Genomic DNA, 72,089 nt, shown 5'->3' on the forward strand with positions numbered 1-72,089 from the left:
TATTGAATACTTATTATGGCTGGAACAATGAAAAGCCGTTTTCGCTGGGGTTTCAGCTTTTATGAAAGGTTTATAAGATTTTCGAACGATGTCGTCTTTTAGGCTGGCCGCTTTTGAAGCCGCGCAGTAGGGGAGTGCTTACTGCCGTACTTTCTCAAATTGACCTGCTGTGACTCGTTAAGTTTCGTCATTCTTTGATTATCTCTACATATAATGTGCATCGGAAGAATAAATCATTACCAAAAAGAATTTGAACATACACTGAAGGCATCGCCGACCAAATAGGTCCCATTCTTGGCTAGATTCATGACCATTCCCACTGTGTGGTAAGATTCCAGTTGGTTTACCGTCACGGTCATCATCAGCAGCAGCATACTAATCATCGTCATGATCATCATCATTATCATTAGCGTTCTCTACGACGAAGTGCGTGTGTACCACGCATCTGTTCTTAAAAGCTTTCAAAAATGTTTCTATACTGCTTCGACAATCTAGACGATTCTTTAAAAGAATCTTAAAAGATTCGTCTAAACTTTTTCTTAAGTCACCTGTTTCATGACCAATTTCCCACAGTGGGCATGAGCCACACTTAGAGGCAAACAAACAAACTCATCCGAGTCTTGGTCATTCCCCTATAGTGGGCATGAACCACACTTGCAGGCAAAGCAACCAGCCAGCAAACTGCTCCTGAGGCTGCTTTTTCGTCTGGTATTCTTCTACGGTAAGTTTTAGCTAAATATTCATGAAGTGTATGCTTTTCATTTGTAGTTTTGTTTCAGCGCTTCTTTCAGTCTGCACTTCTCATAAAATCACGGTGCATTTTTTGAGCAAGGTAGGCGAGCATGAGGCCGCATTTTTCATCCACAAATGAAGGCTTTTCCATAGGTGTCTCGCGATGCCATTCCTTAGTGACCTTTGGTGAATGCTTTTAGTACATTGGCACCAAGCGCATTTTTGTCCCTCTGACACCGCATAACGCAATTATTGCGGGAATGAAAGCCACGAAGGTGTTAGAGGCGGAGCCCTTGTATGGCACCGGCCTACCCTTCCCCAAGATCACTGAGGGACGTCATTTAAGCCTGAATGACTTTTCCGCCTGGTGCAAAGGCTCACGCCTGTTCTCAGCGCATTCACGAGTGCTCTGGTTTTGATGCCATTGTGGATAGACGCTTATTTCCCTAATACTTTGCGCGAAAGACCTAGTTCCTAGGGTTCACACAAGCCTGAGTCCTGGAGGTATAAGATGTACGTCTTCACCTCCAGACCCATTTTTGACGTGTATGCCAACATTTATGGCGCTTTCTCACCACATTGAACAATGTTGTGAGCTGCCTTGCGCAAGATTATAGATGTTTTCTCTAAAACAATATGCGCTCGAACAGCGGTTTTTATTAAGGCGAAAGCTTCAGAAGGCTCATGTGTCGCATAGTCTGTTGGCCTGCGTTTTGGCACCAAAATTCAAGCCAACCAACTTGGAGACATGGGTGAACAGGCCATATCTCAGTTGGATTCCATTTGATATCGTGAAGGTCAGTAATCCAACCCGGGACCCTTGGTGTTAATTAAGGCGAAGTTATTAAGATAAGCACCTGTAATTAAGATAAAGCCAGTTAAGGGACTCGAACCAACGACCTGTGGGGTTAATTAGAGTGAAGTTAATTACCACACAGTTAATTATGGTACAGTTAAGGCATTTGAACCCATGACTTTGGGTGGGAGAGAACAAGGAATAGGAAATAACGCATTCGAATGAAAATGTCAAGCAATTTATTGAATGTCTCCTGAGCGTAGGCTTTCTCCTTGAGACTCTTTAGCGTATGCTAAGGTGACGGTCGACCTTTTTACTTTGCTTCTCCTACTGTACTTATTTTTTTAGATGGGGCGTCTTCCTCTCTCGATGAAATATCGACCACTGCCAGCTTTCGCGCATTTGATACATATCCGATAAACAATAGCCATCAGCATTCAAGACGTCTATGAATCAGGATGCCTCTTAACGATTAACAAGGCTTTCAAGAAATTCACACGAGGTAGAGGGCTCCTTTCGAAATATTAAGTTGCCTTCTAAGGAAGCGAACTCTTAAACGTTCGTCAATGGCTCTCTAAAACAGACTATCTGAAAAAAAAAAAAAAACTTGGGAGAGGTTTTGTTTTAGCATCCCACGTACAGGCAGTCACAGAAGTTCTTGAAATTCCTTTTTCCTTTCCCTACCGATCAGGGTGTCATACACATGAGCATTGAACAGTTGCGTTCCGACGGAGAGAGAAAATGCCTGCACATACATGGAGGGGTACGGGCGTAAAAACAAAAAGGGCCAAGGAGGGAAAACATTGACATTGACACATCGGGTGTCTATAGGTCACGAGTCTGGGATGTACACATCGTTTCTGTGCCTTTCAACCCGCTAACAGGGAGTGCTGATGCCAATAAACCGGATATAATCTTCACAAAGATAACTTAACGCATCTTAAAAGGGGACAGCAAATCAGCTCAGAAGGAGCGGCACCCATGTCATTTTGATACAAACTGAGTCTGTTTGTGTGATTACGTGAGTGTTCGCAATTTGTTGTGTTAGATTTAGTGAACCAGTGGTTCCGCGAATCTGAGGGAGCACCCAAATATGCATGAGCTTGCTTGGCTCTGATCCTAGCAGGTTGGCTAAGTATGTATGTATTCATGTGAGGCCGAAGCTCAGCTGAGCTGAGCCAGGCCTTGAGTGCGAATTCGCATGAAACCGGCCGGGTGATAACTGATTAGTCACGAGGTTGAGTGAGCTCGTCTGAGGATGGTTTCAGTGAGTGAGCCTTAGTGAGCCTTCGGGTACGAGTATAGCCTGTGTGCACATCTGGATGAGTTCCGCTTATTCTTCTCGCCTATGTCTTTCGTACGCACAGTTTCGCTTACTTACACTCTCTGGTCCTCACTCTCAGTATTCCCGCTTTCGTTCGCTTTTACAAGCGCGACGGTTTCCTCACCTCAAAATGCACTCATCAACTATTCATGCTTACAAGCATTCAAGGGGAGCACTCAGGTCCCCCCCTTCACGTTTCCACTGATTTCCAGATATTCACTGTCAAACATTCATCTGCGATTATGTAGACATTTCCTATCTTCGAAACTTACTTTTCACAGTTTGTTACATAACTTAGCCGCTCGCAGCTTCGGGCATTATTTAGCCATGTAATGTCCAGAGAGACTTCCACGTCAAAGAAAATCGGAACTTGCTCATTTTTATTTCTTGCCACGAAGAGTAAGTTCCTACAAAAAAAAAAAAGGTATGTGAGCAAAATAAATTAGTATAGAAATTATTTCATTTGTTGTATAATCGAGACCACAAAACTCGCTGCAGCATATCTAAAACATTATAATATATGTAATGCGCTCATTTCATTCTGGCTCAACCAAATTTTTTTTTTATAAAACTCCGCATTGCAGAAGTAATGCGTGAGGTATTGCGGGGTCAATTGTCGTAACCAATTCAATCAGAAGTGTTCATACAGGATTTTGGGGCCAGAGAGCGTAAATGGAATAATTCAAAATTACGAGTACACTTTCATCTGAATAATATAGTGGCCGAGGTAAATCCCTAGCACGACGTGAAACGAGAGCGTTCATTAATCTTTCGTGGCGGCACAGATGTAAAGAGACCCTTGCTATAGACCCTTGCTAGAAGTCAGATGTAACCACGAGAACGACTGTTCACACTGGCTTTCAAGACACAGATTCAACTATCATGGCGGAGCCATCCTCTATTTCCCTGTCCATCCTGGCATGGAGAACATGAAATCCTATCTGATACATTTTATGAACTCACATATGGCCACAAACTTGGGTTTAATTTGACTCGTATCACTCGTGTCCAGGCGCTGAACTCGTTGAGGGTCACTGAATAGAGGATTGAGGGTCACGCACCCCCGATGGCGATAATATTATTGGGAAAAAGACAGCAGACCTCGGCCACATTGCAAGATGACACGACCGTTTCCCGCGTCGTTCCGAGCAGTTGTACAAAGAACAAGATTCCTGTAAGGGAACCACAAGCTTTAGCAGGCTGTCTGCGTCAGACTCACCCGCCTTCGCACTTGCTCGAATCTAACACCGTCGACGCTTAATATTTGTTAAAGGAATGTTTTTTACAAAAGCCGTAATTAAACGACAGTAATTAATCGTTCAGTAATCATCTACGAAGCTCCGAATGAAGGCAAGAATGTTAAACTTTTCCGCACATTACGCTTGACATGTCTCTCGTCTTCGTCAATAGTGAACTCGGTGTCATATACAGTCGAATTCGTCATCGATGAAATGAACTGTGTAATGAATTAGGAATCCTGTGAGGGTTCTATTGCGAGTGGTGCAGTGCGCAACGTTTAGAACAAAGTGACCCGATTAACGAATGATTTCGGAGTCCCTGAACACTTTCTTAAATTTCTTACCGAACTCCGGAATAAACGGCAGCTTGCGCCGTTGCGATACTGTGTAAATCGGGGATTTTATAGAACTACCGTATTTACGTCAGCCAAATTTAACGATTACCGTACGACACCCATAATATGCTTCCAAGTTTGACGAACTTTGGGAACGTGATCATTTCTGTTCAATAAAGTTAATGAGATCTGGAGTTTCAGCTCGCTAATGAATAACTTGAGCATGAGGCACGTTGAAGTAAGGACTACGGATTAATTTTTACCTCCTGGATGTCGTTGACGTCTCAACAATTTGAAGTACACCAGCGCGTTTGCACTTCGCCCTAATCGAAAAGCCGCCACCAAGTTTGGGGTCGAACCCACGATGGCAGACTTTTCGCTGTGCTAGCTCACTATGCGGCTCAACTAAAGTCTCCACTCATGTGGCTTGTAGAAAAAGGGATGGGGTTAAAATCTTCATTAGGGAGCAATGATATAAGTCACGTCACAGAAGGAAACTACCCCACTCAAAGTCAGTGTAAACGCACCAGCATTTTCGGTGTAAGAGCGCGTACAGCCAGTACCATTTGTTTGCCACCCACGTGGCTGGGCACACGGTTTCTATTCCTGGCATAGGAGGTCGCTACGAATTGCGCAAACCAACTCATTTTAATAATACACTACATGGCTTTTTGTAGGCATGACATGTAAGATTTACTGCTTCTCATCATTTGCATTACAGAGAAGTCATGGCCGTGTCCAAGGGTGCACCCGCAGCAATGTTGTTATTCTACTTCGTGACTGTCGTCTCTGGAACCATAGACAAAAGTGACGGCGGTTACACTGACACCTTGGTATCCATCCACCCGGATGTCACACCCAACGAAGACATCGTCCGCAACCTGAAAGTATGTGCGACAAGTGGCGCTTTCTTCAAAAGGTATTCAATAAGCGAACACGAATATACCAAGGTGGCCATAAAATTTGGCAACAGGGGAGACGAGACTGCGACCAAAGTGCGCATTGATTGTGAAAATGGCGAATACCCGAAGGAAGCGTCAAAAGCAAGGACACCTTCGTGACTCTGCAAAAGGCGCGTTACAGAACGCAAGCATTCGACGAATCATAAACTAAAAGCGGTACAACGACGCTTGGCGGAACTATGCAATGAGGAGTGCGACGAGCAACCCGGCACGGAAACGGGTGGCGAAGGGTAAACGGGCGTAAACGTTTCGTTTGCAGGTGCGAATGAGGATTTCGGCAAGTGCAGTTTGCGAGACGAGGTTGGGGCGATATGATAGACTGTAGACATTTCACTTGATTGTTTTCCTTCATGAGCAGCTCAGGCGTTACAGAACATGGTGGATGATAACAAGAAAAAAGAAACATACAGCAAGAACAATAACACTCATTAGTTTAGTACAGCATATCATACTGACCGCAAATAAAGTTGGGCACAGCGAGAGAGAACCCAAAAACAACACGTACCGCCCGTGTTGTTTTTGTGTGCTCTCTCGCTGTGCCCGTCTCTATTTGCGGTCAGTATGATATGCAGTAAACACCAACTAGGCTAAACTGAATTTCTTCTGTTCAGTACAGGCTATGACAAAGTGCGCTCATGAACATTGTTGAATGTTGTATACAGAAGACGCAGGCGGGAAAGGGACTTCAATCCCTGTTTAGTACTGGGGACAAACTATTCAGAATACAGGATAGTTCCTGATACTGGAACACCAGCTTTGTGTCTTCCGTCAATGCGCGGTGACAGGCTGTTAAGAGTTATTTGGAATGATTGTTTCAGATTCTTCATTAGTGTAGTATATGATGTCAAGTGCACGTGGGCGAGAAATTCGACGACGCACAGACAACTCAAAAAAGTTGCACGATTTTTTTATTCATTTGTGAAAAATTTGCAGTGTGATAGTGAATCTGGTTTTGGACGCAAGGTAGTTAGTGTGTGGGTTGCACACACTTGACGCGTACCCGCTAGGGCACATCAAAACCTCGTAAAGTAGCAGTTTTTGTGACAAAGCAGCCAGATAAAACTTACGACGAAGAAATATGCACGTGTTCTTTCAGAATAATTTGTGACGCGAAAAATATACGTTTGCCAGGAGAGTGTATCGGTAATATGCACACCGAGATGGTTGTACGTGCTAACAAGGTCCAAAAGGCTGCCGTCAAGAGAACAGATACACGGTTCAGGTGGTTTAGTCATGCGAGTAAATCGAATGGCTTTGTTAACGTTTTGTTTCAAGAATCAAGTATTGCACGGGCTGGAAAGTTGGCAATCTCAGACTTAATGGTCTGAGATGGTTCAGAAACCAGCGAAACTGTGATTAACAAAACGAGCGTTTTATTGGGCAAACATGTGCGCTTAAAAACAGGCTACACTCATAGAACAACGGTAGCGGCGAAAACAGTCGGCGATCGTCGAAAATCTGAACAGTGGGTCAAGCGCGTCGGCTTTTATAGAACAGTCGTCGATTGTTCTAGAGTAATCGCTGGGACCCGCATGCCTTCCACAAAGTTCTACGCCATTCTCGTCGTGCATACATGCGATCAGATTACATAAGGTTCGGCGACAACAGGCAGCTGATGGAACCATCGATAACATTCCAGAAACTTCCGACACATGCAAGCGCGTCCTGCGCTGTGCGATAACATTTGTTAGGCGGTGAAACGTGTCGCCCGATCAAGACAAGTACACGTGTCAATATAACGCAGTCGCCCGCAAAAGAACCTCATACAAGAATTAACTGAGTGTGTAAAGTCGTTAACAGATAAGGAACGTCTATGACCAATACTAATAATTTCTTACCGAACTAAAGTAGACTGTACTGTTCCAAGCTTCTATGTAGTTCGGAACGTTTAACTGTCTTTCAGATCTTGTGGGTACTTACTGCTACCTCTCAACGTGCAGGTCGTGTTTAAGTCAGCTTCACGGTTCTTACACACCGCGACAAGTGGAAGAGTATACTTCAAGAAGTTTATCATTGTATTCCCGAAGTCTTGGCCAAAAAGGAAAGATGCACTTATCCTTGGGACATCATACTACCGAAAAAGCGATGTGAGAATCAGGAATTCCTTGCTTTGCGGAGACGATGGACCTTACACGGTGACATCAAGGGGCTGTGGGGAAAAAGGAGATTTCATTCATGTTCCAGCTGAGTACCTTTTGAACTTGAGTCCTCCGACAATGGCAAAGAAGGAAAGCTCTGGTAAGCAATTTTTCTGTTGCGGTTACATGGACTTTATGCGAAAAACTTGGGGCAGATTTGATCTCGTGAGGAGTGCGATTGGCATTGAAGCCATGTTGTGATGGACCGTATCGCTTTGCCGAAACTAGTCTAAATAAGCTGTGCATGGAGACAGGTTCCCCTCACCAGCTACCCCTGTACTCGCTTCTCCGTCTAGCAGTGTCGCCTTCAAGTTCATGCATGACGCGCGCCTGGGTATAATAGTCAAACAAGATTGTCTGTACATATATAACGCGGGTTCCATTTTGCCCAGCAGCGTAGAATTTTACATAGAATGGTTTGTTAATGTTATTCAAGAGAGGCACGTACCCAACATACCCACTGTCACATAATCGGTTACACGACCTAGTCCAAGGGTTGATTTTCAAATGGCCCCCTCAGCAGAGCAGCTTGATGCTCGACCCTTTTAACCGAGAACTATCTGTTGAAGCGAAGTTGGCGTAAAATAGGTGCGGATGGACAGACAGACGCAAATTGTGTAGGGTTGCTAAAGAATGGTACTAGTTTTTACAGCAAATATAAAAGAAATGATGTCCTTCCACCCTTTATTTTATCGTCTTTATTTTGCCTCATTCTTACCACAGTCACCATAGCTTTGTAGTCACTGTGATACTCCGCGATCGGTCGTACTGCGATGCTAAGCACGTTCTTGCCAAGGTTAAATCTATGCACGACCGGTGACGCGTGGTCGGCACATTGACGTCCGTGCAGCTCTCGATTCGAAACCGTTCCAAGAGGAAGGATACAAATCACTCGCTATCGTCGCAGGTACGGCTCGAGAGGGCTCTTGCCCAAGTGCAAGGACCCCTTCCCAGCCCTTCCGCGAGGAAAAAGCGAGCGAGATAACAAGTCGCAGTTTCTCCCCTTCCCCTCCTCTATGTCCGTCCCTTTCTACTGTTATATCTGAAGAAAGAATACATTCAGAGCGATCGCCGCGACTGATGACATCACGCGGAATCAGTTGGACTGATCGCTCTGGCGCATTTTGGTGAACATCTCGGGACAAATTTTTTTTCAAATCCTAGCCATAGACAGTTTCGCGGCAAAGGTGAATAATCTTCATTTTGCTGACGGTAAAACGATACTAGTGAACAGATTTGCAAGAGCAAGAATTTTGCACAGGATGATACAAAGTGCACAACTGTGAACTATACTATTAGTGATTATATTCTCAAAACGTACAGCTCACCTGCCGGATTTACCCTTAATACTACACAGCGTTCCGAACAGACCGGTTTGTGCACGCCAGTACGGGAACGTTGCTCGTCAGCTGCCCCTGACCGCAAGTCATATGGAAAGGGGCTAGGATTGAGTAAACGCGCTTGTGCAGTCGAAGCTTACAGAAGAGTGTCGAGGTGGGTGATCAGTGGGCAAGTTAAGCTCCAATGTAAAGGGACGACTCGTTAAGAATAAGCAAAAGGGAGCGCGTCAATGTAAGGGGATAGGTGGGTGCGTCGCTTTTAAAAGCAGAGTCAATCGCACTGGAATATTCCCGGCCACCAGCTACAGCTAACCGCATATCTTCAACAGGAATTAGAGAAAGCAAATACTGCAGAGTGTCTTAAGTTTTGCTTGCTTTTCTTATAATCGGTTCTTTGTGCTAAAAAAAAAAAAAAGGTGTGCGTTACTGCTTGTGTTGATTGCATTACTTTATCTTCTATTGCAGCCTACACTTTTGTGCATGAATGGGCTCACCTGCGTTATGGCGTGTTTGACGAGTACGGCACACGTGGAGACAACGAATTTCCGGAAACGTACTGCGTGGGTGATAAGGTGAATAGCAGGCGTTCAACTTTTTGCGGAGTGCGCTAGGCGTTTTCCTCGCGCAACTCAGTCACCAAAATCGTTAATAGTGACACTGAAGTGATTCACTCTACTGCGTGCTGGCTGGCTTTAATTTGGAATTTTAAAAACATTCGCACTGGAACTTCGTGTGCCCGCAGTGCAAGCATTCCGATTACCCTTCTGGCACGAAGGTAATAGTAGAACAAGGTTCCAGGTTGTCGTTACCTTCGCGCGCGTGCAGCGCAAGATTATAGTCGCTTATCTAGGCATTCAATCTTTCCTTTTATTTACCTATGCATAATTTTGATGAAGAGTATATGAAGGACAAGAAAAGTGGAAAGGAAACACGTTGTTTTGAAAAATTTGTCACGGCTGTTAACGTAATCTGTTTCCCATGGCCGTCCGAACAGTTGAATCCTCGACGCCGATGACAACATAATTAGGGCAGTTGAATAAGGCATGATTTGATCACCTTTCTGCCTCAATTACATAGTTATTTTAATTTTTTTAGTTACTACGCAAGGTATCCTTTACGTATGCAAGTGACTGAAGTTAGTTACAGTTACAGAGAAAAAAAAATGTATCGCCATAATAGATTCGTTTCAGAATTAAGGTAAGCGCATCCGTGAGCTTAAATAGCACAAATAGCGAAAGGCGCAGATGATGAAACGTAGGCCTCTCGAACTGCAGTCTGAAATTACACGAAATCTGACGACGTCGTGCAGCAGGACATAAGACAAGCATGGCTAAAACATCGTTGGTGTGGAAAGAGAAACAGTCATTAAAAAGGAAAGCGATAGCAATAGACACGGTGAATTAGATGCACTGGATGGAAACAAAAAAGATCATGAAAATTTGCAGAAACGGCAAGAAGGAAATCAGACGGGAGAACTATGAAAAGGCAAAGGGGAGTGCCTTGCTACTTGAGGCTCTATAGCTTGCTGCCTGCGGACAAAAAGATACAGTAGCAAATATGCACCCCCGAATGAGGGATGTGTGTGCTGCAAAAAAAAAAAAAAAAAAAAGAAGCCCGGAAACGGCTTTGCACATCGTAAAGGAATGCCAAAATAATATGACCCGGCGATATCCGCAAGGAGTGTCTAGCTTCCAGAAACGTTGCGACTCGATGAAGACTAAAGGATTAACTCGTCAGCATTCCAGATAACTAATAGAAGACTAGTGTATTAGTGGAGGAAAAGCAGGAAAGATTTTGATAAAATCCGAGTCATTGCAAGTGCAGGTAATGGTTCTGTATAGTGACAGACGGTTCAAATACGATAGTAAAGATCCAGATCAGATCGGCAAAAGGCTAAACAACGATAGTAGTAATATAGCGTGTTTAGGTCAAGAAGGCTAGAGGATTATTCGTCTCTACTCGGATTCAAGATGAATGGAAAATAGAACTTTACGATTACATATCATGTTTACGTCTGCACTTACGCCAGCCGTCTGTCCTGTCGGCGAGGTATACCGGAATACCGGGCAAGCGAAAACTCTTTCATCGGTGCGCTGCATCTCGGCACGCGTCCTAGGTCTGCTATATGGACAGCGAGTCCATTAGAAACGATGACGAAGGTGCGAAACTGAGGAACGATTCAACAGAAGTGAGCGCTTTAAAACGCTGTAACAAAAGCAGAACCAGCTCATGTCTCAACACAGCCTCTAGCGCACGAATCAGCAGGCGAAATCCTCGGCAGCATTCTAAATTGCCTCAATCGGCGTGCAGCCGAATATTAATAATTATTTATTGGAGCACGTCCCGCAAACGCACTGGCCGAATTTAAATTCTATCAATCCCAAGCCATTTTGTTTTTCGCTCTCGGGAACCGTTCAGTGCCCGTGTTTCTTTGCCGCGCCTCACGTCAGAAGCAGCGTAACCATCAAAAACTCAATGTTTGTGGTGAAAAAGTTGTATGGAGTGACATTCTCCCACCTTCTTCTGGCGCCACCTACCGACTGTTGTGTACCAGCGAACCGAAGCTCGCGCCTCTTTATTCATCAGGAAGTGAAGGTCCGCTATTTGCTTGACAAACTAGTTTTGTAAGCCTTTTTGACGTAATCTGCTGGTGTTCTGGCTGTCTGTTCGCTTTTTTACAGGTGAAGCTGAATGCTTGTTTAGAAAACATATCTTTCGCGGCTCAACTAAGTGATGGTTCGGAATGTAGTATCGATGACGAGTGTCACTTTGAGGAAAATTGCATCGTCTCGTCTTTTATTGACTCCGAAAGCCCAGCAGAAAGCTCAATCATGTTCATGCCCTACGTGCAAAACGTAAGATTTCCTTCTTTAAATATTATTTGTATGTAAAACATGAATTGTGGAAAGCAGAGCATCTTGCGCAATGTTTACATTTCAGAAGCCCCGAGCGATCCTTTATTTTTAGTGAAAGAATATCAGTTTTATATTGTGAGGCGGTCGAGTGTGACTGGAATTGGTAGTGATGCACTCCAAAACATTGCTCAGCAAGAAAAATCACAAACTTAGCGTAAACTTCCCTCCAAGACTTTGCGATCAGGTCGGAGGCTCCTAGTCTTTTCTGCAGATGCCGGTCGAGACCACGTGACGGCAGCCAACCAATCGGCGATTGGTTTGGCGCACATGCTCGCTCTTGCAGTTATGCCATATCATCGTTCTTCTCTGCTCTGGATTCTTAGAAAACACGGCAGCGTGTCTACGAAAACAAAGAATATGACGTGAGCGCTGTGCTGTCACTCTCGGGGAGCTTTGATAGAGCTGCAGCCAACTTGAAAGGCATTCGCTGACTTTGAGCAAGAACTTCTAAGCTTGAACTCCAACCTTGGGTGCTTACAGCCACGCCACATGAACTTCATAAACCTCATAACTACACTGCCACCTCAATACCACAGACATGGCGCTCTTTGGCCATACCTGGCCCTTGAGCTAATGAACATCACACATTCCATTCATGCATTCAAGCCTTGGTGCCATTGACGATGGTTGATTTGCGGGAATGTTTCGTAGGCAACATTTTATGTTAGAAGCACACAATAAACACGACAAAACGCCGGAGATGTTGCCCGTAAAGGTGAAATTTAGTATAGAACTTCAAAGTATGTATTGAAAAAACAAAAAACAAAGGCACGGCAAGGTGAAGACGTGCCCTACACGGTGTTTCGTGCTTTTCTGGCAATTGGGAACACCCCACGCTGAAAACATTGAATGCCATGCGGTGCCAACGAAAGCGCGATCCTCATTCTCAACGTCGCATCTAGTTGCCTGAAAAAAAAAAAAAAAAAAAAACGCCGTGTAGCAAGCTGACGAAGTCATAATAGGCGTCGCTCACTGACTGGGAAGGGGTGGTCGTGAGTAATGTCGAATGCATTAGGTCCCCCTGGGAAATTCATTCGCTCATGTAAAACGTACCGATTTCCCTGTCTTAAGTTTTAAAAAAAATGTGCAAGAAACGTATTTTCGTTATACGCATTTTGATTAATATACCATGATTTACTACAAATATCTGAAAAAATAAACAAGAATAAGTAAACGTTTTCTCTCACTACAGTGGCACTTATATGGTCGACCCAATCGTGATATAGCGTACATGCTAGTGCGGAGGCCGCAGATTTTTCCAGAATTTTAACTGGGTGCGGCCTTTACGCGAATCATGTCGATGAAGCCCAGCTAAAGGTTCGTACTGTCTACACAACTGTAGCAGAGTGTAAGAGAAGCGCAAATGACATGACGCTGCAGTAAACGACCTTAGATGCCTGCCCATCGTGCCTGACACAGCGCTGACCTAACACGGGCTCACTTCTCTGGTGGCGAAATGCCACCAATGAGACTGGAAACATGGCCAACACAGCCGAGACGACGCGCCACACAAAGAAATACTGGCGCGGTGGCGCGGGCATGAGCGATGTCAGCGGAAAGCAGCCAACGTCATTTAGCGGCAACGCAATTAACTTCGCCTTCCGGTGGGACATTTTGAATTTCTTACAAAAGTTTGCCCTCCGAAGCGGGGGTGCGGCCCTAACACAAGTACATACCTATAGCACGCCTTGGATGCCCCAATCACAAAAATAACTCGTAATTTAGCGATGCTTCAAATCCTGCATAATGGTAATATTGAATTGGGAGCAGGACGCCAGATGCGAGAGCCACATAGTTTTCCACTTGGCAGAATAGGGATTTCTGCAGCTACATTTACTGTGAGCACTGCGCCACAATCATGGTGCTATACACAGTGTGTTAGTAACTCAAAGGTCAACAATGAGCAAGATTGTTGAACGTCTTTTCTAGCCGTTCTGCTGCAAGCTGATTTACGTTACCGGTCACTAACCGGAGCTTCTTCCGGCGGAAACTGTTCAGCACTATGCTGAGCGCGCTTTCTGTAAAGATTATAGGAAAAACGTCCTTGCTTTTCATGAGTACTGAAATAATCGGCTGTATGCAGTTAATTAAGCAAAAACGGGATCTGGACTCGGATCCAGGGAAGCGTTAGTGAGTGTACAATAGTCACTGATCCTGTTTTCCCACTGACAATTTCTTTTTTCACCTTACAGGTTTCCCATTTTTGCGAATCAAATCAAAGTCTACGCAGGCACAACAGTGCTGCTCCGACAAAGCACAACAAGATGTGTAACGGTCCTGCTGTCCTTGATGTCATCCACTGGAGCGACGACTTCAAAGAGTGCGTGCCTTTTGGTCATTTTTGACAGACTCTGCGCTCGGTATTACTAGACTTGTTTCACCATCGCGCAAATACGATATGTTTCGTGAAATATGTGGGTAATGATGGGAACAACGCTGCTAAAATTTAACGAATATTGATCTAGTTCGTATTCACTTACGTTAAAAATAAAGCACTGGCTGACAGAGCAAGATGTAAAGGAATGGTACCTGCAGAATCTGAACACCATGACTCCAACTGCAAGTCTAGCGGGCTTGCTTGGTAGCTTTGTGGTGCATTTCGAACGCTACGCAAACAGCAAGGCGCGATCACATGGAAGTCTTCCACCTGGCGTCACTCATGCCAGGCCTATAACGGGCACACAACGCATGCGTACATGACACAAAGACTAATTTATGACCGCCTCAGTCACCCAAAGCGACGCGCCGAAATAGAAGTCTGGCATGTCTCGATCACGGCAAACACAAATCATGCATCATGCCAAACGACAACACAAGCGCAACAGCTTAAAGCATCAATGCTTCAAACATGCAAAGCAGCGCGCTTTCATTGAAGTACTTACGATCAAACTTGCGGCATGAATTGGACTGTTGTCAAAGCCACCAGATATATCTAGGTAGACCTTCGAAGAAGCTTAAAAGCGAAAAGCCGAACGGGAATGTCAGCGTTGTGCCGAAAACAACGTCAGGCATCAGCGACGGGCGACAATGTCCCCGCAAACGCACCGAAAGTTTGACGCTCTCACGGTTCTTACACAAACATGTGTCCAACATGCACAGTACTAAAGCATTACTTTCTTGGTCTCTTCCTACCGCTTCGGTTCCCGTGTCTAACCGTTATCGCCTTTCTGCGAGGGCATCGTGGACCACACATGCAGCACCTTTTCCGCACTCTTTAACTCTCACGAATATCTAATCGGCCCCGGTTGACCCTAGCGTGTGGAATTACACCTGCTCTTAGATCACTCACGTGATTTAGGGCGCAATCGCATTGTTGCAGCTGATTTATACGCGTGCATGCTATCAGCATAGAGTTCGATGGCTGTAGTAAGAAATGTTGAGTTTACAACATAACTAGAATATTGTATTGTTAACTGCTATCTTATCACACAGGACCAATTAAACTCACGTCAATTTTTTGTCACTGCCGAGGCCTGCACATGTTACGTACCATGCGCATGTGCGTCAAAGTACTGTTCTCGAACAGTTCACTTAATTTGACCGACATCAGAGATGTGTTCTGCCTAAGTTTCTCGGTCTCTGTTTATTCTTTTTTTGGGGGGAACTACGACATGTCATCGGTGGCACGAAGCTCCGATGGAAGAGGCGAAGAAAGCTTTATTATTGGCGCATGTCCGATGCCTGTGCCGTAAGCTTGAAACTGTTAATCCCCTGAAACGTATGCCTACTCCCAATTTGTCTCAAAGTTGTCGAGTGTGGGTGCTGCGCAAGGTTGGTCTAAACCAGGATTCTTTCTAAACACGGAGATCACCCAGCACAGGAAATTGTCGAGCCATGTTGCACAAAACACAACAAGAACACGTCTGCTTCTGTGACATTTCGCCATTCTGAAGCATATTTCTTGAAGCCTAAACATTTGTGCACGCAATCGAAAAGGTTACGCTCAGCAGTTCTCCAACTCGCTATAGTTTCTCTAGCATTTTTTGTGTGTTTTGTCGTTTTAAAGCTCGGAGGTGAATCGCGTTTCGCGCACGTGACTGGAGCGCTTTCTAAAAAGAATTTCTAAGAGTCAACATTACTCTGTGGCTGACTTGGTTCTGCAGCACAACTTTGAATGGCGCAGTAAAATAAGTGGGATGAACGTACCGAACTTCAAATATAAAAAATTAACATTACCGCCTTGTGCAAGTATACACTAAAATAACAATCATTTCAGACTAATTAGCTAATTGATAACAGGAAAGCTCACCAGTGTGCACGAGGTCAGAGCTAACAAAACAATCGTTGATCTATCGTCCTATCTCATAACACCCTCACTCCCCTTCTTAAGGTAGCTTGGCCCGCGTCAGCATGGGACACGTGGTTTAAGTTCGTTCTTATATATACACAAATACAGAAGCGCTGCACCATGCTTGATGCTTGATGGCAGAATCTGCACGTAAGCGTCGGTAAATGTAAGCACTATCTCTCCAGACCAATGCATACGCTACTATTTCGACCGTGCTACCAATATATAAATTCCAACGCCAGCACAACGAAGGCCCCTACAGTGAAATTACGTATCAGAAGCATTGATGATGTCCCGGGTGAATCGCTATCCTTTGTTTGAATTGAGAACGCTTATACAATTAAGACCACTACAACAAATTCGCCTGTGCAACGAAGGAGTTTAGGTCTCTCCGACGACTGTTTTGTTGCTTCACAACGAATGGCCACTTAGCGGTGCTGCCAGTACCTTCCGAAGATGTCCCTATGGTGTGGCCTGCGTTAGCACTCATTGCGGCGCACTTGAGGTGCGATGCACAATCGGAAGTATTCGTGCTGCACTGCCCCAGAAATCGCTAAACTCGTACGCTGCTCGTTGTAATGCGTCAATCGGTGCGACGGCTGACGAATCCGTCGCAGTAGAGGATGTCGGTATGTAAGCGTAAGTGACGGCCGATGACGTGTTGAAAACCATCTAAGAGGACAAAAATGTCACCGGAGGCCACAGGGATTACTTTGCTGCATGTGAACCAAGAATTTTGACTACAAGGGAGGCGATAGCGGCAATCTACGATCTGCAGTTTTACTTTGCCTGGCTCCTGCATCTCGCCTACGAATATGCCGCGAACCTGGATCCAATAAACTCTGTCAGACAAAGCAGGCACAGAAAATTTAGAGACCCATTTCACTTAGTCTCTTGAATGGATATTAAATAAAAATGTTCTTTCTTGAACTTGCTTATCCTGTCCTACTGCGAGCGGCACGATACGCGACTTTTACAACGAAATGACCTGCATAACGATGTATTTTAAAGGTCCCGAGCACTGAGTTATAAGGTGTTTGACTGTAATTTATAACCTAACGCTTCGACGCTGCTGTGTTGTCTCGTGCTTCGCGTTCTGACTGACAGAAGCTGATACTTGCTCTTCCAAACCTTGATTTCAGGTTAGCGGAGCCGAACCCCTTCAAGCATATTGACGTCACCTTCGAAGAATGGCAAGAAAGGGCAGACGAACCTCAAAAAATTGTTCTGGTTTTGGATGTGTCGGGTAGTATGTCGGTAAGAAAATAATTTTGATGTACAGTGTTGCGCCGTTTGCTTGCTCTTAGCAAAGAGTAGCAGTGAAACGACAATGGCCGATGTACGATGCCCGCACCACTGAACGCATACTGCGCACACCGACAGCGCCTATCACGTTGAGGAATGTGTTCGGCGCTGAGAGACTCGACGTCTTGCGCTTCCTAGAAAGGCTGTGAGCATTGCCGTTGTATACGCAGCATATCCTGCATTTCCTGTACGCCCCTCCACGACGTCAGCGACGGGTGTGCGAAGGAGCCACGCGGACGCTCTCGTTCGTGCAAGACGTGTATGAAATGCTAAAATAGGAGTGGAAGCATGAAAGCAGACGCGTGTAAGTTACTGAATAATGTAGTTAGGTTACCTTACTGCATAACCAGTGAAGAAGTAGCCGTGAAAAGTGTCGGTTACCGGATAGACTAGTAAGAAAAATAATTTATTCTGTATTAGTAAAAAACTTTTTTTTACAATGTCGAATACACCACTTTTGCCATTATAAGACGCTTAGTGAACCAGAAAAAGCGAATTGACGAGAGACGGTTGGCGACGCCGCCTTAAATTTGCCGCACCTGTGACGTCATGCATTTTCACAGCGTCACTGAGGGCCTAGGTAATTCGTTAGCGATATATAAAGAGCAACTACATTGTGTTCTTAGGGCGCCATGGATCCCACATGTCGACTTTCGGGAACGTTTGCTGAGCCAACACGGCGTAAGCACGAAAGTGTGCTTTGAAATTCGTGACGTCACAATGGCGTCCCGGCGTTGGGGAGTGAGTCACTGTGAAATTCGAAACTCAAACTTTGACCTTCGCTTTCCAATCTAAACGACCTTTTATAGCGAAATAAATGACAACCGTTTTCAGACAACCTTTTTTCCGTTTAAACTGTTTTTCCTTCAGTGTTACTTTAAGGTCTATGTTTTAGAAAGTATTTGAGCTGAAACTCACTAGCAAAAGAGAGCCAATATATATTTCCGAATAGAGCAGTGAGTGGGCTCGGGGCTACCCGATAGCCCAGGCCCGACCAGGTCCGTTTGCAAGGGCCTCGTTGGGTGAGCATGATTTGACCAGGTCAGCGCTCTGGCCGAGGAGCTTCAGTCTCGGCACGAGCCAGTATGGTTCTCCGGTATATGCTCCACCACACACGCCATGCAATCAGCGGCTAGAAATTACCGCTTCCCTATCACGCGTTGGGGGCCGATTTCCCCATGAGCCTTCCGTTTATATTTTTTATGAGTGGACTTCAATATTGTTACGTAGGGAGACGCATACGAAAAGCTATATACATGTATATTTACAAGGCAATACGCCGCACTTGGCCAAGAGGGAAAAGCCCGCGCTAGCCTCCAATCGTCGTCTTCACACTGCTCGCCTCTTCGTTATCGCAAATACGGTTCCGTAGCAATATTGTCATGTGAGTAGAATACTTGAATTGTAGGGTTTTACGTGCCAGTGCCATGACCTCATTATGAGGCACGCAGTAGTGGGAGATTCCGAAATAATTTGGACCACCCAGGGTTCCTTAAGGTATACCTAAACCTAAGCACACGGGTTTGCCGGGCGCGCCCAACCCACCCCTCTTGCCGGTCTTTTCCAGCTCGAATCTGGCAAGCGGCGGACACGAGCTCGGAAGTGGATGGATTCCAGTGCTAGCTCAAAAGTTTTTGCGGCAAAAAATATAGCCCGTTACCACCAAACTGGAAATTGCATTATGTTGCATGGTTTCTTGAGTGCCAAGAGTTGGCCGAGACTCAAAAAGTGTAGTAAAGCATGGTTTCTACAGAGAGAGTAAAATGGAGATAGTTGGGAGGGGCCTTAGCGCTGTAGTATACATAAAATTAGCCAGATTCTGCTACTGGTGATGATGATGGTGATTATGATGATGTTTTTGGTATGCAGGGTCTGGATCGCATGGCTGTATTGAAAGAAGCTGCCAAACACTACATACAAGCTATACCTGACGGTTTGCGGAGACTGGCTATCGTATCATTCTCCACAAATGCCACAGTGACCCACAATATGCTAATCGTCAATTCGACCACTCGGCAAGGGTTTATTGACGAAGTGAATGCTCTCGAACCTGCGGGCCAGACATGCATTGGCTGCGGACTTGAGCTGGCACGGAAGGTACGCCTTTTCGTGCTCATCTGCCTGGTAAAGCGTTTTGAGCTTGAGGGGTCAGTGTTTATCTGCGCTCATTTCAGTCTGTCGGGCCAACATCGCGATACGTACGGCACGTTGCGATACGAACGATAGCCGAGTTGGTCGCCCATACGTGGCGTCCGTCGTGCGTACCTGCAAAGTTAAAATAGAGGAGCCGGCTGACTGACTATGCCTGGTCAATATTTCGTGGTGTTTATTTCGTGTTTATAACGAACGCCGCGAGAGAGCTGCAGCTGGAGGCCTATATGTAAGGTGTAAAACGACGAGCCAATATTTTACATTTGCAGCACTTAAGCAGCTTATACAGGTCGGCTTTGTTGAAGTCAACGTAAATAATGTTTCCCGAGAGTGGCGTTAGTGTTGCGTTACTGGAGTACTTGTATAGACTATCGGGCATTGCAAGGGGAAAAAATAGCTATGAGCATTGCTCATTGGCACGAAAATTATTAGCTTGCATCAATAAGCGGAAATAATTGATACGGCGGCGTACATGGGATGAACAGTCAACAGACGAAGTGTCTAGGTATAAATTGACAAGTGTATGGGAGCAAGACGTCAAAACCAGAGCCGGCGTAGGGGAAAAATCTTCTGTTTGATTGAAGTCTATAAGTCGTCAGGTAAGCTTAGGTGAAAGTTGACGCTAGCTTAACCGGCCTCAGGTGGGAGCTGAACGCGCATGCTCCCTTTTACGCAAATGGTGCTTTACCAATTGGGCTAAAGTGTACGTGTTCAAGGTTAAGGTTATGTACTGGTAATCTAGCCAGCACCTCCTACCGCCAAGTTGGTGCATGGGAAACGCACTTTGTCTCCTGGTGTCAATAAATACGCGAGTAGAGAAACAGGCAAATTGCCAAAGAGCACTCGTAGTTTGTCTTACAGTACCAGTATTGTCACGTACAAGACCCTCGCTATGAAATGATTTCTGGGGCTCGAAATGTGTTCTACATCCCCTGCTTTGGCTTTGAGCGGCGCTAATTTATACCACCAAGTCTCACCCATACGTGTACCTAAATACACAAAAAAGTCATGCGGGTGGATGACGCCATGCGCTACAGCCAGTTTTAGCATGTTTTCATCCTTTTATCCACTTTCATTTTGCGTTTCCTCATTATATTTACGTTTCAATCAAATACATGTACAAGTATTGTGATAGCAATTATATGACATTCCTAGCGAAGTGTTGCCGTAGGCCCAAGGTTCCGTATATCTTCAGGCGTACGTATCCTATTTGCCACGCGATGATATAGGCGGGTTATTTTGCACCACCATTATATCACTAAAAGTTGCTCATGGTAGGTTTTACGTTCGTGACAAAATTATTCCTTAAATTTTAAAGAATAGGCGCCGACAAGCAAATGTCATCACGCAAAACACCGACAGCGCGTGCCTTCTATCACAAATTTCCCAAGCTTTAAATATTAGAAGTGCGAAACAATGACAGAGTAAGAATGTGAAAGTGGTGTCATTTTATTGGCGCGACCACCGTCCCGTCGAATTTCGTGACGGTGTGCAACGGGGCGTTTAAAAATGACGATAAAAGGGATCTTCACTGAAGAAAAGTAGGCAGAATGTTGTGCATATGCCGAAAGGTCCCAACAAGGTTATACTGTCACCCAATCTGTTTATTAGACGCGATGTTAAAAAAAATTAAAAAATAAAATTTTAGGGTTTTACGTGCCAAAACCACTTTCTGATTATGAGGCACGCCGTCGTGGAGCACTCCGGAAATTTCGACCACCTGGGGTTCTTTAACGTGCACCTAAATTAAACACACGGGTGTTTTCGCATTTCGTCCCCATCGAAATGCGGCCGCCGTGGCCGGGATTCGATCCCGCGACCTCGTGCTCAGCAGCATAACACCATAGTCACTGAGTAACCACGGCGGGTAACGCCAAGGCCACTGAGTAACCACGCCGGGTATTAGACGCAATGTGGTCCAATCTCGCCGGCAGCTCCGAGGTGCCAGTGCCCTATATATCCGCGGCCAACCGTGTTCTTCTCCCTTTGGAACGTGAATTTCAATTTTGTTAGGCGTTATAATGGATCTTTCGCACTAACACGTCACAATAACGTCGGGAGGTCTCGCGCTTTTGTTATTTCGCGTGATAGAAAGGTGAAGTGGGGGCCGCTTGAAACAGTTGGTTCAATAGCGGGAGGCTCAAAGCGGCCAAGGCGCGGATACAAAAAGAAACGCTTTTGTTTTGTTCACTCTACTCATGCATAATAGCTGTGTGCACGTCCCCTTGAGAGTTGGATTTCTCGCGTAGTTTGAATGAATGAATGAATTCCGGGGTTTTATGTGCCAAAACCACGACTTGATTATGAGGCACGCGGTAATGGGGTGCTCCAGATTAGTTTAGACCACCAGGGGATATTTAACGTGCCTTGAATGTACAGGGCACGGGCGTTCTTCTTTCTGCCCCCATCGAGATGCGGACGCCGTGGCGAGAATTTGATACCGCGACCTCGTGCTTAGCAGCGCATCACCGTAGCCGCTAAGGCACGGCGGCGGTTGATCCGCTAAGTTTGAACTATCTCGTGAAAGACAGGCAACGATAACTTAACGAAACAATTATATGAAAAGTCCTGGCGCATTTGTGCCGACGCCGTCGCCGTGAGGTTCCGTATAAAATCCAAGGGGCGATCATCGCCGCGCCCCATATACTGTATGTGCGAGTAAAAGCGTGCGAATGTTAACTGGCCATCGCGGCTGAATTATGCGCACGCAAGGAAGGAAAGCGGGGACGAAACACGCTCTATGCCGCCCTGCGCACGCTCTGGAGGGAGGGTGGGGAGGGGGGTACGTTCTACTTCGGACGGCCGGGGCCGCTGCATCTTGCAAGCCATCTCGGGCGAGGACAGAAGCCGGCGCGCACTGTGTTTTCTCGGCTTAGTTGGCGTTGATGAGAGAGGCACCACGGAGGTCAATTCGCTGGCAGCTGCTACCGCGCTTTCACACTTCAGAGTTTTGATAGCGATTTTCTGCGCTCGTCCAGTGAGATGTGTTCACGTTTGGTAGTGCGCGAGTGACACCATGCTCGTTAATTTAATTAGTATGCCTATATTTAGAAGTTTATATCGCCGATGAAGCTACTTTCCTTACTTCCACTAATTTGCTATCGCTGTCGATGGTTTGCCTTTCGGGCGAGACTGCGATATTTTTAAATATATATATTTATTTTGCTGCGTTGAGCGCTAACGACGAAAAATGCAATCAGATCGGAACAGTTTCAATTTATAGCAATCCATATGCATGAATGAGAAGGTCGAGCGCCGTAGTTTACGTTTTTGTAAGGAGTACAGCGAATAGATTGTGAGGCTTCATTTGAACCAATAATACCTCTTTGTAGCACTGGTTTCCTGGTAAGACGCAGTGTTTTCTTCCTTAAACGGTATGAAAGTTCTCTGTAGAACAAAATGTTTCAAAACGTAGCTACCGCTACACACAAGACTATTTCTTAAACATTGGTTGCTACTGAAAATCCCATTGTTTATCTGTAAAGTTGAGGATTTGTTTGGACGTATGTCTAGGCTGTTTTACGAGAGTTCGCTTTTGCGTTATTTGAATACCGTCGCACTTCTGCACAGAGCACCCGACGCTGTCGTTACTGTTCCTTCTCATTATGTGTTAGCTAAGTTGTATCTACCACACGCAATTACTCATTACACCGAATGGTATCCTTCCCGTGCAGGTTCTGACTTCACCGCATGATCCTCCACATGGCTCCATCATTCTACTGGTAACCGACGGCGAGGAGAACCGGACGCCTTATGTGGCGAGCGTCATGCAAAACCTCGTGAAGTCCCTCGTCGAAGTAAGCTCATTTGCGATTGGAAGAGAAGCTGAAAAAGAACTTGAAGCTCTGGCTGCTGCAACGAAGGGCCAGTCGTTCTGTTTCCTAGACAGCCAACCATTTAATGGCGTCAACATGGGCGCGGCGTTTGTGACAGCCAGTGCATCCGAAAAGGAACCCCAATGGCCCGTTACAGTAAGTTTTAGTGTTGCCATTTTAACACATTTGCCGCTACCTTTCCTGCCGTTGGTTTTTTTTTGCGACTAATAATTGTTTTAGTTCCCATAGAGCTTTCTTGTGGTGTATCCACACGACGGATAGCTCCCAAAAAACTGCTCTGCAAACAGTAATTCCAAAGCCCGTCTTTCTCTGAAGAGCATCCAGAGACGAACTAGGCGAGCATAGGACTACTTGTGAACGATATAAGACATGGCGGAGTCACCGAAGTAGGTGCCATCTGCTTCAAACCTATCAAGTTTCCGTAAAGCACTGGTTTACCCGTTAGTTCCCAACTGACTTTTGTACTTTGCTTTTGTGTAATGACACTTCGTCAGCGAAGTCATCCAGACCACTCGGCAATGTTAAGGAGATCCGTTATCAATTTCTGGCGCCTTAAGTTTTTTAGAGAGGCTGTGTCGAGGTGGGCACTTGTACATGGTCTCCAACATTTAGCCCCACTGGGCACGCCACGAGAGCTATCAGAGTTTAGAGGCGATACATTACGAACGTTTGCTTGTTATTATCAGGTATACAGAGCGCAATGACCTCAATTATGCGCAAATAAAACTAGCGTCTGGCTTCGGTAGCTCCGGTGACGTATTCAGTCGTCACGTATGCTTCCTCTATTGCTTGATTGTGCAGTGACTTCTTGCCTGTTTACTAATCAACCCTCTTTTCATATTCCATGGCAGCCCTGTGATAGTCATATAGAACGTGCTTTGCTAGTTTTCGTTTTTACACGTACGTTTTCCCTTTCATGTTCTGTTTGCCGCGTCGGCAAGACGCCTCTTAAGAGTGGTGCATTAATACGTGTACATTGGTTATATTTTGAGGTCGCTGCTCTTCCGCGAGTAACCACTGTTTGAATGTTCTTGATCGACGCCCAGACGCACCTTCAATTGTAGTAACTTTGCCGCCGGTACTGTCACAAAAGAACCTTCTATATAAGTAGACTGCAAGTTCAATGCAAATAGTGGTGTACATTCTATACCATGCGCGAGCACCAGCGCTTACACTGGAATGAAGGGTGAGTCGGCGAGGGATAGCCGGCGTGCTTGATTCAGACATTAATTGTCGATGACTGACAAGTGTGCTCACGCCTGTCATTATGACTGAGCGCTACATCTTGTTCTTGGCACACGTTTGCCCAATGAAGTTTGCTTGAGTGACTCAGCTGTGCCAGTCTCTCTTTCTTCACTGCCACTACAACGTGAACATGTATTTGACGCTGTCTGTTTTGAGCTTTAAACAAACAGTGTCAAGCGGAAGTACCAAACCAACAGCTTTAAGAAGAGTTTGGTTATGGTACGATGCGTTTCATTCATTCATCGATCGAATAAATGATTTGTAACCTTTATTCAATCAATGAATATTTTTCGGGTGATATAAAAAACGCAATTGCACTGACAACGTCGTCAGTCTTGTTATTATCTGTGCCTACTACGAAGTGGCTGTACTATCGTTGGAAATGTAGTTGCAACTTTGCTTCAGCGCTATGTACCGACAGGTACTCATTGACCACTTTGATAACTACCCTATTTTATGCTAGTATTTCAGTAGTAGAGCAACCTTATTGCAAAAGATCCCAAGATGAAGCTTGATGAACAGAGCTTCGGTGACACTGGCGGAAAAATATGATTGTTCGATAGAGAGCAGTGGGAGACCGAGTTGCTCAGCTGTGCACCGGAAGACCAACTCAAGGCAATCCAGCAGGCCGGAGATGCCGCCAGGGCCCAAGGGCTCGAGGCCGTCATTTAGGTAGAGGCCTAGGTCTCAAATCTGCTGTGCACAAATAAAGTTCATTCCTCCTCCTCCTCCTCTTCGATATGCATCATGACTACAGTATTAAGCTTTGCGTAATGGAGGGGGCGTTTTGAATTTTACGTTGTGTCCTCCGCCTCTTTTTTTCTGCCCAGTATATATGTTCCCGTTTATTTTAATATAGGTAAACAGGTAATTCTGTCTGCTCAGTGCGCTGTGTAGTAAAGTCGCCAACTTACCACAGTGTCCGTGTCACGATGCAGGTTTTGCAAGTTGAAAAGAACTTCACCACGGGGCTAAAGCAGGATTTCACCATTGGTGCCGGTTTGGCTAAGAACGCGATCATCTCCATTAGACTTGCTGGTTCAACCAATCGAGCACTGAGAGTAGAGGTTACGGACCCCAGTGGACAAAAATGCGCATCCTGCAAGAGCGCCTCTTATGGTGACACAACCAAGATAACCCTGCCAGATCCCGCGAAGGTAAGGTAAACTGCCGAGAGCTGAGCATCGGCTAGCTTCGAGTTGCGGTGGTGTAGTTTGTTGGAAAGCGGGACTCTCTCGCATCATTTGTCATTTGTTTTCCCCGTATGATTCACGTGCATCCTATGTGATGGTGGGGAATAGGAGTTCGTGAGTGTCGAGCTACTACGAGGGACTATGGAACAGTAGTAGTGTCAGCGCCACCTGCTGGCGGAGTAACCCACGAGGAAGAGGGAAGTTGCCGCCTCCTCCTCAATTTCGAAACGTCATCACGGGCGTACCGATGGTAGGGTTATATGCGCGCTTGGCGACCCACCGCAGGAGTTGGCTGATGGCGTCGGTGCTGCATTGTAATGGTCGAACGCTTCATCAGCAGTTAGGCATGCGGAACTTAAAAACATGCTCCACGACTGCATAGTCTGCAGCATTACTGAGTCTGAATAAGCCCCCCCCCCCCCCCCTCGTCAACCCGCCAACCCGGTGTGCATCACCACCCGCCAAGCATCGGTTATAACTCGTAACTTATTTTTATCAAAAGATAATTGCAGTTGGAATCGAGCACAGTGTAAAACGTATGTCTTCTTACAGGCAACGACCACTCAATGCTTTTAGCACGAACATCGGCTACCGATACGACAGGTGTTTAATTCAAAACAAGTGCCTGACCCTGCAATGCGAGAAGGCGCGGGGCCTGGAATGCTGTGGACATCAGAGTATATTCCTTTATTTTCTGTGAAATTAAGAAGAGGAGAACGTTAGGTGATCTCAAACGCATATGTTTTGGACCGTCAGCGGTTGTTGTTTAATGCGCCGTCCGTGAAAACGGGATAGGCAGTCGCCGTCGGCATTAAGTTGACCTAGGCAAACGAGGCCGGCTGATACGCACGTTGCTCAACTTGTAGGATCATTCCCAAAACTCACTGTCGACTGAGCCCCGTACAGATCCAGGACGTTGCGGTACAGTAGGTGCAGTACAGTGGCTGGTTTAGTATTAGCAGGAAGCTTTGCGAGACGGCGGCACTCCAAATAATTGATCTGCTTTTTTTTTGCGGGTAGGCAGCGCCCCATTTCTATAAAACTACTTGCAGAAGACAAACACATATATATAGAGAGATAATTTGCAAGATCAGAAAATAAACATCCTTTTGATTTTATATATGTATGTCATTTCAAACAAGCTGAGGTCTGTACATTTAGTTAGGAATGGACGCGGTTCTAGACCGCTTAATGCCACGTTTCGTCGCAAAGTGTCGCCCCCCCCCCTCCCGTCGTTTCAGTGTTTATAGCATTTGCAACAAAGACAAACGGGCCCCCAAAAGATTCTGGAACCTTATAAAAGCAATCGGAGCTCCAACAAAAAATTTACAAACGACTATAAGGGATAAAGACGGTAGCATATACTTAGGAGACGATCCCTGGAGGTACATCACAGACGTTGTCGGGGTTAGCTTTGGCACGAAAGAAAGCGTAGTTTAGACAAACATATCCAGCGACAACCGAGAAGCCTCAGAGGTCAAACTTTAGCATAGAAAACTTTTGCTGGAAAATAGCAGATGATGTACCTAATAATACGGCAGCAGGACCCGATGAAATCCCAATACAGCTAATCATAAACCGCGGTGCGAAGAGCAAGGCACAGCTGAATAATGCCATAGAGCAGGTGATCAGTTCGAAGAAAATTCCGGTTGTATGGCGTGAATGCAAGATCAACCTCATCTACAACGGCAAAGGTGATAACGAGAAGACGAGCTCGTACAGGAAAGTTATATCAACGTCGGTGATACATACGTTGGCAATGCAAGCCATAAAATTAGAGCTGCCGAAGAAGGTGGAGGGAAATGATGTACTGGGGGAACTACAGAATACGTTAAGACCAGGCAGCCGCTTAGAATATATATCTATACTAACTCAGTGGATAAAGATTTCAGTAGCTCAGAATAGACCTTTATCGATTTGCATTTTTAGATATTAAAGGAACCCATAAAAATGTAGAAAGGGATTGTCGTGCGATATCCTCAAGCATGCAGGAATGGATGACGATTTCGCGGAGCTGCTGAGCGAGGTATATAGAGACAACCGAGTACGAATTGTATGGGGTTGTCTAAAAGGTAATAAAGTGGTGGGTCTTCACCAAGGACGGAAACAAGGATGTCCTCTGTCTCCTTTGTTCGCATACTCTTTTAAGAGCGTACGAAGACGACTGAAAACAGCAAAATATGATTTAATTCATCCTATATGCGTAGTGGACAACTGATGCAACTAAACGTCAGTGGGGACGACAACGTGCTGCTAGGGGACAATACAAGCGATTCGCAGACACTTAGGAATATCTATGGCAATGCAGCGACAAATCAAGACCTTAAGTTTAGCACAGAGATATCGGGAATAATGATCTTTAATGAAGTGAGGAGTAATTACGTGGTGTCAGTTTAGCAGCAAGTCATGCCCATAGTAAAGCAATATAGATACTTCGGCGTACACATAAACGAAGGAAAGACTTACTCAAGCACCCGCAAAGATGATCTGAAAATAATGGGGAAGCAGAGTGAAGCAATAAGAAAACGGAACACTGTGGGGTCAGAATAAGTATGAGGTAGTGCATCTAACCTGGAAAGCAGTAATGGCGCCAGCAATAACATTCGCAAATGTCATTCTATGCTTAAAATTGGATATCTTGTCTGCGTTGGAAGTTAGCCAAAGATCGGTAGGTCGGTTGGCTTTGGGAGCCCGCGGTAAAACCACAAATGAGGCAGTGCAGGGTGACATGTGTTGGGCCCCTTTTGAATTCAGGGAAGCGCAGAGCAATATTATCTTTGAAGAAATACACAGGAACATGCATGAATCGGTGGATAAAGTGCACAAGTATCTGTACCTAAAAAGCGTGGACACAGAATGAAGAAAGGGGTAAAGGAAATTGGCAACCAAGTACAGGGCATTGGAAAGGGTAAATAGACAGCCACAAGTCATCAGAGACAAAGTGAGAGAAGCCGAGACAGTGAACTGGATTCAAAGAAGTTATAAGGGAAGATCTGTACGATAACGCGAAGGGCAGTGCCTTGCTCTTTGAGGATTGAGCCGTTTGCCTGAGAACAAAAACATACCTGAGCAAATATTCGGAACTAGATAAGGCATGTGCATGCTACCGCAAAAATCCGGAGACCACTCGCACATTCTAATCGAATGCACAGGGATTTACCCTGTGAGAACCGTATTTAAAGTTCACCTTCCAGAATCGCTGAGATTTGAAGTGGACGGATGCATCACCCGGTCAGTAGTCGAGATAAGCAAGAGACGTTTAGAGCGTTGATGGAAAAAAAAATCAGGGAAGAGATTGACATAACCAGATCTGTTAGTTATAAATAGCGGTACAAGGTAGATGTTGAAGGAAAAAATGATTAAAGAGATGTATGCAAAGATGCTTATAAAAGTAATGTATTGTCACGTGGTCGTGACGTCAAAGAACACAGTAGCAAAACTGTGAAAGGCAAAAACTAGCTTTTATTGGGCGAACCTGTGCCCACAAAACAGGCTACACTTAAAGCACAACGAGAGCGGCGAACACAGGCGGCGATCGTCGTAAATCTGATCAGCGGGTCAAGCACGTCGGCTTTTATAGAGCAGTCGTCGAATGTTCCAGACTTATCGTTTGGACCCGCGTGGCTTCCACAAAGTTCTACACCATTCGCGCCACACGATGAAATCAGATAACACAACGTTTGGCGACAACAGATAGCCGGGTAGAAGTATCGATAACTTTCCAGAAACTTCGGATACATGCAGGCGCGTCCCGCGCTGTGTCACGTGTCAATACCCCCCTCTTAGAAAGCATCGACCCGATGCTGCAAACCAACGAAGGTAATAAACAAAAGCACTCGTAGCAAAGAAAAGAACAAAAATGACGAAGTTCGTCAGCGTCCGTAAAAGGGTTTAAGGCGCACCACGTGGACCACTTCAGATCATGCGCGGCGCCGCTGTGAATGCGAAATGCCGTCTGGCACGACCTCATAGTCCAGAGCGCCAATACGTCGGATGACCTTGTAGGGTCCGAAATAGCGTCGGAGTAGTTTCTCACTGAGTCCTCGTCGGCGTATCGGGGTCCAGACCCAAACACAGTCGCCAGGCTGGTACTCGACGAAGCGTCGTCGGAGGTTGTAGTGTCGGCTGTCGGTCCTCTGCTGGCTCTTGATTCGCAGGTGGGCGAGCTGTCGGGCTTCTTCGGCACGCTGGAGATAGCTAGCGACGTCGACATTCTCTTCGTCAATTACGTGCGGCAGCATGGCGTCAAGCGTCGTCGTCGGGTTCCTGCCGTAAACCAGCTTAAACGGCGTGATCTGTGTTGTTTCTTGCACCGCCGTGTTGTACGCAAAGGTTACGTACGGCAGGACCGCGTCCCACGTCTTGTGTTCGACGTCGACGTACATTGCTAGCATGTCGGCGAGGGTCTTGTTCAGGCGCTCCGTGAGACCATTCGTCTGCGGATGGTAGGCAGTTGTCCTCCTGTGGCTTGTCTGGCTGTACTGCAGAATGGATTGGGTGAGCTCTGCTGTAAAAGCCGTTCCTCTATCGGTGATGAGGACTTCTGGGGCACCATGTCGCAGCAGGATGTTCTCGACGAAAAATTTCGCCACTTCGGCTGCGCTGCCTTTTGGTAGAGCTTTAGTTTCAGCAAAACGGGTGAGATAGTCCGTCGCCACGACGATCCACTTATTCCCGGATGTTGATATCGGAAATGGCCCCAACAAATCCACCCCAATCTGCTGGAATGGTCGGCGAGGAGGTTCGATCGGCTGTAGTAATCCTGCTGGCCTTGTCGGTGGTGTCTTGCGTCGTTGACAGTCTCGGCATGTCTTGACGTAACGGGCGACGTCGGCAGTCAGACGCGGCCAATAATACCTTTCCTGTATTCTCGACAGCGTCCGGGAGAATCCGAGGTGCCCAGCGGTTGGATCGTCGTGTAGGGCGTGCAGTATTTCTGGACGCAGCGCTGACGGTACAACAAGAAGGTAGCTGGCGCGGACTGGTGAGAAGTTCTTCTTCACGAGCAGGTTGTTTTGTAGCGTGAACGAAGACAACCCGCGCTTAAATGCCCTAGGGACAACGTCGGTGTTCCCTTCCAAATACTCGACGAGATCTTTTAGCTCCGGGTCGGCTCGTTGCTGTTTAGTGAAGTCTTCCGCGCTTATTATCCCAAGGAAGGCGTCGTCGTCCTCGTCGTATTGCGGCGGGGGATCAATGGGGGCGCGCGATAAGCAGTCAGCGTCGGAGTGTTTTCTTCCGGACTTGTATATTACCGTGACGTCATATTCTTGTAGTCTGAGGCTCCACCGCGCCAGCAGTCCTGAAGGGTCCTTTAAGTTAGCTAGCCAACACAATGCGTGATGGTCACTGACGACTTTGAATGGCCTGCCATAGAGGTAAGGACGGAATTTAGCTGTAGCCCAAATGATGGCGAGGCATTCCTTTTCAGTCGTAGAATAGTTGCTTTCCGCTTTTGACAGCGACCGGCTAGCATACGATATCACCCTTTCAAGTCCTTCTTTCCTCTGGACTAGGACGGCACCGAGGCCTAGGCTACTGGCGTCAGTGTGGATTTCGGTATCGGCGTCCTCGTCGAAGTGTGCAAGTACCGGCGGCGACTGCATGCGTCGTTTGAGTTCTTCAAATGCCTTGGCCTGCGGCGTTTCCCACTTGAACGCGACATCACATTTGGTTAGATGTGTTAGCGGCTCCGCGATGCGTGAAAAGTCCTTGACAAAGCGCCTATAGTAGGCACACATGCCAAGGAATCTGCGCACTGCCTTCTGGTCGGTTGGCTGCGGGAACTTTGCGATGGCAGCTGTCTTCTGTGGGTCGGGGCGTACTCCTGATTTGCTGATGACGTGGCCTAGGAACAAAAGCTCATCGTAAGCGAAACGGCACTTTTCCGGCTTCAGAGTGAGCCCTGATGACTTGATGGCTTCTAACACTGTCGCAAGCCGCCTAAGGTGATCGTCGAAATTTGCGGCGAAGACAACGACGTCATCCAGGTAAACAAGGCACGTCTGCCACTTCAGTCCGGCTAACACCGTGTCCATGACGCGCTGAAACGTTGCAGGCGCCGAGCACAGTCCGAATGGCATGACCTTGAACTCGTAGAGGCCATCTGGCGTGATGAAGGCAGTCTTTTCGCGATCTCTTTCGTCGACTTCTATTTGCCAGTAGCCAGACTTGAGGTCCATCGACGAGAAGTATTTAGCGTTGCAGAGCCGATCCAATGCGTCGTCTATCCGTGGAAGGGGGTACACATCCTTCTTCGTGATCTTGTTCAGTCGGCGATAATCGACGCAGAAGCGTAGGGTTCCGTCGTTTTTCTTTACCAGGACTACAGGAGAAGCCCACGGGCTTTTCGACGGCTGGATGATGTCGTCGCGCAGCATTTCGTCGACTTGTTGCCTAATAGCTTCACGTTCTCGCGTCGAAACTCGGTAAGGGCACTGGCGGAGTGGTCGAGCGCTCTCTTCGGTTATTATGCCATGCTTTGCAACTGGTGTTTGTCGAGTCCTCGATGACGTCGAAAAGCAGTCTTTGTATTGTCGGAGAAGACTTCTGATCTGTTGCTGCTTACTCATAGAAAGACTTGGATTCACGTCGAAGTCTGGTTCGGGGACAATGCTCATCGGGGTAGATGCGGCTGAATCCGAGAGGACAAAGGCATTGCTGGTTTCCACAATTTCCTCGATGTATGCGATTGTCACGCCCTTGTTGATGTGCTTGAACTCTTGGCTGAAGTTGGTTAGCATAACTTCCACTTGCCCTCCGTGGAGTCGAGCGATCCCTCTTGCGACGCAAATTTCACGGTCGAGCAGTGGATGTTGGTCGCCCTCGATGACGCCTTCTACGTCAGCGGGTGTTTCAGTGCCGACGGAGACAATAATGCTGGCGCGCGGCGGGATGCTCACTTGATCTTCGAGCACACTCGAGGCGTGGTGACTACGACAGCTCTCCGGCGGTATCGCTTGATCTTGTGACAGCGTTATCGATTTCGACTTCAGGTCGATGACTGCGCCATGTTGATTCAGGAAGTCCATGCCGAGAATGACGTCTCGTGAACACTGTTGGAGGACAACGAAGGTGGCAGGGTAAGTCCGGTCATGAACAGTAATTCTTGCCGTGCAGATACCAGTCGGCGTAATCAGGTGTCCTCCAGCGGTCCGAATTTGAGGGCCTTCCCATGCAGTCTTAACTTTCCTCAACTGGGCGGCGATGGGTCTACTCATGGCGGAGTAATCGGCTCCTGTGTCTACTAAGGCGGTGACTGCGTGGCCGTCGAGAAGCACGTCGAGGTCGGTGGTTCTCTGTCTTGCGTTACAGTTAGGTCTTGGCGTCGGATCACGGCTGCATCGTGTTGAACTGAAGTTGGAACGTCGCGTCGTCAAGTCGTCTTTCGTCGGTGTAGTCTTGGCTTCCTGACTTCGTCGGGACGGCGGCGTGTCGTCATTAGGTCGTCGAGATGGTTTCTTTGTCGTCTTCGTCGGCGGCGGAGGATCTTCGTGAGTTCGACGAACAGCAACCGCACCTCCATTGGTTGCTGCTTTTAGTTTTCTGGATATGGGCTCGCTGACCGGCCCCGGGCTGGGCCAGTGTATGGTCGGCGCTGCGGCGACAGGTAGCGGCCTGGTGATGGCGAACGCGACGGTCGTCGAGAGCTCCACTGAGTAGCGGCGAGGTAGTCGGCGATATCGCGAGGTCTTTCGCCAATCTGTGGTCGCGGCGCGTTAACGGCGAACCCTCGGAGTCCCATCTGCCGGTATGGGCATCGGCGGTAGATGTGCCCCGCTTCTCCGCAGTGGTAGCAGAGCGGGCGGTGGTCAGGAGCGCGCCAAATGTCCGTCTTCCTCGCGTAGGTGCGCTGGGCGACGGGTGGTCGTGCTGGCGCTGGCGGCGGCGGACGACGGAACTGCGGCTGACAGGGCCCTGGCGCGGTCGCGGAGGGGGACCTTGACGGCGTGCGACGGCGGCGTAGGTCATCGCTTGTGGCTCAGACTGGGGCGATACAGGGGCTACTCCAAGTTGTTGTTGGAGCTCCTCACGCACGGCGTCGGCAATCGAAGCCACTTGTGGCTGTGATGGTGGGAACAGCTTTTGTAGCTCCTCCCGCACGACCGCTCGGATAGCCTCGCGCAGGTCGTCAGTGGCCAGTGATTGAACTCCGGCGTAGTTCGTCGAGTTTGTGCGGCGGTCAAATTGCCGGTTTCGGATCTCGAGTGTCTTCTCGATGCTGGTGGCCTCGCGAAGAAACTCGTCGACGGTCTTCGGTGGGCTTCGTACCATTCCGGCAAAAAGTTCCTTCTTCACACCACGCATCAGCAGGCGGACTTTCTTCTCCTCGGGCATTTCAGGGTCGGCGTGGCGGAAGAGACGGCTCATTTCTTCTGTGTAGATCGCGGTCGTCTCATTAGGTAGCTGCACCCGGGTTTCTAATAGCGCTTTGGCTCGTTCTCGGCGTACGACGCTTGCGAACGTCTGCAGGAAACCGCTTCGGAAAAGTTCCCAAGTCGTTAAGCTGGCTTCTCGGTTCTCAAACCACGTCCTGGCCGAGTCTTCCAAAGCGAAGAAGACATATCGCAGTTTTTCGTCGCTGTTCCAGTTGTTAAAGATAGCGACTCTCTCGTACGTCTCAAGCCAGCTTTCCGGGTCCTCGAAAGTTGAACCGCGGAACGTCGGAGGCTCCCTGGGCTGCTGCAGCACGACGGGTGACGCTGTGGCTGCCATTGGGGTGGACGTGGTGGCCATCTTCCTAGTCGTCTCAGGCAAAAGTCCGTGCTCCGGGGGCAGTCCTTGCAGCCTGCGGCTACCTCGCTGGTTCTTGGCGACGTTGGTGTCTTCCGAGTGAGGGCTTGGGTCACGGCTTTGTGGGGGCGTCCGGTACATGAACGCAAAGCACCTCCACCAGATGTCACGTGGTCGTGACGTCAAAGAACACAGTAGCAAAACTGTGAAAGGCAAAAACTAGCTTTTATTGGGCGAACCTGTGCCCACAAAACAGGCTACACTTAAAGCACAACGAGAGCGGCGAACACAGTCGGCGATCGTCGTAAATCTGATCAGCGGGTCAAGCGCGTCGGCTTTTATAGAGCAGTCGTCGAATGTTCCAGACTAATCGTTTGGGCCCGCGTGCCTTCCACAAAGTTCTACACCATTCGCGCCACACGATGAAATCAGATAACACAACGTTTGGCGACAACAGATAGCCGGGTAGAAGTATCGATAACTTTCCAGAAACTTCGGATACATGCAGGCGCGTCCCGCGCTGTGCGATTACAGTTGTTAAGCGGCGAAACGTGGTCGCCCGATAAAGATAAGTACACGTATCAGTATAATATAACTTAATAAATAGAGCAGGCTAGGTGACTTTCTCACTGCCACGTATCAAAGAGGATGTCATTAAATCATCTTCATTAGGTGAGCATATCCGTGCCCATCCGTGCCCAGATAAAATTATGATTCCTCCTATCATTGTGAATCCCATTCCTTCCACGAAAATCACATTGCATATTACGGGCGTTTGTCAGTCATTTTAGGTTGGGCGGGGGAGGCTAATCGGCGCTTCAGATATTTTTGCGATTTACCTCAAGATCCTCTTAAGCAAACTTTGAAATATTAGCACCTGTCTAGTAAAATCGTTCCCCATTATTCACAGAAGATTAGCATAGATATATTGAAAAGTGTTGTAATGGTAGGCGTTCTTCTCCATCCATATTTGTGCTTTGGACGAGGAGAATTCAAGAAATAGCTAATCCAATGTGTGCGTTCAAACTTCAAGCTTTGTTCTCACAATGAATGTTTTTCTGATATGAAAGAATAACATTCACATTTCAATTTGCTTGAAACATTTCCTCAACGATTACAATCCCATGCAAAGAGAATTCGCCAAGGAACATCTCTTTATCTAGGGTAAGGTTTTGTTAGTTCAGTAGGCAAACTAGACAAATGACAAGAATTTGGGTAACTATCACGCCGAAACTTTTTTACATACGGAGGTAATATTCTTGTTAGCAAAAGCAGTGTTTTCGAAAAATCGCGTTTGACGGTTCAGTTGGGAAACACCAAGGCCAAAATTTATCAGGAACTTAATTTCTCCAATCATTTACCGATCATTCCTTTGGAAAGTACGTCCTGGCAATTGCTGTAGCTTTTTTTGTTGGATTTCTGCTGAAAACTTGAACGGCAAACCAACGATCTTGATGTAGCTCGGTTCCACGAGAGTGGTCTGACCACGTTGTTGATGCAGGATAACATACAGGCTTCCGAAGAATTTGCGCTTTTCCATTAGATTTGATGAGAAAGGAGGCATTCGTGTCTCCGGAACCTGTCATGTAAACACGATGAACAGAATCGCTGATGCACAAACAAGCAGGGTTCCACCACCGGTCAGCAATGCCACTTCTAGCTACATCTATATATATATATATATATATATATATATATATATATATATATATATATATATAAGTTGTGTGTGTGTGTGTGTGTGTGTGTGTGTGTGTGTGTGTGTGTGTGTGTGTGTGTGTGTGTGTGTGTGTGTGTGTGTGTGTGTGTGTGTGTGTGTGTGTGTGTGTGTGTGTGTGTGTGTGTGTGTGTGTGTGTGTGTGTGTGTGTGTGTGTGTGCAGTGATTGATTGATACTGTACTATATTTATTTTTCCAGACGGGTACTTGGACGCTTCATCTAGAGAGAAGCAGCACCGATGATGTCAGCGCCAGTGTGAGAGTGTTTTCACAGCCAACTGACAACATTACGGAACCCATCAGGTCCAGGGTGCGACTGATGAACACTTCGGTTGGACACGATTCCCGCTCTATCGTCATTGTTGATGTGACCAAAGGGGAGAGAATCGTTTTGAATGCAAGCGTCACGGCTGACATAACCGACCTGGATGGCGCAACCACTACACTAAGACCCCACGACGATGGCCAAGGTACGCATAATCTTGCATGATTCTGTTATCGCTGAGCTGAATATAGTTGGCTATAAATTAGAGACTGTAGCCTGTTAGTAGTGGTTCCGGTGCGCTGTAAAACAGTGCTGGTTGCGAGCATCCCCGATTTTTGTTGGTTACGTTTCCCTTCCGGGATTTGTTTAGCAAGTGTAGATGCGGCTGCAGCGCAGTCCGTGGCACGAATGGCCACGAGAGCTATATATGTGTGTTAGTATATATATATATTTATAACGAGAAGAAAGGGGGGTAACCGAGGGGCCCGAATTTTATTATTCATATCATAAGAAGCTAAAGAACATTGACGCCAAGGACAACATAGGGGAAATTACTTGTGCTTAATAAATGAAATAAAGAAACGAAAAATTAATGGAAATTAAAACGGACGAAAACACAACTTGCTGCAGATGGGAACCGAACCCTCAACCTTCGCATGTCGCGTGCGAAGCTCTACTAGTTGAGCTACCGCGGCGCCGCTTCCCCATTCACTTTCTTGGGTATATATGTGTCCTAGTAGAACCCTGGGAGTGTTAGCCAGCGCCATCACTCACAGACCTCGGCGGCGGACGTGGAACCTCCTTTCTGCCGCAGGCTTCACGAGAACGTGTACTTTTTGGATGAAGGAAACTGGTCAATAAACCCACACATGCTACCTGAAGGCATCAATGTTGCCAGATTCGACACCCTCGTTATCTAATAAACGAGAACAAAGGGGGTTAACCGAGGGGCCCGATTTTGATTCGTCATACCTTGAGAAGCCAACAAACACTGAAACTAAGGACAACACAGCGGAAATTACTTCTGCTTAATAAATGAAATAAACGATAAATTAATGGAAATTAAAGTGGATGAAAAAAAAACTTGAAGCACGTGGGAACCGAACCCACAACCTTCGCATTTCGCGAAGGTTGTGGGTTCGGTTCGCGACACCTTCACATTTCACGAATGTTTCCCGAAATGCGAAGGTCGTGGGTTCGGTTCTCACCTGCGGCAAGTTGTTTTTTTCATCCGCTTTAATTTCCATTTATTTATCGCTTCTTTATTTCATTTATTAAGCGCAAGCAATTTCCCCTATGTTGTCCTTGGTGTCAGTGTTTGCTTCGTTCACTTAACTAAGGTGGGTCAACCTTGGGGAACAACTTTTTTTTTCACACTCATTGACAAAAATCCCGGTAGCATCTATAGAAATCTTTGACGCCGTTTTTAAAGTCTGCAGAAGGGCCGGAGTCACTGGGCCAAGGTTGAAGCTTGTTTGATCATGCACCCTGCTCAATTTGTGATCTCATGTGAGATCCAGCTAGGCTTACTAAGAATAGTTTCTAGGCTTAATACCCATATGATACTCAAAAGCCAACACCCTCCAAGAAGTCGCAAGCCAAACGCACTTAAACAGTAGTCATTTTAACGTGTTTATCTACGAGTACTATTTTTACATACCAAATAGCTATTGGAAGAAGCGTGCAAGCTTAAAATGTCAAACTACTATTAGACTTATAGCGCTCGCATTTCTTCTCGTACCATTCATTATCGATTCAAGTTTGGGCAAGAAACTTTAGGGTTACTGAGCACGAGGTCGCGGGATCGAATCCCGGCCACGGCGGCTGCATTTCGATGGGGGCGAATTGCGAGAAGAACCGTGTACTTACAATTATGTGCGCGTTAAGGAACCCCAGGTGGTTGAAATTTCCGGAGTCCTGCACTACGGCGTGCCTCATAATCAAAAAGTGGTTTTGGCACGTAAAACCACATAATTTTTAAACTTCAAGGTTAACATTGTTAAATTCTTTAACTTTAATAATACGATATTTTTCACATGCGAAACATTACCAATAGTGCACCAGATGATGGTCTTGATCGCTCCGTTAACCTGTTGAAGCTACGACGCGAAGTTCAAAGCGCTGTTTGCTTTTAATGCGAAAGCATTAGACACCTCATTGCGCGAGCATTGGTCGTAGTCAGCGACGATGTGAAGGAGTAAAAACACGTAAAAAACAGGCTTATCAACTTACCAAACTTATCAGGCTGGTTCCTGCAAAGAAACTGAACTAATGATTTTAAAAAGAAAATGCACTACATCTCGGTCATGGTGGGAATCAAACCCTGGCCTGCGGGGTGCGAGATGGGCACACGTCCTGCACCCCACGGCGGCTCCACAGTTCTCTGGCTGACTAAAGGTGTGCCTAGTGCGTGCATTGAGACCGGTGGAGAGACTGGCGCTGTGTGAACGCAGCCAACTCCTCAGCGACGATAACATGCGTGCGCTTTCTGCTTTGGCCACATCGTCAGGGTGACAATGTCCATTCTGTCCAACAAGAACACGTCACCGCGTGCGCCTTACTACGTTGTCGAACATTTAAGCGTATATAGTTTCATGCATGTCGAAAACCTACATCGAAAAATTTCACCAAAGAGACTACAATGCTTTCGCATTCCCCCCCATAAGCAGTCTTAAATGTCTCTGCCTTATATTTTCCTGAAAAAAAGACCGCTACTTTTTAAATTTTCGCCTGATCAGACGTGCTTTTTTCAGCAAGACATGTGTTCTTTGGCTTTCTCCCTAAAAAGGTATAACAAAACTTGTAACCCCACCCGGCCTCTGTGAAATCGGAAATTAGAGTACCGGTTTGATGCGCCACATAAAAAATGCAGCAGATCCAAAGTGCCCTGTTGGAACGAATATACAGCGAAGTTCACGAGGCAGTGTTCTCGTGCTTCTTATCTGGCTCGAGGATGACGCGAGAGGAGCTCTGCAATGCAATGCACCTTTGAAGGCAACCAGCTTTACGTGGGTTAAAAAAGGCAAGCTGGCTTTCTGCGTCATTTCTTTGGGTCACCCAACCTCCCCTTGGAGGCGCAGGTGCAACCATCCACGTGGCTGCCAGGCGGCGCAAGGCACGCGCAACGTGACGTCATCTCTTCCTGTGTCCTCTCACCCGTCCTCTCCCGTCATTCGCGTAGCGGTCCCCCTTGCCCTCTGCGCAAGCGGTCAACAACCCTCGTGCTCAGGCCCGTTTTCCCCTCTACATTTCACTACTGCTGGCGAAGTGGTGTGAGCCATCGTTCCTAAATAATGCCTCTGTCCCGCAGCCGAGAAGGTGACTTCACCGTTCGGTCAAGATATCTATACCCAGCAGTCGGTTTAGGCTCTTCTGGCTCCTTGGAACACCTAGGTTTCAGCTATAGCAAGGGGGGGGGGGGGGGGAAGTAAGTGTGTCCGCTACAGACAGTAGTAAGAGGCGATTGGAAGTTTGGTGGCACAAAAGTATAGGGAGATCAGAAATAACGTAGGCGTACAAAAACGGAATTCCCTTTAGCGGTGAAGAAAGCGTTATGTTGGGAATGCTGCTTTTTTCTTCAATGTTTGTTTGCTTTTCTTTATTTCTTAAATATATGTTGGGCATAAGGAACAGTAACAAGAGCCTGGTGGCGTTCAAAGGGGACCCTCTTAGCATCAATCCATCCATCCATCTGAGCGTGAGCTATTCGGCAATAAACACGAGCAGCAGTACTACCACCAAACCACCACCACCAGCACGCAGCCGTTGTCAGGAAAGTCCGGGATGACTGGCAAAAGAAGTTTCTCTTAGAATGCTCGAATTGTGTAGCATTGTCTACTGTTTCAATGTTCATATACCACTGGTGCGAGTAATAAGGTATGAAATGCATCTATAGCGCGTTTCCATCTGTGATAAGCATAAACTCTCACTTGGAGGCCGCAGTACGGTGGAAACATGTCGTTCACCGTCTACAGAGTTTTTGTGCACTAAGTGAGTGGGGTATTGCCTTTTTGTGTGCATGGTTATGCATAGTTCCTCCATTTGTACTGGTAGCTACAACATAGTGCTGATTTAAGTGCAAAAACAAGGGAAACAAATGCTTGTAGTGAATTAATAAGGAAGTCGCTGTGCGCGAGGAGCATTCTGAACGGAGTGCTTCAGTAAGTATGCAGAAAGTTGGTAGTTAATGCCGAGTGTGGCTGCGCTAAAGTGAAATCAAGCTCTACTAAAGAAAGCAGGAAACTGTGACAGACCTTGGCATTCTTGCAAACGTTGTCTTGCCCTGATCGGCTGATTAATTATTACGAATTAGCAGATGGCAATCAAAAACAACTTTGTGAGCCTCCCGGCTGTCGGATCTATACATTTCGCAAAGTTAAAAGCGTCCTCAAATATATTCGCGTCATGAAAGTGAGAAAGCGTCATTGAAGTTTTTACTTGTGGTGTGACCTGGCCAAGCGTTTGTGCTCAGCATTTTCTTCAATACCACTGCAAGACTATGGGATAGTCTTTGATTGTTGTTGTTTGTTGGCGGGCATCGCACAGACAATTGTTACGTCTACTGCGCTGCGTTAATTATTGTTCTTCCTGCTAGCCTTGCACGTTGCAGTGATATTGGGTGGCTACCTACAATATCTTTTTCAATATGCTAGAAATAGCCTTAGCGGGTATATAGTAATATGCTTAGAAGGCGCGCAGATGCAAAGAAGGACTTTTTGTTAAATAAAATCATGGATAGCTCTTGTACCTATTTTTCTCGGCGAATGTACATTATTGGTTAGTATGCGTCGTTGTTCCCTAGACTAGCTGAAAATAACTGGGTGTAGATAGATATAACGTATAACAGTATGATATGTCTACAAGGATTAGCACTGTGTACTGAACATGCGACGAAGCCCCAACTGCGGATGAGAGTTTTCAGGCCATATGCGGAATATGATCAATCCAGCGAAAGGCTGTGGAGATTATGGCACTTAATTAGATTAATTCGTTCAACGCCTGAATGGTATGGAATCGGTAAATTGTACCCTGCTAGTGTGAAGTGCGTTTTTCTTACAATGAAAATACCAACATAGTGAATGAACATGCTCGAATTACTATACAATAGAGACATCGTCTTCGTTTTGGAAAGCTAATTGTTTATCTATTTCTTTTAGAATTCCTGAAATTCCATTAAAGCCTCGTTGTCTAATGTTACCGGGTGGGCTTTGTCTGAGCCAGAGAAAACGTCCGCCAGAACACATCTCACTATGACTGTCGACGCGAGTACAATTAGCACTGAAGCAATGTAGCGACACCGTGATGCCAACGCCTAAACGTGTATGCTTTCGGGCTTCTTGGGCTTCCCACTGCACACGCTGGGCCATCTAGCGACGCCGCCGAGATTTACACGCATGGCACGGGTTCAATACCGCCGAGCAGCGTGTAAATTTAAATGATATTTTTTTTATCGAAGACTGGCGCTAGTGCGGACCCAGAAACACAACGAGGACGTAGAACGGACAAGGACACAGAAAGAAGCTGATACGGAGAGACAGCGCTTTGTCTGTGTGTCTACTTCTTCTTACGTCCTTGTTCAGTCAGGCGCACATATTCTATCATTGTTAATTTGCTTACTAAGCGAATGTTTACAAGTTTATACGGCCACTAAAACTACTACCCTTACTTCGTACCACGTATCCACTAATTTACTATCGCACTCAGTGCTTGGCTTTCGGGCGAGACTGACTTTTTCGTAAGTTACTATTTCCATATTTCTTGTCGTATTAGTGCACAAACAAAGCTGCACAAACAAACAACAAAGATATATCGTTGCCACTGATATCAACGACTCAACCCACTCCCCTAGCGTCGCGCCCGAGAAAATGACGTGCAGCGAAGATTGTGTAACCATGTTTCCTTGTGGCTGCAGCTTGCGTATTAAAGAGTTGATGGCCCAAATTTTGCAGACCCAGACGTGTATTCAGACGACGGGAAATACACTGACTACTACAACAACTTTAACAAAAGTGGAAGGTACATCTTGAAGGCCTACGTGAGCGGTCACAATGTCAACGCATCCTGTCGCACGGCACGTTCTGCGAGCTCCGATATGCCCCTCAGTATGCCGAACGACACTACCGGTGAGTGCCTAATTCAAATGTTTCCATGAAACACTAGATGTGAACGCACAGACATGGTCCCAAGTCTTTTGCAGTATCCTGCATGAGCACAAGGAACTTATGCGTGGCATAAAGCTCAAAGCGAAAACTACTATCACGGACTGAATGAAATCACGTACCGGTCGGAACCGAACCAACGAGGCGCATGTAAAGCGTCCTCATGTTATATTCTGCTGTATGTACCTGGTGGTTCAATGATTAAAGGGACACTAAAGGCAAATATTAAGTTAAGCTAAAGTGATAGATTAGTTCTAGAGAATCTCTAAGGTGTCAATATTATCGCGAACGCAGCCTTATTAATCGAGAAATATAGTTAAATGCAGGACATGATTAGAGACTTCCTCGAGACATTCAAGCACTTGCCCGAAGACGAAAGCACTCCTCAGTTAAATTATGTCACTAGCACTCAACCCCTTGTTGCAAAAAACATCCTTGTATTCTATTATAAGATGAAATAAAATGCTACATGTCCAGTTCTCTTTCATTTCTAGAAAAAAGAAGTCATTGAACTTACCCCTGACAACAACGCGGGCGGTCGAAAGGTCTCATTGTCGCTCCACTCCGCGCCGCCCACGCTTTCGCGTTTCAGTAGTTTCATTAACGTGTAGAGCTGCGCTGGTTTTGTTGGCTCACAAAACTCGCACAAACAGCAAGGTGCAGAAAATTCAATTGTCATGTGATGTCGCGGGATGCCCGAACGGTGTGTGCCAGTTGACCAAACAGCAGCTGCAGCGGAGAATTTACCGCTCTTCCTTGGCTCGGGGTCGCCTTCTGTCGGGCGCCGGTTTACTCACCGACGGCAGCAAAGGGTGGTGAGAGCTTATGCAACGTCACCGCTCCTCCGGCTGGATGGCAGGAGATTTGAATTTCGACAAAGGAATTCAGACCCTTCAAATTCAATTTTCTCGTAAACTAAGTCTTTCGTAGGCACGAAACAAACGTTGCGGGGTTTCTGGAAACATATGGGCAGCCGCGTAAACAGACGACCACAAGAAGGGGACACGTACACAGAAGCGCTGATTAACTGGTTTTATTGGCAAGGATAGCACACGTTATATATGCCTGAATGAAGGAAGGGAAATGAAGTGGAAAAATATGTGAAGGGTGATAGCTTATCAACAACGCAAGCGAAATGCAGCCAAGCATGCGAAACAAAACGCAAACAATTAACGCGATTAACACGTGTACGTGTCTGCCTCCTCATAATTTGCGGTAACAAAAGGTTAGGCAATTACTAAACCGCACTTTTCAACGAAGGTTATTTCAGAAGATGGCTTTCGTGTACAGCAAACACCGATTGCTATTTGCAGAAGCCGGAAACAAGTTATGCATGCTATGGTTTTGAAATCACGTTTCGTGATGGAAAAACTTATAATGACATGTGAACTTTAATTATTTGTAGTTTTTTGTAGCATTTTTATTTGTAGCATTTGTAGCATTTATTTGTAGCAATTATTTGTAGCAAACTGTAGAAGATATATAGCTTGTTTTCAACTTTTTGGTTTTGACGAAGATGACATCACGGATTTTCCTTTTCAATCCTAAACCTTTCCTTAATTTCCACCGATGAAACTACGCCAGCGATGAGGTAATCCTAATTCAATTGTAATGCAATACTTAACAATACCTGCTGATGAACTGCACGTCAACACTGCCGTGATATTTCGGAAAAGCTCGAATCGCCTTATAAGCAGAGTACCGCAGCACGGAAGCGGCGGCAACATAATGCTGGAGCTACTTATAAACGTTTCTTCGAATTTCTTGACTCAGTACATGCCGCATCCTAATTAGGCCAAACAAGGCACCATATTGACTGACAATAGACTGCCCCGAAACCGACCAGCAAGAACTGCCAAGATCCATCAACTCCACCTAGTGGAGGCTGCCCACATGCGCGTACAGCTTCTTCCATTGTTACAAACACGCTGTTGGTCGCGTATCTTATAAATGTAAATTGCCCGCCAAGTTTATTTGCTCGACTATTTGCCTTTGCATAGCAATGGCCCTTTGAAGTACAATACTTGGATTTAGTGTTTAGTGCTTCGTGCGTGGGCAGTAACTCTTGACTTCGCTCTACGTTGCCGTGCCCCAGTGCCGCGTTGTATCCACGTTTACGTAACGAAAATTCACGACCATGGTGAACCGATGACCTGTTTTCTTTTTCTTCCTACTTTACCTAGTTATTTCGCTGTAACAGCGCCAGCGGAAATCTTGACGCAGTCATGACTGCCTCTAGAAAATATTCCTCGGGCGGCTGTTACTTTCTGAATAACCGGCAAGAGGATCATATTTTGTTTATTAACAACGGCTAAAGCACCGTATCGGGCCGGCCAGGGTCGCGCCGTGCACCCGAATTTCGATCGTGGCCCATGTATGGGCCAGGTTTGAAAGCTCGGGGCCGGGCATCGGAGTACCAATGCGTGGCACTTTCGGGCTCGAACCGGGCTTGGGCCAGAAGAAATGGCCCGTGCGGGCTCTAGTGTGAGCTACAAAAAAAATTATGGGGTTTTACGTGCCAAAACGACTTTCTGATCATGAGGCATACCGTAGTGAAGGACTCCGGAAATTTGGACCACCTGGGGTTCTTTAACGTGCCCATAAATCTAAGTAAGCGGGTGTTTTCGCATTTCGCCCCTGTCGAAATGCGGCCACCGCGGCCGGGATTCCATCCCGCGACCTCGTACTCAGCAGCCAACCACAATAGCTACTGAGCAACCACGGCGGTTAGTGAGAGCTACAAGGCTATCTGTTTCTTTGTATACTATTATGCTTCCTACGAAGGAACAGCGATTACCTACGCAATGCGTATGAATACAATGGCGAGAACAAATAAGCGTAAAGCACTGAAACCTTCATAAATGAATGCCAAAGAGCATGTTCTTTTTAAACACATCTCCTGTCTGTGCTCGAAAAGTGATTAAGGCACAGACTGGAATGTGCTTTCAACTTACTCGTTTCCATGGCGGTGTTCAATTGTCCTTATATGCAACTGTATTCTCATCGCATAATATTGTCCACTGCGAGTAAAACGCGGCACGCTGATTGTCTACACAAGAAGCGCTATTGAGACCAAGGGCTGTCATAAATTGCTCGCTTGTTGTGTAAACCCCTCACAATATCTTCAATGTCAACATCACTTGCAGGGCAGTGTAGCAGCCTCTCCAATGAATATCCCAAAAGCTGCTTCCCTTCCTACAATGGCACCTTCAAGTATAAACGCCAGCGGCCTGGAGAACAGACCATCAACGGAACTTCGCATAGCGTTGCCGACGGAGGATCATTCTATCTAGAGGCCCATAACATGAGCCTGGATCCACCCTTGAAACCTTGGAAATTTCGAGCCTGTTGTGAGAGACCTGGAACAAATGGCACCCTTCTTCTTGTGATGAGCTGGAATTGGGCCGGCGCTCACCTGAACTTCGGGAAAGGTTGGTAATGACATTTGGAAGCGCAGCATGGTTCTTTAGCACATAAACAACCGGAGAAGGAAGTCAGAGTGCTAAGCATCATTACTGAATTAATCTTGCACAAATGGTCACCTGAAACGAACTCTTTGCACGTTGACTAAAAGTGAAATACTCTGACTAGTAAATCAAATGTGCAGTCAAGAAAAGTGAAATCAAGCCTTGCCGTGATTTTTCATGACCCCAGCGTTGTAGCGGGTACATATAAAGGTGTATCTAGCGAAAAGAAAATAGCTGTGTCGTCTAAGCCCGAAGATACGTACTATGTATGATCATCCATATAAAATATGACGAGAAAACCAGGGATGCTGAGACAAACACAAAATAGCAGCTGCTTAAACGTGTTCTAGTTGTCAAATGTGGAAAGGTTCAGTCGTATAATTCCTGTAGCATCAATATACACGTTGACGGCGTTTGTTACAAATTCAAGATAAACATCCCATAAAGAATTATTGCTCAAGTTTTGCTTTAACATTTGTTTGGTATTATATATCCTTTCTAACAGCCTCATCAATCGATATCCGGGTGAGCAATGAGTCCGAAAGCCTCAAGCAGCACTTCGAGTCCCAGGAGAAGATTGATTCAACGAACTTGGTTGAGGGTACTTTAGAACCTGGTGAGGCGCGCACGCGTAATGTTGTGACGATATCGCTTCCTGGTGAGTGGGCAGAAGTGACAGAAAAATACACAAGGTGGAACCTCAAGTTTGCTGCTAGAACGACCAACTCCCTAAACGTGACGTCCGAGCTATCAGACATAGCAGACATAGACTACATCATCGACAACAAGTACACATCAGAGGCTACAGTCAGCGTGCCTGCAGGAATTACAGCAGCTGAAGAAAGTAGCCCAATATCGACAGGCGGAAACACAGCCGAATACAACGACGAAATGAACAAATCCACGACAGAAGACTCTGACGACGGCCAAATGTACACGTCAAAGGCGTCAAGACGGGAGCCCACAAGCGACCCGGAAACTCCGAAAGGCAGTACAGAATCTACAGGAGGGCACAGCGACGAAGACAAAGGCAGCGATGATGGCACGGCTTCCACATATTCAACGCCACTGGTTCTGGGTCTCCTTGTGGCAGCAGTAGCGGTCGTTCCTGCTGGGCTATGGGCCCTTAAAAGAATCAAGGATCAATATCAATAAATATCAATAAATACTCCCTAACCTATGTTTCCCCAACAAAGACGTGTAGTCACCGACTTGCCAATTGATTCATTAAATGTTATCATCAATGAAAAAAAAATTACACACGATAGCAAGCGAACAGGGATAGGCGGAAGCTGCTGGACTCATGACAGCTGCAAGGATAATGTTCAAAGGGGGCTGCAGGATTACGGTGAAGGCGCGAAAAACGAGTTAAAACGTGGGCGGAGAGGGTTCTTAGTGGCCTACTAGTTGCACACTTTGCACGCTCCCACGCAGAAGAACATAAGGCACTCGGAACGCCCATTACCCTTGAGGAAAACCGCAAAGCGGTCGTGCGCACAAGCACTGCATCTGGATCTCTGTGTGAGGAGACATTGTATGTCAATTTATTTTGTGGCCCGGCTGGAATGACACGCTGACCGGATTTTTTTCACAATGGCACTGGACTAAAAAATAATGAGTTAGCCGCTGTATTGAGATAAGAGGTATATCCATCTTCTCGTGGTGAGTGACCTGTCTGAGACTACCCTGCCGAAGCAGTGCCGCTACATTCAAATGCTACGCTATGTTACAATCGAAACCTCAATAACGTAGCCGTTCTTCATACGTGTTTCTGGAGTTCTAAGGCGACAGTATTGTATTCGTCTGATGAAAATTCTGAGTCCTTCCAGAAGGCAGAGGAACCAAACATAGCGTCTCAAGTTGCTAGGTCTCACATTGGGAGAATGCAAGAAAGAGGCGCGTAACTCAAGTGACCGAAGTTTTAGAATGACTCTGGCACAAAAGAAGCATCCGTACGATATTGACTTAGCGGTTAGTTATTCGTGATGGTGTGTGGCGAGATGGAGGTTTCTGACCCACTATTGGTAACGCATTGTTATAGCAGTATAGGCGGACTCCACCCTTTAGGAGATAAAGAAAACGAGGTGTGTTGAGCGTACGTGACCGTTTAATAGTGTGCACAACATCGCAGAGATGCTAGGTATAGAAATGATAGTAGGATTTTCCCTTACGCAAGCACGCACAGCGGTCAAGATGTCGCATATTGACCATGCTCTCCCATATTTCCAGTCCTATCTTCTGGGCTAGTCTAATGTTTCGTTCATATTGTTTTAAAGAATGTGAGCCAATGGCGAAGGCAATGAAACCAAAGGCCAACGGCGTCGATGAAGACGGATACGACAGAAAGCCGCACATTCATGCAATCGCTGTCGAGAATGTAATAAAATGCATGTTCATTGAGCAGTCGAGTGTATGTTTTCGGTTGGCTTACCAAAATAATACAGCGACACCTAGAAGACAACGAACTGTACCCCCACAGCATGTTTGGCTTCCGGGCGAACTTGTCAACACAGGATGTATTGCTACAAGGAAGAGATCCTTAACAAGATCCCCAAAGCAGGCGAAAACGTCATCATGGCCCTAGACCTCAAAGGGGCTTTTGACAATGTCAGCCACGGAGCCATCATGGAAGGGCTAAACAAGACCAACTGCGGCAAGAGAGCCCGCGAATACGTGCGGGCATTCTTGTCAAAGCGCATGGCGACAGTAGGACTCGGAGACCTGCGGAGTGATACCTTTGACACGCGTAACAAGGGTACCCCGCAGGGCTCGGTCATTTCGCCAAATCTCTCTAACATAGCGATGATCGAGCTAGCCCAGAAACTGTACGAGATCGAGGGCATCCAGCACGCCATGTATGCGGATGACATCACGGTCTGGGTAAATCAGGAATCATTGCGCCAAAAAGAAGAAAAGCTTCAGAAGGCGACAACATGCGTCCAACAAATCGTCAAGGAGAGAGGCCTAGCATGCTCAACTAAGAAATCGGAAATTCTCAGGATTGGAAGGAACGCAGCCAATGAAAAGATACAAGTGTATCTGGAAGGTCAAGTCATACCAGGGAAGGACATAATACGGCTCCTCGGCATGTGGATCCAGAGCAGCAAACGGTGCGGACAAATGGTGCGGACACGCCTGCTGAAGCAATCGAAGGAGCAAGTCGGCAGGATAATGACGAGAGTGTCGCAAAGACGGAGCGGCATGAAGGAGGGGGACACGATCAAGCTGGTCAGGAGCCTGGTGGTCAGCAGGGTCACGTACTCACTCTCGTACCACAACATGACGCAACAAGAGAGAGAACAAGCCGAGACTCTCATCAGCAAAGCCTACAAGACGGCGTTGCATCTGCCCAGAAACACGTCAAACGACAAGCTACTCAAGCTAGCTACTCAACACATTTAAAGAGCTCAACGAGGCACAACTGGGTTCGCAGCTGTACAGGCTCCAGCAGTCAACAACCGGCAGGGCGCTCCTTAGCAGAGGCTATCTATTTACCGAATACGTACAGTGAAAGCCTGCGCGCGGTCGCCGCGATGGAATCTCCCGAACCGGCTTTTCGCGTGAAATGTCGGCAATCGCTGAGCGCAAACTATGTGAAATATGTTCTTATAGTGGGCGGTCTGCATAATCAAATGGCGCATAACAGAACGAAGCCTCAATGCAGCAATCACGCGGGTTCGCGACGACCGACTGCGCGTCTGCATGCATGTCCGCGCACAATGTTTCGCTTTCACTGATAGCGTTTTCGCGCCGTACTATGAGCTTTAGGCCGCAGCATATGAGCATTTGGCAGTCCACAAGCAACCATTGTTGCGTGGACGTTATCAGAGCTGTTCAAAGACAATTTGGTTTTAACAAGGGAATTCAACGCCTACGGCGACTGTGATGTGCCGTCACGGCGATTCAACATTTCTTTTTCTTTTAAATTCTTGGACGTTTCAATATTATTTCTAAAGTTGCGTAGCACTTTATGCAGTCAGCGGGTGATTTCGCACAGCTTCTTTTTCGTAATCCAATGCGCTAATTCATAGCACAAACATAACCATATGCCACGCCTTCATTTAATGTGCTTCTTATCACTCCCTTTCCATTCCAGTGAACTTGCCAGTGTCTAGCATCAGCAAGTTCATAGAGAAGACCGTCGTGACATTAGACGGACAGGGAGCGCGAGCGAACGTCTCAGTGCGTGTTTTCTGCTACTCACCGAACATCACAGTCCCGGCGCCATGGCAGAAATATTCCTCGCGTCTGTGCTTGCTGCATACCCGAGTTGTAGCCGACGGCTGTTTGCCGGTTCCAAGTTTCGCGAGCCAAGCTTCACGCAGCTTCTTGTCCTGCGGCTACGTGTGAATAAGGCTGACACCGGGCTCCGTTGCGTACGTCCGGCACTGCGGCACCGAGCAGTAGCCTACCATGCCGCACGCCTCCAAAGGCAGCCACTACCTATTACAGTGATTTGAAATGTTGTCAAGCAGACACCCCCCAAGGCGGGAAAGCCTCACCACTTAATCAGAACCGAAGCGCAGGTGGCACTTTAAACTTTCGTTCTCAGCTCGCTTCGGCGCTTCCGAAGCAGCCGACGCGGCCACTGTGTCCACGTGACCCCTCATGCCACGTCACGCCGATGGTCGCGCAAGCTTTTCCAGTGGTGGAGCTCGCCCCCAATAGAACATCAAGTAGCAAGGCACTCCCCTTTGCGTTTTTATAAAAGTTCTCTCGTCTGATTTCTTTCTTGCCGTTTCTGTGAACTTTCATGGTATTTTTTGCTTCCATCCAGTGCATGAAATTTGCCGTCTCTGTTTCTATCATTTTCTTCTTTTATGACTCTTTCCCTTTCCACCCCAATGATGTTTTAGCCATGCTTGTCTTATGTTCTGCTGCACGACATCGAACAGTTTCTTGCAATTTCGTCTTCCGCGCCTTTTCCTATTTGTGCTATTTAACCCCACGGATGCGCTTACCTTAATTCTGAAACGAATCTTTTATGACGCTACCTTTTTTTCTTTGTGACTAACTTTAGACCCTTGCATACGTCAAGAATAACTTGCTTAGTAAATAAAAAAATTTAAATAGATACCTCATTGAGGCAAAAAGGTGATAAAATTATGCTTTATTCAACTGGCTTAGTTATATTGTCATCGGCGCCATGAATTCAACTGTACGGAAGACCATGGGAAACAGATTACGTTAACGCCCGTAACAAGTTTTTGAAAACAACGCGTTTCCTTTCCACTTTTCTTGTGCTTTATAGCGTCAACAAAATTATGCATAGGTAAATGAAAAAAAAAAAAACATTGAGCGCCTCAGATAAGCGACTACAATCTTGAGCTGCAAGCGCACGAAGGTAACGACAACCTGGAATCTTGTTCTACTATTACCTTCGTGCCAGAACGGTAATCGGAATGATTGCACTGCGGGCACACGAAGTTTCAGTGCAGGTATATTGAAATTCAAAATTAAAGCCAGCCAGCACGCAGTAGAGTGAATCACTTCAGTGTCACTATTAACGATTTCGGTGACGGAGTTGCGCGAGGAAAATGTCTAGCGCACTCCGCAAACAAGTTGAACGCTTGCTACTATCTTCATCACCCGCGCAGTACGTTTCCAGAAAGTCGTTGTCTCCACGTGTGCCGTACTCGTCAAACACGCCATAACGCAGGTGACCCCATTCATGCACAAAAGTGTACGCTGCAATAGAAGATAAAGTAATGCAATCAACACAAGCAGTAACGCACACTTTTCTTCAGCACACTCCGACGCATAAAGAACCGATTATAAGAAAAACAAGCAAAACTTAGCACGCACCTAGGGATTCGTGTTCTTTAATCTCCGTTGAAAATATGCGATTGGCAGTAGCTGTGGCCAGGAATATTCCAGTGCGATAGGCTCGGCTTTTAAAAACGACGCGCCCACCTATCTCTTACATTAACGTGCTCACTTTTGCTTACTCTTAACGAGTCGTCCCCTTTACGTTGGAGCCTAGCTTGCCCGCTGATCCCCCCCCCCCCCCCCCCCCCCTCGACACTGTTCTGTAAGCTTCGACTGCCCAAGTGCGTTTACTCAATGCTAGCCCGTTCTCATATGAATTGCGGTCAGGGGCAGCTGATGAGCTACATTGCCATAGTGGCGGGCACAATGTGGTCAGTTCGAAACGCTGTAGTGTCGATAGCGCGTATTAGTGGTCATTAGAACGACGGATATGGGTATCTCCCGTGGCATGTATTAGTGGTCAGTCAGACAGGTGAGATGTACGTTTTGGGAATTAAATACCTACTACTATAATTCACAGTTGTGCTTTGTCTATTATCCTGGGCTAAATTTTGCAAGTTATACATTCTTGCAAATCTGTGCACTAGTAGCGCTTAACCGTTACCAACATGAAGATTTTCCCTTTTACCGCGAAGCTGTCTATGGCTAGGATTTGAAAAAGATGTGGCCCGAGATGTTCACAAAAATGCGCCGGAGCGATCAGTCCACCAGGTTCCGCGTGATGTTATCAGTCGCGGCGATCGCTCTGAATGTATGCGTTCTTCGGTTAGCAAGTAGAGAGGAAGGGACAAGAAGAAGGGGAAGGTGACTAACTGCGAGTTATCTAGCTCGCTTGCTCGTCGCGAAAGGGCTGGGAAGGGGTGCTTGCACTTGGGCAAGAGACCTTTCCAGCCCTACCAGCGACGATGGCGAGTGGTTTGTATCCTTCTTGTTGGAACGGCTTGGAATTGAATGCTACTCGGACGTCAGTGCGCCGACCAAGCGTCACCGGTCATGTATAGATTTAACCTTTGGCTATAACGTGCCTAGCATCGCAGTACAACCGATCGCGATGTATCACAGCGACCACAAAGCTATTGTCACTGTGGTAAGAATGAGACGAAATAAAGTCGGTGATATCCACGAAGTTAGGTGTGTCTTTATTCAGTCAATATAGCAAAAACCATATAAATCAATGTAGTCGTCAATATAGTCATACCAATTTACCTTCGCTGGTTATTCTGCACAACGAATTTTTTAAATATTTGCTGTAATAACTAGTGCCATGCTTTAGCGAGCTTACTCAGTTTGCGGTGTTTCTCTGTCAGTCCGTCGGTCCACACGTGACCTATTTTACGCGAACTTGGGTTCAAAAGGTAGTTCTTGGTTGAAAGGGTCGAGCATCGAGCTACTCTGCTTAGGGGGCCATTTCAAAAGCAACCCTTGGACTACGTCGTGTCACCGGTCATGTGACAGTGGGTATGTGCCTCTCTTGAATAACATTAAGAAACCATTTGATATAAAATCCTACTGTGCTGGGCAAAATGGAATCCTCGGTACATATGTACAGACAATCTTGTTTGAATATTGTGCTCAGAATCTAGTCATGCATTGTCTTGAAGGCAACGCCACTACACGGAGTAGCGAGTCCAGGGGTAGCGGGTGAGGGGAACCTGTCTCCATGCGCTGCTGATTCATGACCAGTTTCGGCAAAGCAATACAGTGCTCACAACATGGCTTCAATGCTAATCGCGCTAGCGTCGACACTTAATCGCGAGATGGATTCTGCCCCAAATCTTTCGCATAAAGTCCATGTAACCGCAACAGAAAAATTGCTTACCAGAGCTTTCATTCTTTTCCGTTGTCAAGGGACTGAAGTTTAGAAGCTAATGAGCTGGAAGATGAATGAAATCTCCTTTTTTGCCCACAGCCCCTTGATGTCACCGTGTAGGGTCCATCGTCTCCGCAAAGTGAGGAATTCCTGAGTCTCACATCGCTTTTTGGGTAGTATGATGTCCCAAGAATACGTGCATCTTTCCTTTTCGGCCAAGACTTCAGGAATTCAATGATGAACCTCTTGAAGTATACTCTTCCGCTTGTCGCAGTTTGTAAGAACTGTGAAGCTGACTTAAGCATGACCTGTACGTTGAGAGGTAGCATTAAGTGCTCATAAGACCTGAAAGATAGTTCCACATTCAGGACTACATAGAAGCGTGGAACACTAGAGTCTAGTTTGGTTCGGTAATAAATGATCCGTATTGGTCATAGACGTTCCTTATCTGTTAACGACTTTACAAACTCAGTTAATTCTTGTAAGGGGGCCTCTTGCGAGCGACTGCGTTATATACAGAGAAATTTCTAACATCACCGATGCATCTTCCCTACCCTTCAGTCTGAAATTGACAACCGTTCCAGCTCATGCAATACTTGATTCTTGAAACAAAATAAATGCAAAGCCATCCCAATTAGGCGTATGACTAAACCACCTGAACCATATATCTATTCTCTTGATGGCAGCCTTTTGGACCTTGTTAGCACGTACAAGCACTAAGGTGTGCATATTACCGATACACTCTCCTGGCACACGTGTATGGATCGCGTTACAAATTATGCTGAACGAACACGTGGATTTCTTCGTCGTAAGTTTTATCTGACTGCTTCTTAAGACTACTACTTTAAGAGGCTTTGGTGTGCCCTAGTGAGTGTGTCAAGTGTCCGAGACCCGGACACTAACTCCCTTGCGTCCAGAACCACGCTGCTAGGTTTATCGGAGTGTATTACTCCCTGTCTTCAGTCCTCTCACAAATGAAAAAAAAAATTGCGAAACCTTCTTGACCTGTCTCTGCACTGTGGAATTTCTCTGCCATGTGCATCTCATAATATATACTACACCAACGAAACATGTGAAACAATAATTGCAAATCACTCTTAACTCGGTGTCACCACGCGTTGACGAAATACACAAAGTTGGTGTTTCAGTATAAGGAACTATCGTATGTTCTTAATACTTTACTCCCAGTAATAAACAGGGATTGGAGTCACTTTCCCGCCTCCGTCTTCTGTATACAACATTCAACAGTGTTCATGTCCACACTTTGTCATAACCTGTAATAAACAATTTACTGTTATTGTTTTTTCTGTTTCTTTCTTTTTTGTTTTTATCATCCACTCTTTTCTATAACGGCTGAACGGCCCGTGAAGTAAATTATTCAAACGAAATATCTACAGTCTATCATATCGACCCAAACTCGTTTCGCAAGCAGCACTTGCCGAAATACATGTTGGCACCTGCAAACGAAACATCTACATCCGTTTCCCCTTCGCCTCCCGTTTCCCTGCCGGGTTGCTCGTGGCATTCCTCACTGCACACTTCTACCAAGCGTCGTTCTACAGCTTTTAGTTTGTGAGTCATCGAATGCTTGCGTTCTGTAACGCGCCTTTTGCAGAGTCACGAAGATGTCCTTGATTTTGACACTTCTTTCGGGTCTTCGTCACTTTCACAGTCAATGCGCACTTTAGTCACAGTCCCGTCTCCCCTGCTGCCGTTTTTTTTTGTCGCCTTGCTGTATTCGTGTTTGCTTTTCTGAATAACTTTTGAAGAAAGCTGCAGTTGCGCACATCGTTTTAGATTACGGACGATGTCTTCGTTGGCTGTAACATCCGGGTGGATGGATACCAAGATAGTGTGACAAGCGTCCGTCACTTTTGTCTATGGCTGCAAAGACGTCAGTCGCGATGTAGAATAACAACATTGCTGCGGGTGCACCCATGGTCACGGCCATGACTTCTCTGCAATGGTAATGATGAGAAGCAGTAAATCTCACATGTCGTGTCGACACAAAACCATATAGAGGATTATTAAAAAGAGTGGTTTTGCGCAATTCGTAGCGACTTGCTGTGCCAGGAATAGGAACCGTGCGCCAAGCCACGTGGATGGCAAACAAATGGTCCTGGTTGTACGTGCTCTAACCCTGAAAAGGCTGGTGCGTTTACATTGATGTTGAGCGGGGTCGTTTCGTTTTTGTAACGTGGCTTGTGTCATTGCTCACTAATGAATATTTTATCCCCGTCTCATTTTTTTACAAGCCACATGAGGGGAGACTTTGGTTGCGTCGCATAGTGAGCTGGCACAGCGAAAAATCGGCCATCGTGGTTTCGACCCCAAACTCGGTGGCCGCTTTTCGATTGGGGCGAAATGCAAAGGTGCTGGTGTACTTCAAATTTTTTGGACGTCAACGACACCCGGGAGGTTAACATTAGTCTGTAGTCCTTACCACAACGTGCCTCATATTCAAATTATTCATTTGGAAGCTTAAACTCCAGAGCTCATTTACTTTATTGAACGGAACGGATCACATTCCCATAATTCGTCAAATTTGGAAGCATATTATGGGTGTGGTACGGCAAACGTTAAATTTGGGTGACGTAATTACGGCAGTTCTTTAAATTCCGCATTTACACAGTATCGTAATTGCACAAGCTGCTGTTTATTCCGGAGTTCTGGAAGAACTGCACAGTCGAACGCCTTTAAAGAGAAGTGTTCAGGGACTCCGAGATTATTCGTTATTTGGGTCACTTCGTTTTAAACGTTGCGCACTTCACCACTCACAATGGAACCCTCACACGATTCCTCATTCGTTATACAGTTCATTTCTTTGTAGAGAAATTCGACTGCATTGGACACCGAGTTCACAAATGGTGGAGACGAGAGACATGTTAAGCGTAATGTGTGGCGTAAGTTTAACATTCTTGCCTTCATTAGGAGCTTCGCATACGATTACTGAACGAATAATTACTGTTGTTTAATTACACCTTTTGTAAAAACATTCCTTTAACAGACGTTAAGCGTCGACGGTGTTAGACGCGAGCAAGTGTACAGACGGGTGAGTCTCACGCAGACAGCCTGGAATGTTGTTCTTAGTACAACTGCTCGGAATTACGCGGGAAATGGCCATGTGATTTTGCAATGTAGCGCAGGTCCACTGTCTTTCTTCCAATAATCTTATCGGCCTCGGGGGATGCGCGCGAACTGGATTCAGCGACCCTCAACGAGTTCAAGCGCCTGGACACGAGTGATACGAGTCAAATTGAACCCGAGTTTGTGGCCATATGTGAGTTCATAAAATGTATCAGATAGGATTTTATGTTCTGCGTGCCAGGATGGACAGCCACATAGAGGATGGCTCCTCCGCCATGATAGTTGAATCAGTGTCTTGAAAGCCGGTGTAACCCGTCGTTCTCGTGGTTACATCTGACTTCCTCCTATAGCAAGTGCCTCTTTCATCTGTGCCGGCATGAAAGATTAATAAACGCTCTCGTTTGACGCCACGCAATGGATTTACTTCACCCACTATATAAATCAGATGAAAGTGTACTCGTAATCTTGAATTCTCCCATTTACGCTCTCTGGTCCGAAAAATCCTGTATCAGCAGTTCTGATTGAATTTATAACGACAGTTGACCCCGCAATACCCCACGCATTACTTGTGCAATGCGGAGTTTTATATAAAAAAATCTGGTTGAGCCAGAAAGAAATGAGTGCATTAAACATATTATAACGTTTTAGATATGGTGCAGCGAGTTTTCTGGTCTCGATTGTCCGACGAATGAAATAATTTGTATACTAACTGAATTTTGCTCACACACCCTTTTTTGTAGGAATTTACTCTTCGTGGCAAGAAATGCAAATGAGCAAGTTCCGATTATCGCTGGCGTTGAAGTCTGTCTGGGCATTACATGGTTAAATAATGCCCGCAACTGCGATCGGCTCAGTTATGTAACAAACTGTGAAAAGTATTTTTTGAGGATAGGAATTGTCTACACAATTGCAGGTGAATGTGTGAAAGTGAATGTGTGGAAGTCAGTGGAAACGTGATGGGGTGGACTTGATGGTTCCCCTTCAATTCTCGTAAGCATGAATAGGTGATCAGTATGTGCAGTTCGAGGCGAGGAAACCGTCGCGCATGTAAAAGCGAACGAAAGCGGGAATACGGAGAGTGAGGGCCAGAGTGCGTAAATAAGCCAAACTGTGGGCACGAAAGGCATAGTTGAGAAGAATAAGCGGAACTCATCCAGATGTGTACATCATACTCTTAAGGCTCACTTAGGCTCACTCCCTCAATATATCCTCAGGCGAGCTCACTCAACCTCGTGACTAATCAGATATTCCCCGACTGGTTTCATGCGAACTCGTGCTCATCAAGGCCTGGCTCAGCTCAGCTAAGCTTCGAGCTCACAAGAATACATACATACCTAGCCAGCCTGCTAGGATCAGAGCCAGGCAAGCTCATGCATATTTGCGTGCTCACTCAGATTCGCGGAACCACTGGTTCACTAAATCTAACACAAAAAAGGGCGCACACTCATGTAATCACACAAACATACTCAGTTTCTCTCAATATGACACGGGTGCCGCTCCTTCCGAGCTGATTTGCTGTCCCCCTTTAAGATGCGTTAAGTTATCCTTGTGAAGACTGAAGCCGTTTTATTGGCATCATCTCTCCCTGTTTGCGCCTTGAAATGCACAGAAACGATGTGTACATCCCACACTCGCGACCAGATGCATTAATGCCAATGTTCTCCCCACTTGGCCCTTATGTTTGTTCGCCCGTACTCCTTCATGTATGTGCAGGCATTTTCCCTCTTCGTGGGAACGCAATTGTTCAATGCTCATGTGTATGTGTACCCTGATCGGTAGGGAAATAAAAAAGGACTGTAGGAATTTCTGCGACTGCCTGTACGTGGGCTATTAAAAGAAAACCTCTCCCATTTTTTTATTCATACAGTCTGTATTATAGAGCCCCTCCCTGACGAACGTTTAAGATTTGACTTCCTTGGAAGGCATCTTTTTATTTTGTTAAGAGCCCTCTACCTCATGTCAATTTCTTGGAAGCCTTGTTACTTGTTAGGAGGCATCGTGATTCGTAGACGTCTTAAATGCTGATGGTTATAGTGTATCAGATATGTATCAAATGCGGGAAACCTGGCAGTGGTCGATATTATTTCGACAGATGAAGACACCTTATCTAAAAAATAAGTACGGTTAGAGAGGCAAAGTAAAAAGGTCGACCGTCACCTTAGCATACGCCAAAGTGTATTGGAATGCATCATGTAACCGCGCAAACGACAACGGACGAGGAAAGAAACACAGAGGACATTCGCGGAGCTTACTGTATAAAAATGCAACCTGGCAGCTGCGTAAGCAGTGTGATTAGTGTGATTATGATACATGATAAATGTGGGCTTTCCCGAAGTAAAGCTCAGTTGAAGTTCCCTGCCTGGTCCTGCGTGTTCCTTTCCTTGTCCGTTGTCCTTTGCGCGGTTACATGATGCATTCCTATAACGACCACCAACTAGCCCGCCTCTCCCTGTTAAGTATGCTAAAGTGAATACAGGCGAAAGCCTACGCTCACGAGACATTCATTAAATTGCTTTACATTTTCATTAAAATGAGCTATTTCCTATTCCTTGTTTTCTCTCACCCAATGTCATGGGTTCAAATTCCTTAACTGTACCATAATTAACTGTGCGTCAATTACCTTGACTGTAATTAATCCCACAGGTCGTGGGTTCGACTCCCAACAAAAGTCGTGGGTTCGAGTGCCTTACTTACCTTTATTTTAATTACATGGGCTTATCTTATTAACTTCGATTAATTAACAGCAAGGGTCACGGGTTGGATTGCTGACATTCACGATATCGAGATTTTTTAGTTGGCTTGAATTTTGGTGCCAAAACGCCGGGCAACGGAATATGCAACACATGAGCCCTCTGAAGCTTTCGCCTTAATAAAAACCGCTGTTCGAGTGCATAGTGTTTCATAGAAAACATCTATAATCTCGCGCAAGGCAGCTCACAACATAAATGTTGGCATACACGTCAAAAATGGGTCTGCAGGTGAAAACGTGCATCTTATGCCTCCAGGACTCAGGCTTGTGTCAACCCTAGGAACTAGGCCTTTCGCGCGAAGTATAAGGGAAATAAGCATCTATCCACATTGGCACCAAAAACAGAGCACTCGTGATGAGTGAGTGAGTAAATAAACTTTATTGTAGGTCCGGCGAGGACGCGAACTCGTCGCCCACCCGGCTAGTCCCACGTCGGGACCGGCAGGTCTAGCCCACCGGCCCGGTCGCGGGCACGCCGGACGGCCAGGATTTGCTTTTCTAGAGCGGGGCTACGCAAAAGCGAGTCCCACTCCTCCTTGATGAACTTGGGGTATGTCGACCCGCACTCCCAGAGCATGTGAGGTAGAGTGGAGGTCTGGCCGCAGGACGGGCAGGCGTCGTCGCGATACACGTCGGGGGTACGCCTCGTGGAGAGCGGACAGACACGGATATGTGCTGGTCTGTAGGAGCCTAAGTGAAACGGCTTGCGCCCTATTCAACTTGGGGTGAGGGGGTGGAAAGACCCTTCTGGACATATAGAAATATTTAATAATCTCATTGTGAGTAGCGGGAGCGTCCCTGTGACCGTAGAGAGGAGGGGAGTCAGTGCTCCTTATAGAGGAAGCGCGGTCGGTGAGGTCACGCGCAGCCTCGTGGGCAGACTCATTGAGGTTCGGGGGAGCACCCTCGACCGATCCTACGTGAGCGGGAAACCAGTGACTTGAATGGTTTGTGAGAGCATGTGGACTCGAGCCGCTAAGAAGACGAACAGCTTCCTTGGCGATGCAACCGTTTTGAAAAGCCCTAACTGCCGTTTTGGAATCACTATAAATTTCGGACCCACGACCGTCTAGCAGGGCGAGGGCGATGGCGACTTGCTCGGCGACTCCGGGGTCTGAAGTGCGAATTGAGGCGCTATTGGAAATGTTGCCGCCCGAGTCGACCACAACGACGGCAAAGGTCTTCCCGTCACTGTACTCCGCAGCGTCGACGAAGCTTGCGCTAATGTCGTGTCGCTTGATCTGTTTGAGGATGGCGGCTGCTCTGGCCTTGCCTCTGCCCTCGTTGTGGACGGGATGGACGTTTCGGGGCACAGGGGCGACTTCGAACTTGTCTCGAATGCGCCTAGGGATCGGGGTACTGACCATCGGGAACCCCGCCGGGTGGTAACCCAGCTCTTCGAGGATGCGTTTACCTGCTGCTGTGGTGCTCAGGCGAGTGAGTTACGCGCGTTCTTGGGCTTCGGCAATCTCCTCGGCGGTGTTATGTACCCCCAGCTTCAAGAGATCCTCGGTATGGGTCCTGATGGGTAGCCCGAGAGCCCTCTTGACTATTTTGCGGATAAGAACGTTGAGCTTGTCTCGCTCCGCTCTGAGCCAGTTGTGCATAGACATCGTGTACGTGAGGTGGCAGAGTACGAAGGCATTGATCAGCCTGAGAAGATTGCTTTCCTTCATGCCTCGATGCCGGTTTGCGATTCTGCGAACGAGGCGGAAAGCGTTGTCCGTCTTGCGATAATCTTGCGGAGAGCAGTTCCGTTTCCGCCGTTGTATTCGACAAACATGCCCAGGACCCGAATAACGTCGACCCTGGGTATCACCCCCCCGTCACAAGTGCGAAGTCTGATGCTGCTTTCAGAGACTGGCTTCCAATCTTTGGGTCTGCCTCCCTTCTCTTTTCTGTAAAGTAGCAGCTTCGATTTGGCGGGGGAGCATCGAAGTCCGGTGGGGCGGAGATGCTCCTCGATCACGTCAATCGCCTCCTGCATGGCTTCTTCGACTCTGCCCTCGCAGCCGCGGGAGCACCATATGGTGATGTCATCGGCGTAAATGGTGTGCTTGACGTTCTCGACGCGCGCCAACCTCTCGGAAAGACCAATCATACAGATGTTAAACAATGTTGGGGAGATGACGGCGCCCTGAGGAGTGCTCCGCCCTCCGAGGGGCACATCTTCGGAGCGGAAGTCTCCAATGCGAAGCTTGGCCTTCCTGTCAGTCAGAAAAGAGCTGACGTAGTTGTGGAATCTGGAACCGAGACCCAGGTCTGAAATGGTCTTGACGATGAAGGTGTGGAGCACGTTGTCGAAAGCCTTCTCGAGGTCCAGACCCAGCAGAGCCTTGACGTCTCTGGAACGGCCATCCACAATTTGATGCTTGATTAGTTTCATGGCATCCTGCGTTGAGAGTCCGGCGCGGAAGCCGATCATGTTGTACGTGTAAACCTCGTTGTCTTCGAGGTACCCGTTAAGCCTGTTGAGGACGACGCGCTCCATGACCTTGCCGACGCAGGAGGTCAGAGAAATCGGCCTCAAGTTTTTGATGTTCGGGGCCTTGCCGGGCTTGGGAATGAGCACCGTGCAGGCCGTCTTCCATTCTGCAGGTACAATGCCGCTTTTCCAGGACTCGTTTATCTTGTCGGTCAGAAAGACAATCGACGTGTCGTCGAGGTTTCTCAACATTCTGTTGGTGACTCCGTCCGGACCCTGCGCAGACTTGCGGTTGAGCGCGAAGATGGCCTGTCTGACCTCGGCAATGGAGAAGTCTTCATCCAGCTCGGGGCGTGGAGGGCCTCGGTAGTCCGAGAGTTGGGTCGACGGATCTCCGTCGCGACGGACAGGCAAGTACTTCTCTATGAGTTTTGCGACGAGTTCATCGGCCGTGTTAGACCTGGTGGCTTTGTGAAGGGCCCGGGCCAACGTATGCCTTTGATTGGACTTCGAGCCGCTTTCATCGAGAAGGTGCTTCACTCGTGATTGCGCTGAGAACTGGCGTGAGCCGGTGCCATTCCGGCTTAAATGCCATTCCGGCTTAAATGACATCGCTCAGTGATCTTCGAGATGGATAGGCCAGTGCCTTACAAGGGCTCCGCCTCTATCACTTTCGTGGCCTTCATTCCCGCAATAATTGCGTTATGCGGCGCCAGAGGGACAAAAACGCGCTTGGCGCCAATGTACTAAAAGCATTCTCGACAGGTCATTATAGAATAGCATCGCGCGCCACCTATGGAAATGCCTTCAGGACAGGATGGAAAATTCTCCTCATGCTCGCCTGCCTTGCTCAAAAAACGCATCATGGTTTTATGACAAGAAGTGCAGACTGAAAGAAGCGCTGAAACAAAACTACATATGAAAAGCATACACTTCATGAATATTTAGCTAAAACTTACCATTGAAGAATACCAGAGGAAAAAGCAGCCTCAGGAGCAGTTTGTTGGGTGGTTGCTTTGCCTGCAAGCGTGGTTCATGCCCACTATAGGGGAATGACCAAGAATCGGATGAGTTTGTTTGTTTGTTTGTTTGCCTCTAAGTGTAGGTCATGCCTAGTGTCGGAATTGGCTATGAAACGGATGAATCAAGAAAAGGTTTAGACGAGTCTCTTTAGATACGTTTAATGAATCGTCTAGATTCGCGAAGCAGTATTCAGAAAATTTTGAAAGCTTTTAAGAACTCATGCGTGGTACACATGCACTTCGTCGTCGAGAGCGCTAATGATGCTGATGATCATGATAATGATTAATATGCTGCTGATGATGATGACCGTGATGCTAAACTAACTGGAACCAAACTACACAGTGGGAATGGTCATGAATCTAGCGAAGTATGGACCTATCTGGTCGACGATGCCTTCAGTGTATGCTCATATCCTTTTTGGTATTGATTTGTTCTTCCGATGTACGTTATAGTTAAAGGTAATCACAGAGCGACAAAACTTGCAGAGTTAAAGCAGTTCGATTTCAGAAAGTACAGCAGTAAGCCCTGACCTACTGCACGTCTATCAATATTGGCTAGGGACAGGCAAGATAATCTCGTGGGCCTGCCTAAGCGGCAAGCCTAAACGACGAAATCGTTTGAAAATCTTATAAACCTTTCATAAAAACTGATATCGCAGTGAAAACAGCCTATTTTTATTATTCCAGTCATAATAAGTATTCAGTAATACACAGATGCGATGATTATGCAGATCACAAATATTTTTCTCGTGATTCTGCCGGTAGGCTCATCCTAAATGAAGCCGATGTCTACCCTTCTCCCTATTTCGAGCACGCGGTTACCCTACCGAGCGAAATTAGAGACAAATACAAAGTCTCACTGTTTCCCAGAAACGTCCACCCACAACATAACGTGGGTAGGCGCCGGGCCCGCGCACGCGCGATTCTCGACCGCATCGACGCGGATCGTGAAGCCACCGCATTTGTGGACGCGGCCCAGTACGGCACCACATCCACTTTCGCAATAGCAGTCGTGGACGGCAACGGAACGCTAAGATCATCCGCATCGGTTGAAACGAGCACCAGCGCTAAAGCAGAACAAATAGCCGTAGCCATCGCCATGGCAGACTCCACATTTACCTATGTCTTCACGGACTCGCATGCCGCAATTCGGGCCTACGAATGCGGCAACGTATCTAAAGAAGCCGCACGTATACTACTAGCGAGCTCAAAAGAGGGCAGACGCTGCCTCTCCTGGTTCTCCGCTCACATGGGGAAAGACATTTACCCGCAAAAAGCCAACCTCAATGAAACAGCCCACGACCGTGCGCGAGAACTTGCCCGCCGCGACGGTCCCACGGCCTCCGAGAGGCTGGACATTCAGATTAATGACCCGCTGCTCACTTACCAAGAAATCACCTCCCACTATCGGAAAGGCAGAACCAAATTCTCGCTCCCACACACCAAACTCGAACGCGCGCAGGCGGCCGCGTTTCGAATGCTACAAACGGACTCGTATCCGTCAAGAGGCCTACTAAGCCACTACAACTCAGAAATCCCGGCAAATTGCCCAGACCGACCGACCGACCGACCGACCGACCGACCGACCGACCGACCGACCGACCGACCGACCGACCGACCGACCGACCGACCGACCGACCGACCGACCGACCGACCGACCGACCGACCGACCGACCGACCGACCGACCGACCGACCGACCGACCGACCGACCGACCGACCGACCGACCGACCGACCGACCGACCGACCGACCGACCGACCGACCGACCGACCGACCGACCGACCGACCGACCGACCGACCGACCGACCGACCGACCGACCGACCGACCGACCGACCGACCGACCGACCGACCGACCGACCGACCGACCGACCGACCGACCGACCGACCGACCGACCGACCGACCGACCGACCGACCGACCGACCGACCGACCGACCGACCGACCGACCGACCGACCGACCGACCGACCGACCGACCGACCGACCGACCGACCGACCGACCGACCGACCGACCGACCGACCGACCGACCGACCGACCGACCGACCGACCGACCGACCGACCGACCGACCGACCGACCGACCGACCGACCGACCGACCGACCGACCGACCGACCGACCGACCGACCGACCGACCGACCGACCGACCGACCGACCGACCGACCGACCGACCGACCGACCGACCGACCGACCGACCGACCGACCGACCGACCGACCGACCGACCGACCGACCGACCGACCGACCGACCGACCGACCGACCGACCGACCGACCGACCGACCGACCGACCGACCGACCGACCGACCGACCGACCGACCGACCGACCGACCGACCGACCGACCGACCGACCGACCGACCGACCGACCGACCGACCGACCGACCGACCGACCGACCGACCGACCGACCGACCGACCGACCGACCGACCGACCGACCGACCGACCGACCGACCGACCGACCGACCGACCGACCGACCGACCGACCGACCGACCGACCGACCGACCGACCGACCGACCGACCGACCGACCGACCGACCGACCGACCGACCGACCGACCGACCGACCGACCGACCGACCGACCGACCGACCGACCGACCGACCGACCGACCGACCGACCGACCGACCGACCGACCGACCGACCGACCGACCGACCGACCGACCGACCGACCGACCGACCGACCGACCGACCGACCGACCGACCGACCGACCGACCGACCGACCGACCGACCGACCGACCGACCGACCGACCGACCGACCGACCGACCGACCGACCGACCGACCGACCGACCGACCGACCGACCGACCGACCGACCGACCGACCGACCGACCGACCGACCGACCGACCGACCGACCGACCGACCGACCGACCGACCGACCGACCGACCGACCGACCGACCGACCGACCGACCGACCGACCGACCGACCGACCGACCGACCGACCGACCGACCGACCGACCGACCGACCGACCGGACTGGACTGGACTGGACTGGACTGGACTGGACTGGACTGGACTGGACTGGACTGACTCTGCTGCCGCCCATATTCGTCGCAAAAACTTTGACACCAGTGTTACGTATGTATGAGTACGACATCATCTTTGTTCTCATTTTTCAAGTATAAACTATAAGATATTCAATTATAGATGTCCTGATATTTGCTTTTTCGTAAAAATTTTCTAATAAACACCTTACAATTAGCATATCAACCTATAGACGAAGCTACGTGTATCTGTATATTCGCATATACAGATACACGAAGCTTGTGTATCGTATAGTAGAATAAACTCGGAAGAATTCATCTGCATTTCCCAGCGATACTTATATTTGTGTCGTCGTTTCGTTTATGCACAATGCGCGCCAACGCGTAGATCCAGACTAGGTCTTCGAGAACGTCTGCTGCGAACAGCGCCACCTCGCGACATCAACGCGAAAAGAGTGCACTCTCCGCCCTCGCACGGCCCACCTCGCGGTGTTCTAGTGCTCCGGAATTCTACAGGCCACAAATATGCAGGCGAAAAGCGGTAGGCTACTCACTGTCACCAATGAAAAAAAAAATTGGAATCGCGTTTCATTTTGTGCACGCGAGTGACGCGCGAGCGTATGGGAGTTGTAGCGCACACGAAGCTATCGACCCTCGGCGCGCCTGACGCCTACATTGCATGCATTGTATTGAATGTTCTGCATCGCAGAACGTATTTACGACAGGAATCGCGCGCACGCGCCATACGCAGCAGCTGCCGGAGTCAGTGCCATCTTCCTGCTCGTCAGGAAGATGGCACTAAGTAACGTGAAATGCTGACGAACCGCCATGTTCTGAACACATGGGCATCTATGGCAGCTTCGCTACCACTTACCTTACCTTCTGCAGCCAACGAGGGGTGCAAAATTTGGAAGAACCAAGGTGGTGGATCGTTCCGTGTGCTCTGTGTTCCCGCGCATCTAGAGCCTAGAAATTGTGTAATCCCAAGTTTGGAAACTGTGTTTCAGTAACAGGCCGCACAAAGCATTAGCTCTTCTCTGCTCCAGCTCTTTATTGCGCCAGCGTGGTCAGGGCGAGTCTTCTCGTCAACAGAGTGACATTTTCTTTCACGTTTATATGTGCGCGCGTGACACAAAGATTGGTATTATTAGTAATCGAAGGTTTACTGAAACTTACGCGGCAGATTCCCAAATGATGTTGCTATCGCTATGAATGCTTTGCATGTTGGGTGGAGTTAAGAGTTCTTGTTTTGCGTTCAGGTGTGACGTTTCCAAGGAGCACAATACCTGACTTATAGCTGCCTGACGCAGAACATATGATCAGGGTAATCAAGAGCCTCTACGATTATTGTGCCACTTCAACCGTTCTGGTAAAATGTGGCGCCGTAAATATACCGTTGAAGTTAGTCGACGCAACCGCGACTAGTTATCTTTTAATAGACGTTATTCGTTTCCATCTGCATATGTGAGGAAGCTTACAAAGAATCCTGCCCCTAAGTGTCACCCTGCCAAAGCATATAAAAGAAATACTTAAAGCCCAGCCTTTCTAGATCCTGTCCTCACTGGGACACTGTCCTCCGATCGCGCATTGGTTTCAGCATACAGTAACTCAACCTCACTGCAAGTCGTGGCGGAATTGAGGGATGCATATTATCAAACTTGTCCAAGGGATGCTGCCAAACGCTTAATTCTCAAGCAACATTCTCAATCCAGCAGTTGTAACATTTGCTGCTATTTGAATAAGTATATTATGGAGCTGCTGAAAAAAATATTCTTTACTGATCCTCAGGTAACCATGCAGCCCCCTTTCCATATTCCCCTTGCAACCACCATGCATCCTGCAGCCGCTACCCATTCTTGTTCGCTTGCTATCGTGCGTTAAATTTTTTATTTGTTCATTCAACGATTCAATTGGCAACTCGTTCACTGCAAGTATTTGTTGGTAAAACATGTTAAGAATTTATGATTGACATGTTACGACGACTGTTCCATATACACAATTGAACACCCTCCTTGCTTAAGCAATGCCACCTTTCTAGATTTATCATAACAAGCCAAAAAACACTCCCGCCAAAGAAAACATAAGGGAAATTACTTGTGTCTAATAAGTGGATAAAAAAAAGATGAAAAAATGGAAATGAAAGTGGATGAGAAAACTTGCCGCAGGTGGGTAACGATCCCAAAACCTTCGCATTTCGCTAGCGATGCTCTATGTTTGCTGGCTTCTTATGACTAAGAAAAATCGGGCCCCACGGTTGACCCCCTTTTCTTCGCCTTTCTAGATCCTGTCCTCACTGGGACACTGTCCTCCGATCGCGCATTGGTTTCAGCAGACAGTAACTCAACCTCACTGCAAGTCGTGGCGGAATTGAGGGATGCATTATTATCAAACTTGTCCAAGGGAAGCTGCCAAACGCTGAATTCTCAAGCAACATTCTCAACCCAGCAGTTGTAACATTTGCTGCTATTTGAATAAGTGTATTATGGAGCTGCTGAAATAAATATTTTTTACTGATCCTCAGGTGCACGAGAAGCAGCGAGTTTTTGAAAAATGTCAGGTGCGGTGTGGTAATATTAGGAATTGAATATCTCCGGTGAAACAACAGGCTCAATAAGAACATGCGAGTCTGAAAACACTACGTCATGTCTAGTCTTGAGTGAGGTTTATTAACTTCCAAGGTTTTCAACTCTACTGCCCTGACACACTTGTGGTGGCGGTCAATTCAATAGAACCCTTTTTTTCCACCAAGTCTTCGCGTTCATCCTTGATTTTTTTAAGCGCCCATAGTCCGGCAGAAGCGATCACCACCGCAGCCACAATAAGAGCCAGAACCAAAGGCATTGCAGATGTGGATGTGCCATTATTGCTGTCTTCGGCGCTTTGTCCGCCTGTAGATTCTTCATTGCCTTTGTCAGGTTCCGTGTATCTCGGGGGCTCCTTTCCTGGCGCCTTTGATGTCAACACCACATCATTTTCGGCTGTGTTTCCGCCTGTCGATGTGGTACCTTGTTCTGCTGCTGTATGTCTTGTGGCCTCTGATGTGTACTTTTCCTCCTCGAAGTAGTCCAAGTCTGCTACATCTGACAGTTCGGAAGTCACGTTAAGGGAGTTGGTCGTTCTAGCAGCAAACATAACGTGCCATCTTGTATATGTTTCTGTAACTTCTGCCCAGTCACGAGAAAGCGATATTGTAACTTCGTTAAGCGTGCGTGCTTCACCAGGTTCTAAAGTTCCCTTAACCAAATGGGTTGAATCAATCTTCCCTTGTGACTCGAAGTTTTCCTTGAGACTTGCGGACGTGTTACTCACCCGGATATCGATTGATGACGCTGTTAGAGAGAACACATGAAACAAAACAAATGCTAGAGCAAAACCTGAGCGAATTATTTCTCATGCGAGGTATATCTCGAATTGGTAACAAAAGACGTCAGCATGTATTCGATACTACACTGCGCCTGTCCTCATCTTACAGATAGAATACTTTAAAACAGCTGATATTTCGTGCCCTTATTTCTGTATCAATTTTTTCTCGTTATTTTGTATCTGTATCACCATACAAAGAACCTAAATTCGGGCTTAGATTTCACAGCTATTTTCGATTCATAGCTACATATTTAAATCTGCCCGCAAGAAAGGTGGCGTCACGAAATGTCACGGATTGGCTTGATTTCACTTTGCATGGATTACACGTTTGACGTAACAGTCAAGTATTGCACTTCCACTCAACGCGTGCCGAATTCGTTTCAGGTGACCAGTTCTGCGGGGAATAATTCCAGAACCATGCTTAACACTCTCACTTCGGTCTTCGGCGTCCTTATGTGGTAAAGTACTAGGCTGCGCTTTCAGAGCTAATATAATACCAACCTTTTCCAGAGTTCAGGTGTGCACCCGCCCAGTTCCAGCTCAACTGAAGGAGAAGAGACCCATTTTTTCCTGATGTCGCGCAACAGACTCGAAATTTCCAAGGTTTCAATGGCGGATACATGCTTTTGGTGATATTGTGGTCGACATAAAATGATCCTCCATCGACAACAATTTGCCAAGTGCCGTTGATGGTCTCTTCTCCTTGCCGCTGGGGTTCGTACTCGAAGGTTCCGTTGTAGGAAGGGAAGCACTCTTTGGGATACTCATTGGACGGTTCGCAACACTCTTTGGGATACTCATCGGACACATTGCAGGGCCCTATAGGTGATTCTGCAAATAAAAATATTGTTGTGAGGGTTTCAGACATAACAAACAAACAAAACACGGCTTTGTCCTTGCTGTCAAGAAAGCTGTTTGTGAAGGCTATCATTGTGCTGCGTGTTATTTACAGTAGGTGATTTTATGGGAAGAGTTAACAGGTGCATATAAGGAGATTTTACCACTGCTAAGGAAACGAGTTGGTAAAAAGACATTCTACTGGATGCCTCAGTCACTTCTCGTTCACGGACATGAGAGGTGTTCAAGGAACATGCCATTCAAGAGCGATTTATTATTTCCTGTCGCTTCCACACCACTGACTAATTGATATGAATATTGTTTTTCAAAGAACCGGTAAAATGTAAAATGCTAAAAGCTCGAGGCAGGAAATTTGCAGGGGAACTTATATAAAAGATAAATGGTGACACATATGGCTAATGCTCATGTGCTACCACATTTCATGTCGAATGAGAAGCAATCTTATTGCTTTCTTAGGCTTAATCCAAATAGCATCCAGTTTTCAGTCAATGATTAGTTAATGCGTTTCGTGATATAAGCGAACTTTGACTCTGCCTGAATCCGGATGTCGGAATGGCGCCAACACGAACCGAGGCCGCGCAATCTCGGGCTTGGTTGTTCTCTCCGTTTTTAAACATTGGGCGTTGCGCGTGAATTGACCACTCGCGTTGCTACAGCCACTACAGTTCTAGTGGTGGTGCTCTTTTTAAATAACACTTGGGGATCAAGACCAACCAAAGAAATATGCTCCCCCGTGCACATGCACGCGACCTAACACACAACACGCGCACACACAAAATAAAGAAATTCCATATGACAGCTATCAAAACGAGATTTCGCCTCGTTGCAAACAAAGCACCTAATTTTTAGGTTCAACAAAAGTGGCGATTACGCAGAGTCCCTGAAAAATTTCAGACACGGAGTAAACTCGCAATACCAAGACTATAAGTCCCAATAGAGTTGGCCGTGGTGAACGGCAAGTGCCCATCGTCTGTATGTATTCTCGCAAATTGATAGTCTCAGTTTGTGAGTCATAAGAAATAGTCATAACGCGCCAGTTGAAATAGCTGTTTCGAATAATCGTTAACGTGTTTAGTAATCGCGTCACCCCATATGCCAAAACCGATGCGCGGCTAGCCGGTAAATATTATTGTTTTTTTTTTTTTGTGGTTCCGGTTGAGCTCGGGTGGAGGCAAGTTCAGAAATATCGGTTTACGATCACGTTCAGTTCCCACCAAATTTCTGTTTAAGATATGATTTCCTGTTGGCGCCCAGTTCAGCGGTGACGATAGCATGATTCTTTCTAAAAAATGACCTGACCACTCGTTTTTTATTAGGGATAGCACAAACGCATTCGAGTAATGGTTTAACTCCAAACGTAGCACACCGAGCGTGCCAGAAACTTCTAAAAGCGAAAATGGACAAGCGTCAAATAGTTGCAAGATCACGGTGACTTCTTCAGTGATTAGGGGATTGCGAATTTCACCTACTTCAGGGCTAGTTGGTAGAATCTTGGTCGACGCAAGCATCCGTCTTCCTTGCTTTCACCAACAGAGGCTTGCAAGGACAGATACAAATCGACGTGCACGAATGATTTTTCGTAAAGCTGTCGCCAACATTTGAATTATTGTTGTACTGTGACAATGACGATCACGGCAGCAAGGATCACCGAAAAATGTATTTATCTGTTATATGTTAATTACTTCGGACCTACGGGCCACTTCATTCACCTTTGTAAGGTAGTCCATAATAAGCTCATTGGTGCTATTTGTGAAGCGTCGGAATGCATCACTGAAAAGGTGGGCAAATGTAGCAAAGCTAGGTTCACCTCGAGCAACAACACTACTCATCCCTTACTGAAACTGCGCAGAAAAGAAAGAAGAAAAGAAAGCGAAAGAATAACTTATCAGGTGCGAA

At 47.1% G+C, this 72,089-nt stretch overlaps 2 protein-coding genes across 3 annotated transcripts in view; one reads left to right on the forward strand and one right to left on the reverse strand.

The window, feature by feature from the left end:
• The first annotated feature begins 42,473 nt into the window (after positions 1-42,473).
• Positions 42,474-47,886, forward strand: LOC140213152 (uncharacterized). The gene is made up of 3 exons (XM_072284314.1): positions 42,474-42,636; positions 45,819-46,103; positions 46,645-47,886. Exons 1-3 carry the CDS (start codon positions 42,606-42,608, stop codon positions 47,292-47,294), a joined length of 966 nt encoding a protein of 321 aa, XP_072140415.1. The 5' UTR covers positions 42,474-42,605; the 3' UTR covers positions 47,295-47,886.
• Positions 47,887-68,597: 20,711 nt separating this feature from the next.
• The window catches only part of LOC140213287 (calcium-activated chloride channel regulator 1-like), a 61,777-nt gene continuing 58,285 nt past the window's right edge, over positions 68,598-72,089 (reverse strand). Inside the window, exons 13-14 of one of the 2 annotated variants that reach the window (XM_072284470.1) lie at positions 69,837-70,166; positions 68,598-69,301 (exon numbers count right to left, since the gene is read on the reverse strand). In XM_072284470.1, coding sequence (XP_072140571.1) covers positions 68,661-69,301; positions 69,837-70,166 — 971 coding nt within the window. In that variant the 3' untranslated portion in view covers positions 68,598-68,660. The remainder of the gene's footprint in view (positions 69,302-69,836; positions 70,167-72,089) is intronic. The other variant, XM_072284471.1, reaches the window with a different exon arrangement.

This window comes from Dermacentor andersoni, chromosome 9 (genome assembly GCF_023375885.2).
Source record: "Dermacentor andersoni chromosome 9, qqDerAnde1_hic_scaffold, whole genome shotgun sequence".
NCBI lineage: Eukaryota > Metazoa > Arthropoda > Arachnida > Ixodida > Ixodidae > Dermacentor > Dermacentor andersoni.

Coding starts and splice junctions, on each gene's coding strand:
- LOC140213152 (XM_072284314.1), top strand. CDS start 42,606: ATGCCCCTCAGTATGCCGAACGACACTACCG. Junction 42,637..45,818: donor TATGCCGAACGACACTACCG/GTGAGTGCCTAA, acceptor CATCACTTGCAG/GGCAGTGTAGCAGCCTCTCC. Junction 46,104..46,644: donor TCACCTGAACTTCGGGAAAG/GTTGGTAATGAC, acceptor CCTTTCTAACAG/CCTCATCAATCGATATCCGG.